At 48.5% G+C, this 71,750-nt stretch overlaps 1 protein-coding gene, 1 long non-coding RNA gene and 1 pseudogene across 3 annotated transcripts; all 3 read right to left on the bottom strand.

Annotated features, from left to right (window-relative positions):
- Positions 1-42,038: 42,038 nt before the first annotated feature.
- LOC132211788 (uncharacterized) lies at positions 42,039-45,079 on the bottom strand. The gene is made up of 2 exons (XR_009447561.1): positions 44,978-45,079; positions 42,039-44,883 (listed from the first exon to the last, which is right to left on the bottom strand). It is a non-coding gene; the product is annotated as an uncharacterized LOC132211788 (long non-coding RNA).
- A 9-nt stretch (positions 45,080-45,088) lies between these two features.
- Positions 45,089-68,929, bottom strand: DIRAS2 (DIRAS family GTPase 2). Of its 2 annotated transcripts, XM_059656307.1 has the most exons (3): positions 68,621-68,929; positions 53,034-53,226; positions 45,089-45,787 (listed from the first exon to the last, which is right to left on the bottom strand). In XM_059656307.1, the coding sequence occupies exon 3, from the start codon at positions 45,749-45,751 to the stop codon at positions 45,152-45,154; it is 600 nt and encodes a 199-aa protein (XP_059512290.1). In that variant the 5' UTR covers positions 45,752-45,787; positions 53,034-53,226; positions 68,621-68,929; the 3' UTR covers positions 45,089-45,151. The 2 variants fall into 2 exon arrangements, with proteins under 2 accessions (XP_059512290.1, XP_059512289.1); XM_059656306.1 differs by lacking the exon at positions 53,034-53,226 and having other exon boundaries at positions 68,621-68,928.
- LOC132212670 (nuclear pore complex protein Nup54-like) lies at positions 50,657-59,981 on the bottom strand (annotated as a pseudogene).
- Positions 68,930-71,750: the final 2,821 nt, after the last annotated feature.

The raw sequence follows: 71,750 nt of genomic DNA, 5'->3' as shown, positions 1-71,750 counted from the left end.
ATGGTGAAAGACTGAAAGCTTAGAGGAAAAGCTTTTCCCCTAAGATCGGGAACCAGACAAGGATGTCCACTCTCAGCACTCTTATTCCACACAGTGCTGGAAGTCCTAGCCAGGGCAGCAAGGCAAGAGAAAGAGATAAAAGGCATCCAAATAGGGAAGGAAGAAGTCAAACTGTCACTTTTTGCAGACGAAATGATTCTGTATATAGAAAACCCTAAAGACTCCACTAAAAAAATTATTAGAAACAATAAACAAATACAGTCAAGTTGCAGGATATAAAATAAATGTGCAAAAATCCATTTCCTTCCTTAGACTAACAACATAACTTTAGAAAAAGAAATGAAAAACAATTCCTTTTGCAATTGCAACCAAATTAATAAAATACTAGGAATAAACTTAACAAAAAACATGAAAGACCTATACTGAAAATTACAAAGCATTATTAAGAGAGATTGAAAAAGACACAACAAAATGGACAAATATCCCATGTTCATGGATTGGAATAATAAACATAGTTTAAATGACCATATTATCCAAAACAATATACAGATTTACTACAATCCCCATCAAAATCCTAATGTCATTTTTTTTAAAGAAGTAGAATGAAAAATCATCAGATTTATATGGAACAACAAAAGACCTTGAATAGCCAAAGCAATCCTGAAATAAAAGAACAAAACTGGAGGTATCACACTACCTGACTTCAAATTATACTACAGAGCTGATAATCAGAACAGCATGGTATTGGCAGAGAAACAGACACACAGATCAATGGAACAGAATAGAGAGCCCAGCTATAAAACCATATGCATATGGACTGATATTTTTTAAGAAAGTAGCCAGAAACACAAAATGGAATAAAGACAGTCTCTTTAATAAACATTGCTGGGAAAACTGGAAAGCCACAAGCAAACGAATGAAACTGGATCAGTTTGTCCCCATGTACAAAAATTAATTCAAATGGATCAAATACCTAAATATAAGACCCAAAACAGTAACACATAGAAGAAAATGTAGGTACCAAACTTATGGACCTTGGTCAGAGAGAACATTTTATGAACTTGACCCCAAAGGGAAGGGAAATAAAGGCAAAAATAAATGAATGGTACTATCCTATATAATAAAAGGCTAATACGCAAATTGTCCCCTCGACCGGGAGTTTGACCAGGAGTTGGACCAGGGGGCAGGTCCAGCTGGCCAACTGCCTGAGCCCCTCCCCCTGGCCGGCCCGGCCTTATCAGGGTGGGCTGGCTGGACCCTACCCATGCACAAATTCATGCACCAGGCCTCTAGTACAAAATAAAAAGCTTCTGCACAGGAAAAGAAACTGACAACAAAACAAAGAGGCAGCCAACCAGATAGGAGATAATATTTGTAAATAGTAGCTCCAACAAAGGTTTAATTTCCAAAGAACTCATAAAACTCAACAGCAAACAAACAACCCGCCCAATCAAAAAGTAGGTGGAGGACCTGGAAATACACCTCTCCCAAGAAAACATATGAACAGCCAATAGATGTATGAAAAGATGTTCACCCTCACTGGCTGTTAGGGAAATGCAAATCAAAACCACAGTGAGATACCCCCTCACACCTGTTGGGGTGCCCATTACCAACATGACAAGCAACAACAAGTGTTGGAGGTTGTGGGGAAAAGGGAAACCTCCCCCCGTTCACTGCTGGGGGGCCTGTGGACGGTACAACCACTATGGAAAGCAGTCTGGTGATTCCTCAAAAAATTAAGAATAGAGGACCACACGACTCAACTATCCCACTCCTGGGTATATATCAGAAAAATTCTAAGTCATGTATTCACAAGGATATAAGCACTTCTATGTTCACTGCAGCATTATTCACAGTGGTCAGGACATGGAAACAACCAAAGTGCCCTGCGATAGAGGGCTGGGTAAAGAAGATGTAGTACATATGCACCATGGAACACTACTCAGCCAGAAGAAAGGATGAAATACTGCCATTTGCAACAACACGGATGGATCTTGAGAACATTATGCTAAGTGACATAACTCAGTTAAAAAAAGGCTAAGATTATATGATTATATGATTTCACTCATATGTGAGATATAAAACTGAAACTCATGAACACAAACAGCAGTGTGGTGGTTGCTAGAAGGAAGGGGCTTAGGGGAGAAGGGAGTCCTAACATAAAGTGACGGGAGAAGATCTGACGCCAGGTGGTGGGCACACAGTGCACTACACAGATCTTTTAACATGAAACCCGCACCTGAAACCTATATGATCTGTTGACCAATGTCACCCCAATAAATTTAATTTATAAAAAGTAGTCCCTTAATAAGAAAAACAAAACAACCCTCATTCCTATGAGTAAACCAAACCACAGAGACATTAACTAACAGTCTGCAGGTCTCAGAGCTGTTTGGTGAAGGCCTTGGGCCCGGATCCTCACTTTACATTACTTGACATGTCTGAAGATATTCAACTCATAGCTAGGGCATGATAGTCTTGAAATTCACCAATAATGGATGTTTTCTCTCATCTTACAATTGCTGTAGTAGCTGGAACATGTCACAGAATGGGAACTGCGCATTTCTTTCAATGAATCACAGAGAACATGGCATTAATCATGCATCGGTAGCCATTTCACAATAAGCATGTTGTCTTGTTACAAATGGTGTTTTAGCAAAACAGATGACCCACCTTTCATGAGAGAACGGGTGTTAACAGGGGAGCTCCTCACTGTCCGAGCCCCTCCTAACCAGGGGCCCAGGAGCCCAGAGGAGCCCGGGAGCCGCCCGCGGCCAGAGGCACACTCTTCCCTTTGGAGGTGACTAAGCCCAGCAGAGAAAGCAGTGAGTCACAGCGCTTTGCCCACACGGTCATCACCATGGCAACCATGGTTGCCAGGTGGAGAACTCTCCCATACATCATAATAATTGCTATGTCCAGTTTCAGCAGATTAGGCAGAAAAATATGCACGAATTGGGCCTGAATTAAAATACTCTAAAGTAACTAACATAGTGTATTGACATCACAACCAATAACATACAATAATTATGTAATATTTATTGCTATAAAAACTCTGTATTTAGATATAAAAATATTGAATATTATAAATACTCACTGGATATATGAGTCTATCTAGTATCATCTCATTTAGTGATTGTGCTGCACACACTCAAAAATGATGCTTTTAAAATTTAAATATCCTTCAAATAAGAAGAGGAACCACAGCAATTTTCATCTTTTGGATGAGCAATGTACTTATATGCAGTTTCCCTGGAGGAATATTATGGGAAAGATGTCCCTGAGTCCACTGAGGAAGATATAGGATAGGATATGTCCACTTGTTAATATGGCCAAACTTTACTATGAATAACTAGTAAACTAACCAATAAATATCAAAGAAGTAAGCAGTCCTCTTGCCCTATCAATAACACAAAGGCCATAAGAATTCATGTTATCTCCCTATTGAAGGTCAGAGTTACTTTGAAAGACATTTTTTTCAAACTGTGTTGCCTCCTTCCATTTAGCTATGTAGCTGATTAGTTTGCAGAAGTGCATGAGGATGTACAGACTTTCATTTCAAAGGCTTTCGGTGCCAGGTAATCAGTAAAGTTGTTTAAAGAGGTCCACGCGGTGAGATGCACGTGCCCATCGCCCCCGGCGGAGGGCACCCAGAGCCAGGCTGGAGCGGCAGAGTGCCGATGGCCCAGCCGCCACCTGTCTCCCAGCAGCCCCCCTTTCTGTTTAATATTAATGGACCTCTAACCTTCTTTTATGGAAATAGGGTGCATATTAAATATCACCCTCTAGAAGTGGGCCGTGCTCAAGAGCAGAAGGACCAAACCGAGCAGCCCCGCTCCTGCGCATCGGAGGCTGAAAGCCGGGGCTGCAAGGAGCCAGGAGAGGTGCAGGCGCCCACCACGGAGACCGTTAGGCAGAAAGGAGAGATTTCGTGAGAGAGATTATCCAGTGGAAAAACTCGCAGAACACATGAGCAGGTGTTTCACCAGGGACGCAAGGAGTGGTGATGCCGGAAAGAAGGGAGAAGCCCTCGGTCTCTCCCGCTGTTTCCAGGGCTGAGTCCTGTGGGCGCCCGGAGCAGCCCTGTGACCTGGAACAGTCCTGTGGGCGCCCGGAGCAACCCTGTGACCTGGAACAGCCCTGTGACCCGGAACAGCCCTGTGACCTGGAACAGCCCTGTGACCGGAACAGCCCTGTGACCCGGAACAGCCCTGTGGCCCGGAACAGCCCTGTGACCCAGAACAGCCCTGTGGCCCGGAACAGCCCTGTGACCCGGAACAGCCCTGTGACCCGGAACAGCCCTGTGGCCCGGAACAGCCCTGTGACCCGGAACAGCCCTGTGACCCGGAACAGCCCTGTGACCCGGAACAGCCCTGTGACCCGGAACAGCCCTGTGGCCTGGAACAGCCCTGTGACCGGGAACAGCCCTGTGGCCTGGAACAGTTCTGTGACCAGGAACAGCCCTGTGACCCGGAACAGCCTTGTGGCCTGGAACAGCCCTGTGGCCTGGACAGTTCTGTGACCCATGACCCGGAACAGCCCTGTGACCCGGAACAGCCCTGTGACCTGGAACAGCCCTGTGACCCAGAACAGCCCTGTGGCTTGGAACAGCCCTGTGGCCTGGAACAGCCCTGTGACCTGGAACAGTGAACGGCTCAGGCGGGTGGGGGAAGGGCAGCGAGGCTGAAAACTCCAGGAGGCAGGAGGAGGGTTAGCATTTCCATCTCCTCCAGCATCACCTGGGACCCACCTGCGCTGTTGTGGACAGCGGTCCCAAGGGGAACCCCTCTCCAGTGCAGGAGGTGGAAAAGGGGGCTCTGAGGGCCCCGAGACTGGGACACCCCCTGGGTCCTCTGCTCTCCTTCACTCTAGCCATAGTCGCCCACAGTGGCTGCTGGCCCTGTCCCTAAAACTCAGAGAGGGGACATTATTCATGACAGAAAGAAGTGTGACTCCAGGAGTGCAGGGCAAATCCCAGGGGGTGGGGGGGGCGGTGTCTCCCCTGGTCTTCCCCTGTGGCCTGGGATGAGACAGTCACAGCCCCTGTAGGAAAGGGGGAACCTGAGCCCATTGCCCTGTGGCAGGGGACAGAAAGCCCCAGAACGGGACAGTGTGAGAGAGGACACCAGAGAGATGAGATCGAGAGTGTGAACTGCTTGTCTCACCAGATTTGGGAATGAGCTGCAGGATAGCACCAGCCACTCTCTCGGGGCCCAGGCCCCCCGGCCAGCGAGGCTGGGCCTGCCCCCAGAAGCGCTGCCTGAGCTTTGAAATGAAAGACCTAAAACCACAGCCGAGTCAGCAGCAAGCTGAAAGGCACACATTCTGAAATGAGTAGAAAGCTAGACAGTCGCAGGAAAGAAACGAGGAATAGAAAGCAAACAAGAAACTGATGGGAGATGTACAGTTGGAAAATGCAGTCCGAAATGAAATAAATCCATGGTCCCATCGAATGCGGCAGGAGGAGATGAGAGAGAGGCGGTAACGTGGAGACGCGAAGGGCCCAGCTGTGCAGAGGAGACCTGAGCGGCGCCTGCGCCCACGGAGCGTTCAGCACTCGTGCCCTCCGGCTCCAAAGTCGGGCACATGCAGCTCAGAAGAAAGCGCTTCACAAAACATGAACTGAATGGTCCCCAATTTGCCAGAAGTGTCCATAGAAACAAGCTGCACCTCCGTAAGGACAGGCGTCCATCAGGAAGGAAGACGATCGCACCAGGGAAAGGCTGTGGTCTCAGAGCCAGCGTCTCAGAGCCAAAGGGAAGAAACAGTAGCTATAGCGTGAGGGAGGCCGGCGGGCTGAGCTGAACCGGGGGGTGCTGCCCCGAGCGGGCGGCTGCTGGGGGAGCCTGGCGGGCCTGGGGGGCAGTCTCCTGTGAGAGCCTGGGCAGCAGAAGCCGACCGGGCACCCCCACACCTGTGTGTGCCCAGCGCCTGCAGGAGGCAAGGCAGCACCTGGAGCTTGCTCAGGACCAGGGAGCGGAGGGGACAGGCCACTGTGGGCACAGGACACACACAGAGAATTCCGTCAGCAAATGTGAAAAAGGATCCATCCCCTCAAAGCAATCCATCTCAGACCCAGGACGTTCAAAATGCTGGAACTAAAGACGAGCGTCTGACACAGCCAGAGGCGCGGGGCTGGCCCGCGCAGAGACCGCCCTGGACGGGCCCGGACGGTGGGGTCCCCGCCCCTGACCTGCAGCCTCCCCTCAGCACCGCGCCGTTTCTCCTGTTGTTGTGTTTTCTCTCGCAGAGGTAGTCACAGGACTGACAGTGTTCACACAGGGAGACGGTGCTGTGTTGCGTGTGCGTGTATGTGCATGCGTGTGTGTGTGTGTGTAAACACTAACTCCCCTGCCAACTTTCAGAAAGAAGGCTCAGTTAATAGTGAATTAAACTGCTTTAGGGTGTGAGAGAATTGAGAGTTTAAAAAGAAAGAACCTTCAACATAACTTGCGCCTTCTCGTTTGAAGTGCGCATCACAGTCCGTGTCGTCTGGACACAAAGGCTGTGCAGCTGGAAGAGGTGCCGACGCCTTCCTCCATGGAACCTTCACCACAGCCTATGTCCCAGGGCTGCCCATCACCTCCCAAGGTTTCCTCCTGGCCTCTTACTGACAGTTATTTTTTTCTGATAAGAATATAAAATAGGATCTACCCTCTGAGCAAATTTTAAGTGTGCAACACAGTATTGTTATCTGCCCCACGGCGCATCCCTGGGACTCACTCATCTGGCTCCACTGAAAAACTGTACTCTTTGTCAACACTGACCAGCCCCTCCATCCAGCCCTGGTGCCCACCATCCACTCTCTGTTTCTGTGAGTCTGACTATGTTGGATCCCACATCTAAGTGGACTTGCGTGGCATTTCTCTTGCTCCCACAGGCTCCCCTCACTTACATGATGTCGTTAGTCCAAGTTCATCTACGTGGCTGCCAGTGGCAGGGTCTCCTTCTTAAAGCTGAATGACATTCCACTTGAGTACATGCAGCCGTGGTCACAGAGCAACAGGAGGGCGTGAGCTGGGCAGGTCCCTGGGAGACATATCATCTGGTCCCAGTCCTTGAGGGGCACTGGCCATTCTGAAGGACAAATGGAGGACCTGGTGCCTGAACCCTCACAACACACAGAAGCTCAAAGTGGCTAACAACCTTTCTTATCTGAGCATTTTCCAACCACTTTTCCTCCATCCTTCATAGTACAGTGTATGTTTGAACATTATTAAGTCAATGTAGAATTGTCTCAGCTACAGGAGATAAGGAATTGTGGCTAGCCTCTGAACTCTCCCTCAATGTGTATGAGATAATATGTATATCACCCATATCGCTATCTATTCCATAGGTCTATATCTATCTATCATTATTTATCTATCATCTACCTATATATATATCCAGTTATCTATCCATCTACCTGCTATCAAGAGATGATCTCTCCTATATGTATCTACCTATCTATCTATTATCTGGAAGCTATCTATTATTTATCTAATATCCTCTCCATTTTTTACATTGTGAAATTATACGCTATAAAGAATATTTTGGTAAATTATTATAGAGTGAAATTTTGTAACTACTACTTAGGCTGAAAATTAAACCATCGCGAGAACACTGGAAGCCCTACGTCCGTAATCACAGCCCTTCCTCTTAAGAGGATCATGATCTTCCCTTTACCCCAATCACTTGCTTGGCTTTGTTTCTAGCTTTTCCCTTCAGGCAAGCATCGATACACTCTAGAGATTAGTTTTACCTGTTTTGGACTCCAAATAAATGGAGTCAAACTATGTATACACTTTGGGGGTGGCTTATTTCACTCCAGTGAATTGTGCGAGGGCATCTGTTTTCATTGCTGCATTGCACTCCACCGTGCTCACACAGCAATCCGCTCATTCTCATGTGGGGGCGCCTGTGTGTGGTGTCCATTTGGGAAGCATTGGCACGATTTAGACAGACGTGTTCTTCAACATGCCCTGGAGTCTGTGTGCACCATGTCTGTTGGGTAGAACTTTTGGGGCCTCTCCTCTAACTACCCTGACATCTGCAACTAGGACTTCAACATATGGATTTGGTAGGACACAAGCTTTCGATCCACACCAATCATCTTTTCTCATTTTCCCTGAACACGACCAGGTGCGCGAGGGCCTGCAGTTTCATCTCTGCTGGCTGGATCTGTCTCTTCTGGTGCTGATCCAGGCTGTTCCTGAACCGGAAGCAAGTAGGACTGCAGCTGCACAAAAGAGATTTTGCCAATACCGGAAGGTGAGAGGCAAGAAGAGTGGATTGTCCCTGGCAGTGATGGAGTGGAGACGCTGGGCACCAGCTGCATGTTGTGATGTTGAATTCTGCCCTGTGGGGGCAGGCCTGGCCCCAAGGATACCCTAGTCCTTACAGCCCATGAATGTGCCACTTTACAAGGTGGCAGATGCGACTGGGATGCCTGGGATGAGGACCTTGAGGTGGGAGATTATTCAGGGCTGTTAGGCATCCAAGGTCCTCAGAGAGGCCCCTCTGAGAAAGAGGCAGGGGTGTCAGGTTGCTGAAGGAGGGGAGTCAGTAGACGTGCAGGACAGTGATGTGGGGTCTCGGGCAGGGAATGTGGTGGCACCTCTGGAGTTGGGAAAGGCCAGGAGGTAGGTTCTGCCGGCCTCCTGAGGGAGCAGTGCTGCGTGCGGGTGGATTTTAACCCCGGGAACCCCGCGGCTTCCCTTCCCTAGATCTGTAGGAGAGTAAAAGTGTGTGGTTGAAGGCACACAATGCGTGGTCATTTGTTCCCGCAGCCACAGGAGACGCACGCACCTGTGTCCTTCCTGGAACCCTACGTGCTGACTGTCTCTGGTCAAAGCTGGCCGCGAAGCCCAGGCCCACAGCGCAGGCGGCCATGCCCCCTTAGGGTGACCTCAGGAACCACAGGTTACACACCTGAAACTCAGGTCCCTGAGCCCTCCATCACCCCTCCGAGGCCTGCTGAGTCTCCAATGATCCCAATCTCATGAGGGCTGCATGTTCACCTCGCCAGGTTGCCATGTTCACCTCGCCAGGTCGCCGTGCTCACCTGGACTCCTCGCACTACCCCTGTAGGAATACATGCTCTACTTCTTTAGAAATACTGTCCCTCGATTATTATTCCCACTTCCTAACTTCAGGGCATCACAATGTCCCCATTCATCAGCCTGCTCTTCAAAACGCTCATGGTCAAAACAAGGCAAGTCTGAAAAACTGTCACAGCCAAGAAGAGCCTGTGTAGTTAACAATATTGTATCAACTCTGGTCCATTAGTCATAACAAATGCACCGCACCAATGTAAGTGTAAGACGTTAGCACAGGGGAGGGAGGGGTGCGCTGCATAAGAGCTCTCTGCACTATCTTGGTAATTTTTCTCTAAATCTAAAAGATGTTCTAAAATTTACAAATTATAAAAATACTTATTTAAAAATTAAATTACCTGTACAGTATATGTGTACATATTATACTAGAGGCCCGGTGCACAGTGTACCCTCTTGCAATCCAGGACCCCTCGGGGGATGTCAGAGAGCCGGTTTTGGCCCAATCCCCACAGGCCAGGCCAAGGGACCCCATTTGTGCACAAATTCTTGCATAGGGCCTCTAGTATGCATATAAAATCTTTGGTTAATCTCTTCCTGCCCTCCCTCCTCCCCCCTTCCCTCTGAGATTCATCAGTCTGTTCCATGTTTCCATGCCTGTGCATTGAGGTCTTCCCCCTTGTGGTCATTGCACGTCATAGCTACCAGCTGGTTGGCCAGTCGGCCAGTCAATTAGGCTTTTATATAGATAGATATCAGCATATTTATGATTGATTACCTTTTTAATGCATTTAAATAATTTCCTTTGAGCTTATAATTTTTTCTTTCTTCTCTCTCTCCCACCCTAATTTTTACTGGTTTTATTTTTTTACTATGTTTTAAGGATTATAACATATATGTTCTATTTCTAAACTATACTAATTTTTTAAAGATTTACATATAAATTGATTATATGAATGAAAAGCTAATAGATGGTAATCACAGTGTTTTTGCTAGAAAACCTGTATGTAAACCACATACGTGTTCAGAGGCATCTGGAAGCAACATGCTCGTTTGTCCCTTTTTTATTTATTTATTTATATATATTTTAAAAATATTTTTTATTGATTATTTTACAGAGAAGAAGGGAGAGGGAAGGGAGAGGGATAGAGAGTTAGAAACATTGATGAGAGAGAAACATCGATCAGCTGCCTCCTGCACACTCCCCACTGAAGATGTGCCTGCAACCAAGGTACATGCCCTTGACCGGAATTGAACCTGGGACCCTTCAGTCCGCAGGCCGACGCTCTATCCACTGAGCCAAACCGGTTAGGGCCCCTTTTTTAATTAAACCAATCTTTTCAAACATTTCCTTCTAGGTCTTTTACTTCTTCCTCTACTGAATCTTATATCTTATACTGTCATGTTGTTCAAATTCTCTTATCTTTTCCCTTTAATACCCTCTCAACAATGTTTTATTCATACAGGGTTCACAGATGGAGTAGTCATTTTTATAGGTCAGACATTTCTTAGCTTTGATGTTGGCTTTGTGACTTGTTTGGCAGAGATCTCTCAAGTGAGATCTCTCATTATGTTATTTATAAAATGTACTGTGCTGATGAGAAGTCTGTAATCCAAGCGGCTTGCCAGCGTTTCCCGGCCTGGGGCAGCCCCTCAGATTAGCTCTGTGCACTGGACTGTAAAACTCCACTACAAATGTCCAGGTGAGTGTCTTTTCAATTTTTATTAATTTATCTCTTTCAACACACAGTGGGGTCATTTCAGTGTACATGTGGGAGTATTGTACTTTCTTCCTTAACATTGTTATTATCCATCCTTACTATTCTTTTTTGATGTTTTTCTAAACTTGTTCTTTCCTTCTAGAACGACTACTGGAGGAACACTGGGATTCCTGCGTGAGGGTATCCACGTTGCTAGGTTTTCTCTCTTATTTGCTCATTCTTCCTTTTTCCTTCGATGCCTTTGGAGAGTGTCCCATCATCTTTCAGGTCATTGATTCCACCTCTGGCTATTTTCTGTTCATCATTCAGCCATCTTACATTTTCAATCTGGCAATATTTCAATTTCCAAAAAGCTATTACCCTAGTGTTCCCTTTTCGACAGAACCTTTTCTTATTTTACTAGCAATACTAAACATATCAAATCTCTCTGAAATGTTCAAATTAGTTAAATGTTCTTTCCAATTTTCTTGAATTATTTATTTCCTCAAGCAAATAAATTTTGTTTGTCCCTCTTTTTCCACTGAGCCAAACCGGCTAGGGCTGTTTCTCTTTTTAATTCATCATAGTCCTGTTTCCTTAAATGTCTGGTGACTCTTGGTTCATGGTTATGAGCATGAAGCTTCTTTGAGTATTAGAGAATTATTTTTTATTTTGAACCTTTTTTTTCTAATAGCTTTCTCTAATGTGAACATTTTTCAGTATTTCCTATTTTAAACCTAAAAATGACACAGTCTCTATCGAGTTTCACTCTGCTCACCATGGTATTTACAGGACAGCCGCCGCCGGGTTCCTCCGTCCGCATGATCATCTCCGACCAGCAGCGCATCAGCAGCAGGTCAGCCGTGACAGTGAAGGGAACTGTGGGGTTCAGGTTCATCTTATACTCATTGTCCTCCTCCCCTCCTTCTGTCTGCTCCGTCCCAAGTTTTTGGTACAGAACTTTATAGACTAAAAGCCTCCTGTCCCTTGCACTTTCTCCTGTTTCTTTGCCAATTTCAAGTCTGTGTGTGTGTGGTTCCTGGAAGAATGTTTACAACTATTCATCAATGAGTTTGCTGGGTTTGGTCTCAGTGGCCTCAGTTTTGTCTGGAGTGTTCAGCTGCACAGGTTGCTACTTTCCATTAAGCAATGGCGCTTAGCCACACGGGCCCTTCTGCCCTGTAGGTAGAGGCTGTCTGGTCCACCAGCAAGAGGTCACTGCAGAGGAGAAGGTGCCCCAAGCCCAGCAGCCTGGAGCCCCTCCAGCACTTCCTTTGCTCTGACAGAAGCAGGTGGTGAGGAGGGGGAGCAGTTGAGGCCCCAACACAGCCACTTGACCCCCCTCCTAGTCCTCACTGGGAGGCAGGTGGGGCTGCCTTCTCTGCTGCCTTCGTGTCTTCATCTCTCCCAGGGGGTGGGTGGCACCCTTGTGGCCCAGGACCAAGGTCATCTTGCCCTTGCTTTATTCCATTGGCTCTTCTCCTGGTGACAGGGCAGCTGGCTGTGGAGAGACCGACACGACCTGACTTGGTGGCATGTTCTTTCTTTCGTTGTCATTAAAATTGTGTGCGTGTTCTCCTTTCTGGGAAATGTCCTTGCTTCTGCTGTGTGCTGGCCTCTGCTGCCTGGCCCCAAGGAGGGCTGAGCAGGGAGGGAGGAGGGACTCACTGCAGCCTTGACTGCTCTCCTTGGGATCCGCCCTTCGCTTCCTGGTTAAACATTGTTCATGTTTTCACTAGAGTCAAGCAACCATACACTAGTTGAGTCTGTGTCTCACTAACATTTTTTTAAATATATTTTATTGATTTTTTACAGAGAGGAAGGGAGAGGGATAGAGAGTTAGAACCATCGATGAGAGAGAAACATCGATCAGCTGCTCCTGCACACTCCCCACTGGGGATGTGCCCACAACCAAGGCACATGCCCTTGACCGGAATCGAACCTGAGACCCTTGAGTCCGCAGGCTGACGCTCTATCCACTAAGCCAAACAGGTTAGGCCTCACTGACATTTTTAAAAATATGCAAACCTACTTTTCTCCTGAATCCCACCCCTGGAGGACACCCCAGGAAGCTGCTCTTCTTGTTGGAACTCCAGGAGTGAAAGGATTTGGGCCTGCTGCCTGGCGCTGTCCATGGTGCTGGGGTGTAATGGAACAGCGAGGTGGCTGAACCAGTCAGTGGGAGTAGGTTTGCTTCCCATCACTGGGCACTGACAGGCCACAGGGTCTTCGGGGTCTTCATGCTTCCCCTGGTGGACCCAGGTCCTGTGAGAACCGTCTGTCCATAAGCACGTAATTTCCTCCTGCTTTTTGACACTTTACTATCTATGCACTTGGTAGTCATTGTCGCCTCATTTACAACAAAATAATTGTAAGAGCAGATCCAACACCAGATCTAAGCAATGAAAACGTACCTGCACATGGACCCGCTGCTGCTGGGGTGGTGGCTGTAGTGACTCCAAACTTTCTCTGTGTGCGGATCTCAATGCTCAGTCACCAAGTGCCAACTGCAGACCTGGAGCCAAAAATGGGGTGAACCACAGAGGCACCACTCCACAAGATAAAGATAAAAACATCTCACCCTAACCGGTTTGGCTCAGTGGATAGAGCGTCGGCCTGTGGACTCAAAGGTCCTAGGTTCGATTCCAGTCAAGGGCATGTACCTTGGTTGTGGGCACATACCCAATAGGGAGTGTGCAGGAGGCAGCCGATCAATGTTTCTCTCTCATCGATGTTTCTAACTCTCTATTAGAAACTCTCTTCCTTCCTCTCTGTAAAAAAATCAATAAAATATATTTTTTTTAAAAAGAAATAAAAAAAAAGATAAAAACATCTCCACGACTATGAGGCTGTTTAGGGAAGGAGAGAACGAGAAGGCACTAGAACGAAAGAGCTCTGAGAGATGCTCAGAGAAGCGAAAGGTAGTCTAGAGACATGAGGACAAGCCTGTGTGTTTAGCATTGAACTCTGGGTGTTAATGACTGGGTTACACTGACCACGTGGGATTGTTCCTAACTGCGAAACAAAGTTGTTAGCCTGAGAAGTATGTGTTCTGATAAAAAATGTAAATGTTTTGAAGTCAAAATAAACTTTACCCTGTTTCATCTTTTGAGATTTTATTTTCTTTAGCTTGAAGCATTTGGTAAAAGTTTATCATTTAATAGAGCAGCACAGGTGCTGAGAGCCACACTGGCAGGCAGCAGGGGGAGCGCCTCTCTGTCCACCGGGGGTGTAGGGGCCAGGAGACAGGCCTGCCCTCCTGTCATTGATGGATAAGGATACGTCCTTAGAACATCACCTTGTGTATTCCCTGAAGGAACATTAACTCTGTAGGAACCAAGTTGAATGGTAAGTAATAAAGTTGTAATTAAATGGCTAGTTGGTGGTTTCCCACTGAGCGCATTGGACTCAATGCTTAGTTTTCTACAATACTTGCCCCAGAGCCCTCATGGGTCCAGAGGATATCGTATGGTATGCAAGGCAGTCATTATCCTGAAGAGCAACTCACTTAAGCTCTTTAGAACATTCTCAAATTATGAAGCCTTTTGTTTGTAATTGGATTTTTGCTGTAGGTAGCAATTGGATGTTTCCCAGAGAAAGGCTCCTCTCTCTGCTAACCTAATTTAAAAAATCAGTCACGGACTCCTGGGTTCAAAATGAAAAGCCACCCATTTCTAAAGCGAGTGGGGAGAGGGCCTTCCAGCCGCCCTTCTAAGAATACTGTGCAGAATCTGACCACGTCAGCCTAAACTGAGGCAACCAGGGCGAACACTTCCCCAAATACAGGAATAAATCCCAGGCCTGTGTTTTCACAGTTAAGAATTATACACTCCACAACTATGGCAGCGAAGCACAAGGAGATATTTTGGACTTATACTATTTTTCACATATTAAAAATATTGTCATACCTAATAACATTTTTCTTTTTAGATTTAAAAAAGAACACCTCTATTGTTTGGAAAACATGCACATGAAATGAAGTTATGTCTACACATTGTCATCAATTAACAACTAGCTGGTATTAGTTATCTGTGGTTTCATAACAAGTTACTCCAAGATGAAGTAGACTGAGACAGCACCATTTATCATCTCCAGCTTCCATGGGTCAGGACCCGACGAGGCCCAGCTCACTCAGGGCTTCTCATAAAGGGCAGTCAAGTCATCTCAAGGCCCAATGGGCAGAGGGTCTGTCCTAACCCCGCTGCTTGGCCGTGGGCAGGATGCAGCCCTTCCTGGCTAGAAGCCTCTCTCAGCCCCTTGCCATGTGGGTCTCTCCTTAGGACGGCGGGTGTGGGTTCATCGCTGTGAGCAAGCGAAGGAGCTCGGAGAGAGTGCGAGCCGCACGTGAGTCTCTCCTCCGCTCTCAGCAGCTACATCCGGGCCCCTTTGCCATGTCCTGTTGGTCAGAAGCTGGTTCCGGGGTCCCACCCACTCAGGGAGGGATTACCCAGGGTGTGAACACCAGGAGGCCGGGCGTGGGCCATTCCAGAAGCTATATTTATTGTACAGGAAAACAGGCACATGATGAATAAAGAGAATTCCAAGATTGAGTAAACCCTTCTTTGAGGTCCCTTGCATCAATGTCCTTCCCACAGACCATCATTATCCTCAGATTCAATCAAGCACATCAAAATTAACTTCATTTTCTTTTTCTTTCTAATAGTGATAACATTAAAGTGGTAGCACCCGAGTCTCTCAATGACAAGAGCAGTCACAAAGACACAAATCATCTTAATATCATGACACAAAATAATAAAATACAATTGATTAAAATATTTCACTTTTCAGAAATACAACTATATCAATAAATGAAATATACCAGATGATCAAATTAACATTAATGAACTACTATTTCCCCCTGTCATATTGAGAAAAAATAAATTTAAGAATATGCATGCATACTTTTTAGGTTTAAAAGAGCATATGCCAAACTGTAGAGGATTGAAAAGTGGGGTTAAATGAAATTGGAGGTGACATCACCAGTACTGTTATACTTTGTAATTTGAGCATCATTATTTTTATACACTTAACACATTTTTAATACAAATGCAACCAATAAGAGGAGATTATACAAATGTAACCCATATCTTCTTTATCCATGTACAGTTGTTTAACGAGCCCTGTTGAGCACCCGTTCGGTGCCATGGCACTGAGTTCATTGTCACTTTGCACACTAATAAAGGCTCGTCTCCACCTCCAGGTCACCCATTCAGATTATTCTAGTCTCAGGGAATTGGCTTTGGGTTGGAATAGATTGTATTTCCAAGCATTGTAACCCATAGACACCAGTAAAGTGAGTGACTTTGGGTACTGGAAACTTGACTCTATAATATCAAAATAATTAACAAGTCCTCATTTGTCATCATAAAGATCTTTTCTCAGAATCATACCCAGCCCTTTCACTTCACTGTCTTTCTGGTTGACAAATATAGTTTTGTATACTTTCTATAATCAGTATGGTCCACCACTTAACTAAAATGGGTTTCTACAGGATGATAGTAGCTGTTAAATGTAAAAAGTATTTGTTGTTTTGATTATCAATGCTTTTTAGTATAGTTAATCAAGACAGCATGATATTGGTAGAAAAACAGACATACAAACCAATGGAAAGAATTGAGAGAGTCCAGAAATAAACCCACGTGTATATGGGCAAATAATTTTTGACAAAGGAGCAAAAAACATACAATGGAGAAAAGAAAACCTCTTCAATAAATGGTGCTGGAAAAATTGGAAAGCCACATGCAAAATAATGAAACTACAGTTTGTCCCATGTACAAAATTCATTCAAAATAGATAAATATCTAAATATAAGCCCTGAAATATTAAAATACATAGAAGAAAATGTAAATACTCAACTTATGGACCTTGGTCTTAGAGAGCATTTTATGAAGTTGACCCCAAAGGCAAGGGAAGTAAAGACAAAAATAAATGAATGGGGCTACTGAGTTGACCTATATGTTTATCAAACTAAAAAACTTCTGCACAGCAAAAGAAACTCACAACAAACAAACAGGCAACTAACCGAATTGGAGAAGATATTTGCAAACAACAGTTCCAACAAGGGGTTAATATCCAAAATATGTAAGTAACACCAAACGAACAACCCAATTAAAAAATAGGCAGAGGACCTGAGCAGACACTTCTCCCAAGAAGACATGCAAATGGCCAACAGATGTATGGAAGGATTCTTGACTTCACTAGTTATTAGGGAAATGCAGATCAAAACTACAATGAGATACCACTTCACACCTGTCAGAATGGCTACTATCAACAAGACAAGTAATAGCAAGTGCTGGAGAGGTTGTGGAGAAAAAGGAACCCTCGTTCACTGCTGTGGGATGGAAACCGGTGCAGCCACTATGGAAACAGTATGGAGGTTCCTCAAAAAGTTAATAATAGGGTTACTTTATGACCCAACAACCCTCTTCTGGGTATACACCTGAAAAATCTGAAAACATTTATTCCCAAATATATATATGCACCCCTATGTTCATTGCAGCATTATTCATGGTGGCACAGACATGGAAACAAAAATTGGCTAAAGAATTCTAACCATCTGGAAGCAGAGACCAAAAACTGCCATTTGGGATAACAGGGGTGGAGCTTGAGAATGTCATGCTAAGCGAAATAAGTCAGACAGAAAAAGTTAAGAACCATGTGATTTCACTATGTGTCGGATATAAAACCGAAAGCCACAATGAATAAACAAGAATAACAAACAACAAACAAACTCACAGGCACAGACAACAGCATGGTGGTTCCCAGAGGAAAGGGCGCTGGGAGTAATGAAGGGTATAGGGGGTCATATATGTGGTGACAGAAGATGATTTCACTTTGGGTGAGAGGCACACAGTGCAATATACACATGATGAGTCATAGAAGTGTGCATTTGAAACCTATATGATTTATTAACCAATGTCACCCCAATAAATTTAATTAAGAAAAAGTATTTCCAGGGGTGGGCAAACTTTTTGACTCGAGGGCCACAATGGGTTCTTAAACTGGACTCAGAAGAAGGAGCTGAGGCCGTGTTTCCCGACGTTGGCATGTTCACACTGCTGCTGGTGAAGAAGCGGAGGGGAGAGCAAGAGAGTTTCAGCTCCACGGGCCGGATAGAACAGCCAAACGGGCCAGATCCAGCCCGCGGGCCGTAGTTTGCCCATGGCTGTGTTAGTCAAATGCATTTGAGTAGCAATGACTTAAGTGAAATTCACCAGTGGCTCTACAAGAGAAGCTCTGAGAACCATGTCTCCAGACATCTGGTCTACAGAGAATCGATTCTCTTAGAGAATTGATCTAGTGCTCTATGAAACTAAAAGCGGACGTGCAACATCTGCTAATACCCCTAGTGATTTAGGCGAAAGATCATCTCAATTTATATTTTTCAGTCTTGGAGTATTTTTTCTTTTCCTAGTCTAAGCAACAAATCCCCACTGTGCTGTGCTACTTCAGGTTTTTGCAAAGGCATGGGAACAGCCCACAGTGCAGCAAAGCAAAAGCACGGGTGGGAAGGGAGAGGAGAAGCCGTCGAGACTGACTCCCCTGCTGGCCCAGTGCCCACTCACTCCTGGCAGATGCCCATGTGCGCAGACCAGCAGGATGCGGAACACCAGTAGTCCTGTCGCTCTCTGAGCTCAGATGCCTGCGGAGGTCCCGGACACCCCACACGGTCCATGGCCCAAGGAGTCGGTTGCTAGTATTCAAACCAACAACTTTCTTGTCTTGTGCTAACATTTTGAGGACAAACTTTCCCATTTCTGTGCAGATTAATATTGGGATCAGGGAAAAAATAAATTAGCTATTTGCTCCAGGAAATAATTCCTTGAAAGATAAGTCTGTAAACCAACTATTAAAATAGCTAATTATCCGCACTGACATCTTATGTCCTCAATGCTTTATTCTCCACCTTCCCTCTCTGTGTACACCAAACCAAGTCATAAACCGTGCCCAACCGCAACCAGTTCTCCCCCTGAAAGACTGCCTCAGAATCACCCATCCACATCCCTGAAACCTGTCACCTCTCCCTCAGACTTGCCCCGGGACAGCCTGAGTCTTAGGGTGGTGATCTCCCTTCCTGCGATAAATCCAATAAAAGCAGCTTTGCCTGATCAGCAGGATTTGGGAAGTGATTGTTTTGAGGAATTGGCAGCTGGAATTGGAGATTGTGAACCTATAAAGAGCTCTTTGTTTAATATAATATTACACAAATACATGCATACTCCTTTGATTTAATGATTTATACATTAAAATGGCCTTAAATTGATTGTAAATATCACATTAGAGCAGTGGTTTTCAATCTTTTTCACTGCATGGCATACATAAACTAATCCTTGGTAGAAAGGCTCAACCAGGAAAATAGCTTTTTAATTACTAACATTCTGTGGCACACCAAAAATGTCATTTTTGCTGATCTGACAAAAAATTTTGACTGATTTACAAATAATAATAACAGTACTTACCTACCCTTTTTGTTCCAAAGTGACTTTTTAAAAAATCATATACCTATACTTGTATATAAGGATTTCTTATACCAAGAATTAACCAATCAGATGCAACCTTATTATGTGACGGGACCAATAAGATGAAACTCTATTATATGACCTATATGTTTATGGTTCAAGACAGGATATTCACACTGACCTGCTATTGTGCCAACCGTTGTCATTTTAATTTGACAGTCTAAGGGCAAAGAGGCCTGTGCCCCTGACTGGAGAGCCAGGTGCTGCGTGTTTTATGCATTCTTGCAGCTCACCAGGTGAAATCAGTGCATGTCCCATATCCCCTTGGTTTTTCAAGGCCCTCCAAAGACATGGAGGTCTACAGCTCTAATTGACAAAGATTCAGAAAAGGTTGAGTCTTCCAAGTATACTGGGCTCTAGATATGTATTCACGGACCAGCGGCTGAACCATGGTCAGCCCAGGCGTTTACCCTCGGCAGGCCATTCGGCACTGTCTTCCTTGGATCAGCTACCTGATGAGTGGTGATAGGCGGGACACCCAGAAAACTGCACACAGCCTCCCTTGTTGTAGCAGAATGAAATCCTTGGTAGAAGGCTCAACCAGGAAAATAGCTTTTATAGCAGCATCTTCAATAAAGAAAAACAAAGCTATTCCTAGTCATCTCAGGTAAGGTGTGAGTATTGGCATGCATGTATGAGGGTTTGCGTATCCATGTGCATGAACATATGCACATGGGACACGTGTCAATAAACAATTTGTGAAAGTGTCCTGAAGTCATCAAAGTGGAGAGGCGACATTTTGATGACCACTCACGTGATTATAGTATGATGATTACAGCAAGATGATGTCTTTCTTTGACCAGTGTGTATGTTCCTTTATTAAATTTATAAATTGGTTGATCTTTCTCACATAATGAAACAAATGTTTGCACTTGGAAAACCTTCGAATAATGAAAGAGATTTAATATAGCTATGATTTATTGATGGTCTGATCTGTGTCCAAAAATTTGCTAATATTATTTTAAGTTTCCTAAGCTGGTGCTTCTCAAAGTGAATGTCCCCAAGGCTTTTGTTAAAATGCAGATTCTGACTTAGGGCCACGGATGGGGTCCTGGAGCTTTTCTGAGGATGAGATTATTCTGAATCTTGATGGTCATGGGAGTTGCCTGAATCAATACATGTCTTCAAATTCATAGAACTGGCTACCAGCTGGCCAGGATTTGCAAGATTATCAATATCATAGCAGGGAGGGGACAAAAATGAGGAAAACTGTTCAGATTTAAGAGACTAAATAAGGAGACATGACAATTAAATGCCACGTGGGAGACTTGGTTGGGCTTACAGTTGGAGAAAAAAGCACAGGAATGAGTGACACTGATAGAGAAATGGAGAAATTTGAGAATGAACTCTATATTAGATCAAAGCATTGTATCAATGGTGAAGTACCTGAGTGTGATGGTTCTATTGTTTATAGAGGGGTATGTCATCCTTTTTCAATTAATGTGGAAATATTTAAGGACGACGTCTACAACTCACAATCTAATGGTTCAGCAAAACACATGCATGTATAGAAGGAAATCCTGGTGAAGGGCACATGAGTGTGCCCCATATTATTATAACAACGAAGCAGAAGTTTTGCAATTTTTCAAAAATAAAAAGTTGGTGTGTTAATTTCCTGTGATTGTTCTGTGATAAACTACCACAAGCTTATTGTCTTAAGAGAATACACATTTATTATCTTACTAGAGGCCCAGTGCACAGATTTGTGCACCGGCGAGGTTCCCTCAGGCCTGGCCTGCAGGGATCGGGCTGAAACTAGCTCTCTGACATCCCCCAAGGGGTCCTGGATTGCAAGAGGGCAGTTCTCAGGTGACGTACCCCGGAATCAGGCTCCCTCCTCTCTGGTTCTGGGTGCGTCACCCGTAAACAGCCACTGCCAAGTGACCGCAGCTCGGCAGCTCCTGCGTTGAGCGTCTTCCCCCTGTTGGTCAGTGCGCATCATAGCTACTGGCCGGTTGGCCCGGTTGGCTAGTCGCTTAGGTTTTTATATATATAGATAGTTCTGGAGACCAGTTCAAACTGGGTCTTAAGGGCTAAAATCAAGGTGTCTGCAGGGCTGGTTCATTCTGGAGACTCTAGGAGAAACTGCCCTTCTCAGCATTCCTCTCTTCATTCTTTCCTCCACCTTCAGCATGCATGACTCCAGCCTCTGCTATTACTGTCACCTCTCCTTTCTGCTCGGGGCTCCCTTGATTCCCTTTTAAAGGGCCTTGTGATTGCACTGGGTCCACTGGGAAAATGCAGGCTCACCTCCCATCTCAAGATCCTCAACTTAACCACACCTGAAGCCCCCTTTACCATTTAAGGGTAACGTATTCACAGGCACCGGGGATTCGGTTGTGGATCCTGAGGTGTGGGGGCAGTTTTCAGCCTACCACAGTTGGCAAATTAGCTTTCAAATCCTTAAGAAATATTCTTAAAGAATAAATAAAAATATGTGTTGAATGGAATGAAGATCACCATACAACAGGTAAAAATTTATGGCATGCAGCAAAAGCAGTTCTTAGAGGGAAATTTACAGCATTAAATGCTTATGTTAGTAAAGAAATGAGTCTATTACACATCACATCCTAAACTACTTCCACTTGTTTGAATTGAATCATATTTGTTCTTATTTTACTGTACGCTTGGTACTTGTAGGAGCTATTTTTAATCCATTTTGAACCTGAGTTTATTGGAGAAGAGTGGATCCCCAATAGTTTTGCTAATAGTGACAGGTTGACATTATATACCTGTTACATTTTCTATCATAATTGTTTTTTAAACATGTTTCCATTGATTTTAGAGAGAGAGGAAGGGAGAGGGATAGAGAGATACAAGCATCAATGAGAGAGAAACATCCATTGATTGGCTGCCTCCTGCACACCCCACACTGGGGATTGAGCCCGCAACCCAGGCATGTGCCCTGACTGGGAGTTGAACCAGGGACCTCCTGGTTCATGGTCAATGTTCAACCACTGAGCCACACCAGCTGGGCTATCATAATTGTTGTTTAATGTTATATACAGATGATATATGCATCCAATAAGTGCATGCTAAGATATTATTTCTTCTATAGTTAAAAAGGACAGTTTGAGGCTTCTAGGACATCATAATGGACAAGTACTGAAATATAACAACAGAGAAGAGGCCAAAATGTGATCACTTAGCTACATATTGATTTTGCTGTAACTTTTAATTTTTTAAATAATTTCAGATTCACAGGAAGTTCAAAGACATGCTCAGGATGTTCCACACACGTTTCAGCCAGGCTTCCATCTTTCACAGCCATAGAGCAATATCCACACAGGGTCCCGCCACTGGTACCTCCCACATAACTCACTCAGAGCTCATGCGTGATATGTGTCCTCAGGGTGCGTGTACATGGCTCTATGCAATAGGGAGAGTCACGTGGCCATCACCACCAAGATGCTCAACTGAACCATGAGCACAGGACTCCTTCAGACCACCCTTTATATAACTCTTCCCCTACCCTACACCTTGCAGCTACCAAGCTGTTCTTCATCTCTATAATTATGTTATGTTATGTTATGAATGTTATACAAAAGGAATCGGCCAGTATATATCTTTTGAGATTGGCTTTTTTCACTCTGTAAAATTTTCAAGGTCCATCCAAACCATTATGTCTATTAATAGGTTATTTATATTCATAGCTGAGTAGGGCTCCCTGGCACAGATGTACCACAGTTTGGTCAACCACTCACCCATTGATGGACATTAGATAATTTCCTGTTTTGAAGCTATTACAAATGAAGCTGCTATGAACATTCACGGACATATTTCTCCATAAAAATAAATGTTCATTTCTCTGGAAGAAATGCCCAAGAGAACAATTGCTGGTTCTTTGGGTAAGTGGGTAAGTCATATCATGTCCTTTTTTTTAGAGAGAGAGTGGAAGGGTGGAGGTGCGCTCACACACACACACACACACACACACACACACTGATTGGTTGCCTCCTGACAGGGACCTGAACTGGAACCTGCAACCCACATACGTGCCCTTGACCGGGAATCAAGTCCTTGACCCTTCGATGATCAGGTGGACACTCTCACCACTGAACCACCGGCCAGGGCAGTCATTTGATCTTCTTTGTATGCTAAAGGAAATGCTCCTTGTAAATGCTCACCAACTCTTCACAAAGTTCCTCCTGTGTAACCGCGTAAACCCAAAGAGATGTCTCGGTTTCACATGCACGCTGGCCCCTTGTATGAATCTTAGGGGTTTGCATCCGTCCAGTCTCTCCTGAGACATTCCTACTCCCTCCACCAGCCTAGAATCACAAGGGGAATAAGAAAGACCGCAAGGGAGAAAACACTCCCCCTTCTGGTACGAGGGCCAGAGCGCCCTTTCAGAAATGACATGAGAGGTGCCTCTGCCCTGGGCTGCTCAGCAGGAATGAAACCTCACGGCCTCCCTGCAGGCGGCCCATCTGTGGAGGGCCCGCGGCCACTGGGCCCTGGCTCCAAGAACCGGACCAACCTGGAGGAGGTTTGCTCTTGGAACATGAAAGAGAAGCAGCTTTTGCTTCTATTAAAAAAGAAAAAAAAAAGAAAAAGAAGAAAGCTCAGGTGAGATGGTTTCCCCGGACCGGAAGCAGGACGCTCATATGAAAGGCAAGAAGCAATTGCCTGCGGCCACATCTTGCGAGGGAAGCACAGAAGACAGGCTGAGCGGCAGAGGCCACGGTCACAGCTGCGGCTCTGCTGCCTCGGGAGCAGCTCCTGCAAAACAGACGCTGACACCATCCTCGCTTTTCCTCCTCTTTCATAAAAGTGAGAATCCTCTTAAGATTTCCCTTGATTAGCGAAAGCAGGTACTGAGGTTGGTATCTAGGAACAGCAAAGTGGCTTAACGTGAATTTTCAAACAGCAGGAGACAGCTGTTCCCGTCCTGTGAGCCCGGCCCCCTCGGGTTCTGTGTGGGCAGGCCTGGTGTCCAGAACCCACAGGGACTCCCAGTCTTCAGCCCCAGCCGTGCCCTCCACCCCTCCTCTTCCTCACTGCAGGGCACCTGGTCTTCTCCAACCCTCGCGGCCTTGCCTCACCTGCCCAAGAATAGATCCACAGAACCTGCGAGGGTGCAGGGCTCACGCTGCCCCTCCGCTTGCTTGAGCTCCCTTTCCCCTCCTATTCCCCTGCTCCTTTGATGCTGTTTTCACTCCCCACTCACATTTTAGAAGTAGCGAGCATAGGCGTTCCTGTGGGTGACGGAGAACAGCGCATTTCCTACAGAGCTGATGGGTTTTCACCGCCAATGCGCACCACTAACTACTGCAGCGAAGCATGCTTCTTGCCTTTGCAGCCATGCGCTATGGATTATAATATGAATTATGACTAACCAGCTTTATTGCATAGAGCATATTTCTCAATGAAATAATTAATTCCTATCACATAAAATGTCAAGTGTATTCCAGAGGAATGAGAATGAATATGGAATTTTTAGTCAGAAGTCCGTGGTGACTCCGGCTCATCCTGCCCCCTCCCCACGGGCAGATGGTTTTGATGCATCAACTTATCAGTCCCTTCACGCAGGAGACACGCGCAGGAAGACCAAGGGCACCGTTTCCGTGGCTCCTTGTGCTTTGGGGGCACATAGAGAAAAATGATGTACAAACACAATGTAACACCAATATAATTATTTTTTTAATCAAAATTCCCGTATCTCCGTAGTTCCTATCTGACCGGTTGCCAGTTCCCTTTCCCCTGGTGTTGTTGTAGAGGGAGGAAGAGAAAGAAACGCAGTCACTGTCCGATGCTGCTGGGGTTGCCATGGCTGCCAATGGCATTTCGTGCTTTTCTCTGGATAGGGCATAATAAAGCCGATACTGCGTAAACAATTTCAAATGCAAGCTAAAATTACGTGTCAGTGCAGAGTGAGACAACTGGGAGGCTAAGTGTGTCTCTTCTCCTTCAGATAATCTAGAATTCTTCTTAAAAATGATCCCACCTACTTCCAACCCATTGCCATGGCAACCATTTCCAATGCCTACAATTCATTATCAAGTAGTAGTAAGAGTCCCAGGTGCTGCGCCAGCGCTGGCCGCTCCCGTTGGCCCCATCAGAACCACGGGCTTCACCTTCCCCACCTTCCCCACCCTCCCCACCTCCGCGGTGCTTTTGGGAGCAGGGGATTGAAGGGCCTTTCCTGTTACCCTCAGGGTCTTCCTGTCCCCAGAACCTTGCTCAACAGGACCGCCTCCAGCAGGCTTCTCTGAGGAGACTGTCAGCCCAGCCTTCGTCTCAGTCCGTGGCCAGGTGGATAATGCCCCCAAACTGGAAATAACTGCAGCACGATCAGTGACCCATGCACATCAAAAGGGTAGGCAAGATTGGCCAGGCAGACACCCGCTTCCCCATGCGCATGGCCTCATCCCCCCTCCGCCCCACTCCCTGTCAGCAGGGAGGTTCCTGCACCGTCTTTTGTAAATGTGTATTCTCAGAAAAGACTGTGGGCCCCCCAGCAGCAGCAGGTCCGGCCCCGGTGTCGGTGTGGGCACACTGCTTTTGGGTGGGGGCCTCAACACAGCGAGAGTGCGGGCCCAGCCGCGCCACAGTGCCGCCGCCGCCGTTTCCCCTCCGTGGCTTCTCCTCCGCAGGAGCAGGGGCGATCTGTATTTCTTGGCTCCCTTAAGTTTGAGTGGGGACCTATGACTAATTCTGGCCAACGGGGTATGGCAGAAGTAATGTGTGTCACATTTGTTCCTGAGCACCCAATTGTTTCAAACCTCCGGAGCGCTCTCCGTGGTGGCGGAATTCAAGCATGTCAGTGTGGCTGCATCCATCCCCGGACGCTAGCAGAAGCACAAGCATGTCAGTGTGGCTGCATCCATCCCCAGACGCTCTCAGAAGCACAGGCATGTCAGTGTGGCTGCATTCATCCCCGGACGCTAGCAGAAGCACAGGCATGTCCGTGTGGCTGCATCCATCCCCGGACGCTCTCAGAAGCACAAGCATGTCAGTGTGGCTGCATCCATCCCCGGACGCCATCAGAAGCACAGGCATGTCCGTGTGGCTGCATCCATCCCCGGACGCTCTCAGAAGCACAAGCATGTCAGTGTGGCTGCATTCATCCCCGGACGCTAGCAGAAGCACAGGCATGTCAGTGTGGCTGCATCCATCCCCGGACGCTCTCAGAAGCACAGGCATGTCAGTGTGGCTGCATCCATCCCCGGACGCTCTCAGAAGCACAGGCATGTCCGTGTGGCTGCATCCATCCCCGGACGCTCTCAGAAGCACAGGCATGTCCGTGTGGCTGCATCCATCCCCGGACGCTAGCAGAAGCACAGGCATGTCCGTGTGGCTGCATCCATCCCCGGACGCTCTCAGAAGCACAGGCATGTCCGTGTGGCTGCATCCATCCCCGGACGCCATCAGAAGCACAGGCATTTCCGTGTGGCTGCATCCATCCCGGACGCTAGCAGAAGCACAAGCATGTCCGTGTGGCTGCATCCATCCCCGGACGCTAGCAGAAGCACAAGCATGTCAGTGTGGCTGCATCCATCCCCGGACGCTAGCAGAAGCACAGGCATGTCAGTGTGGCTGCATCCATCCCCGGACGCCATCAGAAGCACAGGCATGTCCGTGTGGCTGCATCTATCCCCGGACGCCATCAGAAGCACAGGCATGTCCGTGTGGCTGCATCCATCCCGGACGCTAGCAGAAGCACGCCCAGCTCAGGCACAGACGACAGACGGCACGCAGCAGGTGAGAAGCAGGTCTTGCTGTTTAAAGCACCGGACTTCTGGGGCTGTTTGTCATCACCATGTAACATGGCCTATCCTGGCTGTGTAGTTAGGAAGTGGAGCTCTTCAGAACTAAGGCGCTTACTTCCCTAACTGTTTGCTGACACTAGGCAAAGAGTTGATTTCGTTCAATGGGCAGAAGAGGAGCCAGAAGAGGAAAGTTACTCAAGTCACGGTCAACGTTGAGAGCAACTGTAAATCACAGGTACATGAGAGGGGCTGTCAGCACCTTGAGCAGCAAAGCCTGTGGCCTAAGGCACCCCTGGACCCAGTGGCCTTAGCTAGGGGCCATTTCTTCTGGGGCAGGAGGGGGAATGGAAGGGCTTGTCCTATCAGTGTGGAAATGATGCAATTCAACAAAAACAAACAAAAAACACAATGGCGGTGAGGGTCCGGGGCGGAGGCGGCAGGGGAGGGGTGAGCTAGAAGAAGTCAATGGGAGGGGAGAGGAGTCATATGTAATACAACATACATATTTTTTAAAAAACACAAGTGATTCTGAAATGCCGCCTACATTTCCCCCACTGCTTTTTTTGAGGAGACCCTCAACTCATATAGAAGAAGAAATGGTGTGTGGTCATTGGTGTCTCAAGGAATTGAGTCAAGAAATTCTGATGTGAAATTCTGATGCTCCTGAGAGAGCCTGCTGTCACCCCCCCCCCCCCCACACACACACACACACACCCTCCCTGGTCGGGGACAGAACTTGCCTGAGTTGTAATCAAACTCTGACAAGCAACCATTTTACTTTTCTGAGTTCTCGTGCTCTTAGGAAGTTTCTTATTCAGGGCCGTGCCCCGGAGGCGCACTACGATGGGAAGGTAGAGGGAGAAATAGTTGATTGTTGCCATAGCTGCAACCTTTGGAGGATCACCTGATATGACATCTGCCTTGAAACCTCACTCACGTCTTTGATACCCTCGGTACCGAGGAAATTAACTTTATTGATCCTTAGCAGGGAAGGAATGGAGGCCAGATGGCGCCTGGTGCGCTATGAAATCATGGTTTTTGCAGCGACGGGAGAGGAAGGTGACGGGAGACCTGGGCCAGCACAGCGCGCAATCTGCTGTGGGCCAGCCGGCCGCGCAGGGCTGAGAGCAGACACGGGAGAAAAGCTCCTTCCCGTTGCGTCAGTCATGCTCATTTCATTTTGATGATTGCATAGTTTTGCTTGAAATTGCTATAAAAGTTTGGTTTTTGTTTAAAAGATGCCTAAGAAACCATAAGCTTAAGAAGTTTCACCAAGTTCTTTATTTTTCCACAGCCAGCAGCAGCAAAATGCAAATAGTGCAGGTCAGCACCCAGGGGCTCCCGACCTTTTCCTCTCAGTCACCCCCTCATCACTCAAGCAGAGAAGTGCTGGGAAGTCGGGAGGAACAATGAGACCCAAGGTCTCCGCTGAGGGTCAGAGCATAAGCAGAGGCTAGCGCCTGCGGGGCAGGGAGGGCCTGCACTGGCGGGGACCTTCTCACAACCAGGAGGCAGAGCTGGGCTAGGACGGAGGATCTTCTGTGTGATGCGCCCCTGGGGTTAGCAGGCTCTGCAGGGTGGCTGGCAGACAAGGCAGCTGTGCAGGCTGGCCCCGGAGAGCAGAAAGGACAGAGACAAGCGTGCCTCGTTCCTCCGGGACACAGTGCCGGTGGGTGGCACGTGCCCAGGCCTACCAAAGCCCTCTCACTTCCCTGGTGGGGGGCCAACCAGGCCAGACCGTGCTGGCAACAAAGTGTAAGGGCAGGCTATGAGGTGCGCCTTCCAGAAAGCTCCTTCCAAGGGGCTGGCTCAGCCAGCTGCTCTCCCTGCCTCTCCGACCCCCCTGAACCCTGAGGTGGAGCCACGGATGTCACCAGGACGGAGACCCCAGGAGCCATCCCAGGGCCCCGGATGCAGCCGTTCGGGGTTCCTGGTTGCGAAGAGGAAGACCCCAAGAAGCCATTGCTCTTGGGGGCTTGTCACTCGGCTGAGCACAGGCCTGGCCCCGCAGCCATGCTGATGCGGGCGGGCAGGGACCGGCAGCAGGCCCGACCTCAGCGAGGGCACTGGCGCCCCGCCTGGCAGCTGGAGGAGGCGGCTGGGGTGGACAGGCCAAGAAAAGGGAGCCCCTCCGACCCCAGCACCCGCTCCTCTCCCAGAATTCAGGGATCTCTGATGGAAGGGGGCATGGCTCTCGGGTCACCAGCTCTAGCACTTTCTGAGAGCAGCTGTTTTGAGGGGCGTGTGATGGCAGCGACCGCGGATCTGAGGCAGGAGGGAGTAGGATGGAAGCCGTGAAACCTAACCCAGAAGGACAGGGTGGGAGCAAAGCAATGAAAGCTCCGCAGCTTCTGGTTCAGTTCCAGCTGCTTGGTAGGGAGCATCGCCTTGCGATTGGGAAAGAGAAAGACATGGAGGATGGAGCACCATCTCCTCTCTCCCCGCCCGGCGTGCTCGCTGCCGGACGCGCCTCGCGGTGACATTGGAGTGACAGCTCTGTGCCGGGTCTTTCCCTCTGTGGTCTTGTTTAATTCTAAAAGACCCCCCAAGCTCCAAGGTGTCATTCCCAGGCTCAGGTGAGGACAGGGGCCTCCGTCCGCGCGGCCACGCTCAGGCGGGAGCGCCCCAAGACAGCCCGCCTCTACTGGCGCCGCGGAGCTCCTCCTTATAACGCGACCATAAGCCTCAGGTGAGAGAGCCGTCAGTTACCACCGATCCAGGTAATTTAATTTCCTGGCTTAACTGAGCACTAGCCAAAAAGCCTTTCCTTTACAGCATGTTTCCCCAAAGTGTGTAAGACACGCTCTCTTGACTCAGTGAACCCAATTTAATTGTCTTTGATAATTTACTTGAATTGACACGCCTCGGCCGACTGTTCTGAAAATCGCTTCTCAGCATTTAATGGCACACACACCACAGATTTTTAGTTTGTGTCCGATCTTCCACTAATTAAGACTGAAAAGAACATCTCTAGGCATAAGCTTTTTTCCTTTTATATTTCAGATTAGCTTCAGATATGCCTAATGTGAAATGTTAGCTCAACTGGGTTACAACATATTTCATAGCTCTTTGAATGCTTCCCAGAGTGTTTACAAAACGTCACACCAGTGTTGACCACGCCACTGACAGCTCTCGGCATTATCGCTTTCTGAAACCATGGTAGAGTGCAGCTGCTCAGGATGCATTTCGCAGTAAGCTGGTAACTGATGGGCGGGAGGGCGGTGGGGACGGGCCTCAGGGAAGATGGATAACACTGAGCCCAGCGAGCAGGAAGCACTCAGAGAAGGTCTCAGAGGGGGCAGAAGTCGCCGCCTCCACGGGAAGGCCTGGTGTCCTGGCACAGGCTCAGCGGCCAGCTCTCCACCCAGGAAAAGAGAAACATCCTGGTTTGCGGTGTTTGTCAAGGTGTCAACTCCAACTCCCTTAGCCCAGGGTCGGGAAAATGGGCCAACTGGGTTCGTGTGATGCGGTGGGAACTGGCCCAACACATCACTGACAAGGGGCCAAGGAGACCCTTGGGAGGGATAAGAAGGGTAAGGGCTTGGGCATGGGTGTGCCACCCCCCCACACACACACTGCTGTGTAAGACTTGCCACCCAACAGTCCTGGACACTTACAGGGACCCCAACAGCATGGCGTACTTGAGTGCCCTGAGTGGTCGGGATACACATGCCCCTTGACCGTGGCACTGGTGCACAGGCCCTGGGAGATGCTCTGTGCCTTGCGGAAGCAGTGCCCCCCATGGACCACCTCCCCTAATGTCTTCACAAGATCTTGTTCAATCTGAACAGACAACAAAAGGCCTTGAACTGTGCATTGTGTTTCATGCATAGCCATATCTCTATTGGTCATCTATTTCTACGAAATAGGAAAATCCTAACTCAACATAATGACAACTCATTATGAGTGACAGAAAATAGTGGATCACTCTGGCAGACAGTTCTGAGTACTAAGGCTGAAAATGGAACCAGAAACGAGAAGGTAGTTCTCAATGGACACTGTTTTCAGTGCTTCATCTGGTTTTGGCTGAGGAGCAGATAACACTCAAAAGCCATAGGTTAAAAGCGTCAATGGAGAGATCACAGCAAATGGGATCTTAATTTAATTGCTTATTTCACTTGGCTTTAGAAAGTGTTTCTTCATGTGCTTTTTCAGCATTTGGATATAGTTTTAAATTATTTAGACCATGACATTGCTTTATTTTTCTAAACAAATTTAGAAACAGGAAATATTGGGAAGCTGCTGATAGCTGAGCCATTCCATGACAGGGGCCAGTGTGCTGACCATGTCTTCATTTTCTATGTTTCTGATTATTTGACATCTGGGAACTTGCTGATACTCGGTAGGAAAATTGTCTGGCCCTGGAATTACGTGGACTTAGACAAAGGCTGGGCTTACATATCTTCTCTGGATAGTGCATCATAAAGCAGATACTGCATAAACGATTTCAAATGCAAGCTAAAATTACGTGTCAGTGCAGAGTTAGACAACGGGAGCCTAAGTGTGTCTCTTCTCCTTCAGATGATCTAGAATTCTTCTTCTTAAAAATGATCCCACCTACTTCCAACCCATTGCCATAGCAACCATTTCCAATGCCTACAATTCATTATCAAGTAGTAGTAAGAGTCGCCTATAAGCATGCTGTCAGTTGAAACCAGTGCACAGCCCATTCCCAATGCCCTCCTCTCTGGGGCTCTCTCACTCGGGCTCACTATCCCCCTGCCCTCCTTACCCAAGGCCAGGTCCCAGATGACCAAGGCTGGCCCCTGTGCCCAGAGCCTCTGAAATTACTCATTCTGGACAATCCGGAGTCTACCCACCCTGCCTCATGCTCATTCCTTCCCACAAAAATCACACTAGAGGTGCTAGCCCACAGAACCCATCTCCCTCTGCCCCTGGTGCTTCCTCATGTGCCCCCCATGGCGTGGCCTGGCATGAGCCTCCTCTTAAAATCTACGAGTCTAACAAATCACCTTTTCCATGGTGTCATCTCCTGACCTGTGGGTCTCACCACATCTGAATAATAATAAAACCTACATTTTAAAAGTCAGATGCCTCTCAAGACCTATTTCCCCTTCTTAATAACAGCCCCAACTTCTAGATAAGCACATTGTGTCACAGGTGAAAAGAGAGTCTTGTCTGAGTCTCCCTGGCCACTAGCAGCAGTAACGTAAATAAGCTCTGCTTGAGGGCTCCACAGACATGCTTTGGAGTATCCATTCCCATCCTCTTACTACACCATGCAGAGGATCTGATGGCTGGAGCTCCAGCAGCCATTGTGGGCCATGAGGATGCATCCCATGTCCTAGGGAAGTAGAGCAAAATTATCTAATGAATGTGGATCTCTCATGATTTCATGACGCCAATGAACCCTTTTCACGTGACAGAGAATAAAAGTCTATGTTGTCTAAGTAACTATTATTTGAGATTTTGCAGTTATATTCAATAAAATAAGCTCACGCAATACACTACCGTTAATGTAAAAAAATAATTATACTATCTTGGCCTGAAGTCATGGGTTCAGGCCTGTTGGGGTACTCAGTGTGTCCCCAAAATATGTCACTTGATCGCTGCTACTGACATCATTTTCGAAAAGAAAATAGTCAGTACTTGAGCATCGACCTATGAACCAGGAGGTAACTGTTTGATTCCTGGTCAGGGCACCTGCCCAGGTTGTGGGCTCGATCCCCAGTAGGGGGCGTGCAGGAGGCAGCTGATCTGTGATTCCTTCTCATTGATGTTTCTAACTCTCCCTTTCCCTTCCTCTCTGAAATCAATGAAAACTTTAAAAAAAATAGTTTAACTTATCTTTAATGTCAAAAACTTGGTAAGAGCATTTCCTGTCAATGGTCAACATACTCAGTGCTGAAAACCAGCATGTTCAATATCCTGCCCCTCCACTTTTTCTAAGCACAGAGACAAAATACTGCTGGTCTTGATGTGATTATATTTACTGTTTTCTTGAACCACAGATCAAGATCAACAAGCAGGCCCAGCCAGTGTGGCTCAGTGGCTTAGAGTCGACTTATGAATCAAGGGGTCAGGTTTTCCTATCAGGCCACATGCTCGGGTTGCAGGCCTGATCCCTAGTAGGGGGTGTGCAGGACGTAGCCAACCGACACTGTTTTTCTCTCATTGATGTTTCTATCTATCCTTCTCCCTTCCTCTCACTCTAAAAATCAATACGAGTATATTTTGTAAAAACATAGATCAAGAGGCATATTGTTAACCAACTGCTGCTCTGGAGATTGGGCTGTACATGATTTTACATTCATAAAACCTCCCCCTTTCCATTCCAGTCATCACCAGTCCCCATTAGTACTCCAGGGCAGCCCAGTGTTCCCTCTGCTGAGCATATCACCTCTTACAAAATCGTCACATGTTAAACGAAGGACAAGGTTCAGGCATCTCCTCTAGCGTGGATTCTCTGCTGACCCTCACACGTGCCACCGGTATGTATTGAGCTGATTCAGGTGTGACACAGAATCAGAAAACACTAACGCACTGGCCACTGCTCTTCCCCATGGGAGGCCATCGATAGTGTGTGATATCCAACAACAAATAACGGAATTTTAACCAAAAGCCCATTGTGCTTCCTCGCTGAGGACATCTGTAATAAGCTTTGAATTTGGTCTTATTGGCTTCTGTGTAATGGTGACTTGTGTCTCTTTCTGCGACAAAAAATAGAATTTGTCGTGTATTTTTCTCTTTAACAGCATTTCATTAATTTCACATTTAAAACCATTATATTGCATTTGATCTGTTATACAAGGAGACCTGGTTGGCTTACTGGTGATGGTGAGAGGTGGGTGAATTGAGAAGCTTTCTCAAAGAGCCATTCGCTGGCACGAGGAATCCAGACTCAGACCACATCATGAGACATTTTCATCTTATTCCCCAAACATCTGTTTTCCTGGTTGGGAAAGAGATTCCTGTCTTCAAAAATGATCATGCTCACAGATCCACAGATTCACCGTTCGCAGAGATTCCAAGTGCTTAGGACATTATAAGTTTAGTATTTTGCTACTATTTTGTCTCTGCTTGTAGACTTCATTGAGTCATGAGTTAGACATACAAAGGAAAAAAATATACACTTTAACAAACACTAGAACGCATGTACCAAAGCAGGAGCATGTGCTAGCCCAGAGGACAGGTATGGGTGGACAGAATACCGCCTGGAGGACAGGCACAGGCCCAGGGGCTCTGGAACGGCTGTTGCGAAGTTGGACTCAACTGTGAGGTTTCCAGTGGGACTTCTGTGAGAGCCAGTTACTTTTAAGAATTTATTCTAAACCTAATTTGCAAATTCTGACACTAATTATCTTTGTCTTGTGTGGACGAAAAAGGGCTACATGCTATCCTGACTAACTCAGGGAAGGCTTGCGTGGCAGTCTTGCAAACTCAGGAGACCTAAAGTGACCACGAAGGATGGTCTGAAATTAAAACCTTTCATTAAAAATCAGTTTATAGCCGGTAGATATGTCTTAGGCCAGTATCTTCCCTGGCAAAGGTCAACTTCCATCTTTACTGAGCATATTGTCTTTTCGCATCTAAGATAACATACTTGTGGAATGTCAGGGCAACGTGTAACTTCCCTTTTTCTGGCCCCTTTAGGGCACAACCAAATGTCCTGGGCTCCAGGACAGAGACACAAATTCCTTCATTGTTACTGTTATTATGTTAATTGTTGTCTGTTAACTATCCTGCACCCACCTAAGGAAAAGAAGCATGTGTCTTATCATTTTACGTTTTATCCAATCCCAGAGTTTTCCCCAATTTGCTTTCTCCCACCTCCCTAATCTATCACCAGTGGACTTCATGTAACCCACCTCCATCTCCTCCTTTGATTGTAATGTATAAAAAATGATTGTAATGAAAAGCCGCCATTCTCCGGAGCACTATCTCCATATGTTGAGATTCTGCTTCCTCACAATTGTCGATGGTTTGGCTCAAATGAACTCACAAAAATTCTTTACAGGTTTGAAATTTTTTATGTTAACCCTTGAATACAGAAACTGTTTACACAACTCACGCAACTACATCTTGAACGGTGCTGACTTTTTGGGCAAAGGCAAGATGCTGGAAGAATTGTCAGCCAATTAAGCCAAATTGATAGCATATTTTCTGTAATCTAATTCATTTTTAATTGACACTACTCAGCCTAAATTTGAAAATGCTTAAAAAAATAATGAGTTGTCAAAGAGGATAACAAACTAATTTACAAGTCTGACTCTGGCATGTTCTCAAGAACTTATCCTTTATAGTAGCACTGTATTTATTTGTACTGTATATATTTTGTTATTTGTTACTTAAGAGGAAAACAGTGACAGAAAGGAAATGCTACAGTTTGAGATTACAAACCAGAGAGAGTCTGTTGGTTAAGATAAAGTGGGTTACATTACCATACCAACCAGACCCAGCAACACAGGTATTTCTCCTCTGGCTATGTATCCACTGCCAGCCCCAGGGAGCTCTGCCCCCTCCCACCCTCCTCCATGCTCTGAGACACGTGTTGATGGAGCCACCACTGTCCGGAGCGTTGCTGCTCCTGTGAAGGAGAGGAGAACCTTGGCGGCCTGTTGGCAATGAAATGTTGTCTTCACTCACACTCCTCAGCCAGAGAGGCCAGATCCGACTCCACAATGAGGGTGCCAGGAAGTGCCATGGGGGCAGGATGGGCATGTTTGGAGAGCTGCTCTGAATCCCACCATGAGTGTTTAGATGGGGTTCGCTGCTCATTCTAACAAGTGTTTACAGGGTACTTACTGGTCCACAGCGCCAAGAGGGCTCAGCCATGATTTCCAGTTAAATAGTATGAAACAAATCGGCATATAAGCAAGAAACATGTTAGCAAAACGAAACACGTTGGAAGAGCCATAAAGGGTAGGAAAACAAGAATCAAGAGGAATCCTGAAGATTGTGAGAATCCTTTTGATTCAAATGACTGGGAAGGCTTTATAGAGGAGTTCATTGGATGGTGGCCCTAATATAGGAAAATGTTTTAATAAGCAGGGATGCGATAGGGACACAGAAAGAAGGGATTTCTGAGCAGAGGAAATAGCAGGGCCAAAGTCGGGGCTTTCAACATACCAGCTTTATAGCTGCACTAGAGGCCTGGTGCACAAAAATTTGTGCACTCAGCAGGGTCCCTCAGCCCGGCCTGTGCCCCCTCACAGTCTGGGACCCCTCAGGGGATGTCCACCTGCTGGCTTTGGCCTGCTCCCCGAGGGATGGGGCCTAAGCTGGCAATCAGACATCCCTCTGGCAGCCCGGGATCCCTCGGGAGACGTCCACTTGCCAGAGGGTGCAGGCCTATGCTGCAGTCAGACATCCTTAGTGCTGCTGAGGAGGAAGGAGAGGCTCCTGCCACCACCGCTGTGCTGGCAGCCATCGGCCTGGCTTGTGGCTGAGCAGAGCTCCCCCTGTAGGAGTGCACTGACCACCAGGGGGCAGCTCCTACATTGGGCGTCTGCCCCCTCGTGGTCAGTGTGTGTCATAGTGATCAGTAATTCCCAGTTGTTCTGCTGTTAGGGTCAATTTGCATATTACCCTTTTATTATATAGGATAGGGGCCTGGTGCACAGGTGGGGGCCGGCTGGTTTGCCCTGGCGGGTGTCCTGCTGGGGTGCCTGGCTGGGGGTCCTTCTGGGGTGCCTGGCCAGTGTGGGTGTCCTGCTGGGGTGCCTGGCCAGTGTGGGTGAGGGGCTGAGAGCTGTTTTCAGGCTGGCCACACCCCCTTCATGGTAGGGGTCCCCACCCCTCCCTTCAGGGTGGAGATCCCCGCTGGGGTGCCTGGCCAGCCTTGATGAGGGGCTGAGGGCTGTTTTCAGGCTGGCCACACCCCCTGGTGACCCAAGCTCCCAGCCTCTCCTTTTTTTGGTGGGATTTATTTATCATTTATAATTGAAACTTTGTAGCCTTGAGAGTAGCCCAGGGCTGGCCAGGGCAGGCTGGAAGCTTGGCTTCCTCCATCGCCGGGGGCAACCCAAGCCTCCTGCTTGCTCCAGCTCCGTTGCTGCTGCCATCTTAGTTGGGTAAATTTGCATACTCGCTCCTGATTGGCTGGTGGGAGTGGCTGATGGGCATGGCTTGAGCATAGCAGAGGGATGGTTAATTTGCATGTTTCTCTTTTATTATATAGGATAGTGCCAGTTTATTATTATTATTATTACTTATTTTTTATTTTCTGTACACCCCAGTGGCCAGACATTACGTAACTTAATACGTGATTATCCCAATAAATCTCACACCCATCCAGCACCACACATAGTTATTAAGATACTATTGACTGTATTCCCCATGCTGTACTTTACCTCCCCATGACTGTTCTGTAACAACTAGTTTGTGATTCTTAATCCCTTCACCTTTTTTGTCAACCCCCAATCCCCCGCCCACCTGGTAACCAACAAAAAGTTCTCTGTATCTATGAGTCTGTTTCTGTTCTGCTTGTTCATTTTGTTTGTTGATTCAATTATTGATAAATATGTATTTATTGCCATTTTATTGTTCATAATCTATATCTCCTTTTCTTCTTAAAGAAGACCCTTTAATATTTCATATAATACTGGTTTGGTGGTGATGAACTCCTTTAGCTTTTCCTTGTCTGGGAAGCTCTTTATCTGACCTTCAACTCTAAATGATAGTTTTGCTGGGTAGAGTAATCTTGGTTGTAGGTTCTTGCTTTTCATCACTTTAAATATTTCTTGCCACTCCCTTCTGGCCTGCAAAGTTTCTGCTGAGAAATCAGTTGACAGTCATAGGGGAGCTCCCTTGTAGGTTACTAGCTACTTTTCCCTTGCTGCTTTTAAGATACTCTATTTGTCTTTAATCATTTGCATTTTAATTATAATGTGTCTTAGTGTGTGTCTCTGTGGGTTCTTCTTGTTGGGGCTCTCTATACTTCCTGGACTTACATGTCAATGTCCTTCACCAGGCTAAGTAAGTTTTTTCTGTCATTTTTTCAAATTGGTTTTCAATTTCTTGCTCTCTCTTCTCCTTCTCGTGCCCCCATGATGCAAATGCTGGTACACTTGAAGTTGTCCCAGAGGCTCCTTACACTATCTTTTTTTTTAAAATTCATTTTTCTTTTTGGTATTCTGATTGGCTGGCTTTTTGTTGTTGTTGTTTTGTTTTGTTTCCTCATATTCCAAATCACTAATTTGATTTTCAGCTTCATCTACTCTACCGTTGATCCCCTGTAAATTATTCTTTATTTCCATTAGCGTAGCCTTCATTTCTAACTGGTTATTTTTATGCTGTTGAGGTCCTCACTAGGTTCCTTGATCATCCTTATAAGCAGTGTTTTGAATACTGCATCTAGTAGATTGCTTAGTTCCATTTTGCTGAGTTCTTTTTCTGGAGTTTTGTTGTATTGTTTCATTGGGGCCTTGTTTCTTTGTCTCCTCATTTTGGCCACCTCCCTGTGCTTGTTTCTGTGTGTTATGTAGAGCTGTTATGTCTCCCAGGCTTGGTACCATGGCCTAATGTAATAGGTGTCCTTGTAGGGCACAGTGGCACAGTCTCCCTGATCACTTCTGCTGGGCACTTGAGGTGTGCACCCCCCCCCACCCCGTGTGGGTTGCATAACCTCCTATTGTAGTTGTGTCTTGATTGCTATTAGCACATCAATGGGAGGGATTTACCCAGGCCAATCAGCTATAAGGATGGCTGTGGCCACTGACCACCTATCTCCAATCATCTTGGAGGATTAGATGTGTGGGGACCCACAGCACAGAGCAGGACTTACTTCAGCAGGGCTCTGGTGCTCACTGAGCCCACCCCTTGAGTGTGTCGCTTAGATGTGGTCTGGTTCTGGGACCTCCTGGGAGGTGCAGGTCAATATCAGCTACCACTTTTGTTCTACTGGGGACAACCTGGAATAAGCTACAAAGCAATCTGCAGATAGCTGCTTCTTGTGCCGGGCTTGGAGGTGCCCAGGTAAGGCCAAGCTGTGAACCAAGGTAAGATGCTGCTAATGCTGGGCCTAAAGCCACTTAGTGAGAGGTACAGGGCTCACTGAGGCCATATGCTCCTTGATTGAGAGCTTTTAGGAAAATCTGAAGCATGAGCCAAAAGGGCTATTCCCATGGTAAAGCCACTGGAAGCAGCTTGATAGGCCCAAAAGTTGGAGGGGTGGGGTCTCAGGGAATCACCAAGGTGGGGCAAACAGTGTGAATCAAGTTGATGAAATCTCAAATCTCAAGTATGGCTCCTGTCTGCTGGCTGTGTGGGGGGAAGCACTCATCAAAGGGACAGTGGCCTCTGCCAGCACTTATGTCTGGGAGAAAGCTGCCTCTCCAGCTTTTTCCCTGATGCCAAACAATTCCGTTTCTCCCCATATGTCTCCCCTACCCTTCAAGCTGCTGTCCCAACGCTGGCGCTCAGAGGGAGTGACTCTGAGTAAGTCCATGTGCGGACCCTGTAAGAGGAACTGCCTGGGACTCAGCCACAATTCCCACTGGTTTTTACAGCCCAAAGTTACAGGGACTTCTCTTCCTGGCACTGGAACCCTGGGCTAAGGTGCCTGGTGTGGGTCTGGGACCCCTTCACTCCTCAGAAGGGACTTCCGCAGCTGAGGTATCCCTCTTGATTTCTATCTGCCACATGTGGGTGAGGGACCAGCCCATTCCACCCCTCCATCCCTCCTACTAGTCTCGATGTGCTTCTTCTTTAATTTTTTAGTTGTAGGACTTCCATTCAGCCAGATTTTAGGTGGTCCTTAATGATAGTTGTTCTGTAGTTAAGTTGTGATTTTGATGTGGTTGTGGGAGGAGGCAAGCACCATGTTGACCTATGCCACCATCTTGGCCAGAAGTCCTGTATGATGCCAGTGTTACAGTGACAATGACAACTTAAACCAAGCCCATGTCCTTGTCCTCCTGAGTTCCTGATACTAACCGGTGGCTGTCACATGGGCTGTCACAGGTCCTGTGTGGTGTCCGATGGGTACTTCATGCGTGCGCACACATGTGTGCTTAGTGCTGACGAGCACTTGGTCCTTGGTACTTTCAAGAGGGACTCCTTGAAAGTCAATGTGCCCTTGTTATGGGGTAGATAACAAAGAACATAAACCTGACTTTGACCCAAGGGCAATAACCTTTCCTACCTGCTGTACATCCTTTTGTTGTCCCTAATAAAAAGCCTGCAGAAGGCTGACCCCACATTCATCATGACTGGCCCTAGCTCTGCAGATGTTCAGGACCCCCAGATCTCCCACCTGATAGAAGTTCAGTGAAAACTGGTGGTTTCCTTGTGTTCCTGCCCTCAGGCTAAACCCCTCCATTTGCTTGAGGCAAAGGGAGTGTGAGGAATTATAAGAGCAAATCAATAAAACAGCAATATTGATAACTATTGTCCTTATCACTGTAGAAGTTATATTAAAATACCTGAGGCAGATGTCTGCCTCTCTGGGTCACCAATAACTTGTGAAAGACTGGGGAGGGCAGGGGCCTCTTTTAGCTAAAAAACGGTGATGGAACGGGAAAGTGACAGAGCAATTCCATGCTGTGAAAATAGGAAGGCAGGTGTGGTCCTGCCCTGTCTGAAGCAGGATGGTGGCAGGACAGAGCAGCTGCCCAGGTCACAGCTGACCCTCATTCACGGAACCCAGAGCAACAGCAAGTCTGCAGAGCCCAGGATGGTGCATGGGCCATGCTGGAATTGGGCCACATAAGGATGGAACATTCCAGACAGTTTGGGGCTTAGGCCTAAGACCAGTGAAGTTACCCCACACTTGGAGTGGTGTGGTGACAGCAGCTCTGCCATACTTTTTTCTGCACACCGATATTGGAAGATGCTATACATAGAGGGGCCTGGGACCCCTCACACCAATTCCACCAATTTGCTGCCTGGGAAACATTTATTAAAGGGGAACCCCATTTAATAAGCAACCTCCCAGGAGCTGGCTGGCATCCCATATTAAACTTGGCTAACAGCATCTGTACTCAAAGTTTATTCCACATTTCATCACCAGGAACTAGGAAATACCCCGAAGCCAAAGCCACATTCCAGGCCTGCTGAGTCATGATTTCTGGGTGGAGTCTGGATAGCAATAGGTTTGGAGGCTCCCCCAGGCGTTTCCACGGCCTGCAGTTGGTGTGCTAGACTGCAGCCTGGCTACCCAAGGGGCGGTCCGCGGACCATAGGATCAGCACCGCCTGGGAGCCACTAGGAATGCAGGCTTCCAGGCCGCCAGGCCTCTGACTGGGCTCTGCTGAAGCACAAGGTCCTCAAGTGCTTTGTTTGCACATTAAAGCTTGATGAGCACGGCAGGATGTCCTCTAACGGGACCTAATGGGCTGGCGATTGAAATGACCTGCTAAATGGAGAAGCAGTCCTGGCCAGTAATGGCCTGGGGCGGGGAGCTGCTGGGAGCAAGGCTGGGAGCTGTTCAAGAAGCTCGCAGAGCGCAGAGCGCAGAGCGCAGAGCGGAGGGGAGGAGTGCGTCTGGCTGGCGCTGCAGCTGCACCGGTTAACTCCGCACTGCCCGCTCCACAGGACAGCTCCGAGTGCTCTGCGCTCATCACCAGGTAACTGCCACTCGTCCAAAACGGAAGCCACCCCCACAAGCGTCTATAGATGCTTATGGCGTACAATGAGTTAATGTACTGCCCAGGGCTGACCACCAGCAGAGGTGAACAATCCTCATTTGCAGTACAGTGAGGTTCGGATCCTGCCACGGTCACCTCGCTCCTCAATGGCCCGGGAATGATTTTGCTTTGCTTATAATTGTTGACTTGCTTTGCTGTGTTAGCCTTGAGAAAAGGGGGCAAGGACCAAGGGCGTCCAGCAGACCAGAGCCCAGGAGCAGTGCTGGGTCCGCCCCCCTGGAGAGTCTGGCCCTGGCGGGGAGGCGGGCCCTCCTGCTATGAGCCTGGCTGGAGCATCCTGTCAGCCGTGGCAGGGGCGACGGGACGCCCGGGAACAGTGCAGGGCCACTGCGGTGGCCACCCAAGGCTCACACAGAGCCAGGCGGTCTTTTCCGTGGTCCAGTCACAGAGGAGCAGCTGTGGGAACGAGGTCATGGCCACCAAAGACAGGCCGCACCCTGAAGAATAAGAAACCACTGTCTCCCAGCAGGGTGTCAGAACGAAAGCTTTATTTTAATGTTTCATTATTTTCAGAACATCACTGGCAGCTGGAAATCTGAATGCAAGGGTGATTTTTATAATTGAAGAGTAATTAAAATATGACGGATAATGGAACTGGAACAATAAATACACCTTAAATATAAATAAACACATAGACATCCCCCAGGTATAAAAGTCATGCTCTACCAGTGCTCTGCCCACAGTGCTCTGTGGGCACTGCGTTCCCGGGTGGAGCTTCGAGAGCCTACGTGTCCCGTGAGTTGTGGGTATTTCCAGATAGCTTATGTAATAGCCACACATTACAAATTTTGAAAAAAATTATCACAAAGCAACTTTTAAAATATTTAATATATTGTTTGTTCTACAAAGAATGAGCAATTCTGAAACATTACAAACCGTGAAACAAATATACTAGCTTATGGATATGTACAATGCACTACTTTATATTTCAAAAATGCAGGAAGATAAAGTATATGTGTTTATATATATATATATAATTTTGATCTGATGAACAATTCAATATTGCTCTGGTTGGTCTTGCTGTATTGCATGCATGCCCAGGGCACGCCCATGGCTTGTCACTGGATGGAGGGAGGGCCGGCGGGATGGAGGGAAAGCATGGAGCCCATGCTTCTTTCCAGAGCGCAGCCGAGCGCCATCCGGAGCTGTTGGCTCACTGTCTGGCCTACACTCCTGCCTGTGTGCAATGGAGGCCGCACCCTCCGGAACCCACCGCCCGCCGTTGCTGACACCGCCTGGCCTCACGGAGGTGACTCCTCAGCCTGAGTCACGGGGCCCTGAGAGGCCGGTGGCCGCAGCAGCGCTCCTGTCAGTTCCCTGCGCCCGCAGGGACCTCGGAGCACAGACCACGGCTGAGGCCCCGCGGGCTTCCTGGGAACAAGACCAGGTTTCCAACCAGCGTGTGTCCCCCACAGAGATGAAGCCTGAACACCTAAACCCACGGCCCGGCCTGGGAGGCAACAGCAAGCCCACGGTCAGCAGGAGAGGACGCTGACAGGGGCGCTCGCCGGGAAGCTGGGGCAGGCCCGCGTGGCGACACCGGCTCGTGCCAGCACAGAGCCCGCCCAGGCCTCGAGGCCCCTTCTGGCCAGGAAGTGCTGCTTCTTTGGCCACCTGACCCAGAGCCACATTAAAAATGGATAGCATTTCTCTGAGAATAGAAACAGAAAACAGGTAGACACAGGTTGAAAGACAACTGTCCTAAAAACCCACCAAGTAGCTCTCCCTGTGACGGCGGTGGGACAGCCCCAGAGCCGGACAGCCCGCAGGAGGGCATCCCTGATGACACGAAGAGGCCTGGCCAGCTCTGGGCCCTGCTGCCGCCCAGGCCCTCCCACACCCTCCCTGCTCAGGTGGGAGGTCAGCGCCATGGGTTCTCAGAGCACCTCACACTCACTGACCCGTCCCCGGGGCGGGTAGGGGGGGTGGGGAGTCATTAGAACAGGGGGTGAGACCACGGGAGGAAATCCCCCAGGAAGGCTGACTTAGGGTCTGGTGAGAGCAGGAGGGGGGGCGCCAGTGCTGCAGGTAGGCCTGCTCCGGGGGCAGGTGCAGGGAGAGGAGCCAGAGGGTGCAGTCGCCCCACACGGGACACCTCTGCCCGCTGCTGCCCACAGCAGGCTGCGGGGGCCACGTCTGCTGCCAGGCGGGCGGCGGGAGGACTGCTGAGAGGAGACTGAGTCAGGGGCTGGGCTATGCTGATGGGAGCCAACGGGAGCACTGGGCTCCATCAGTGGGGCTTTTCAGGAAGCAGAGCCAAACCAGACTCCGACGGCAGAGAGCTAGACCGGCAGCCTCGGCCCCACCGCCCGCCCCGTGCACCCGCCGGGCAGGGGCCAGCACGGCCACGATCGGGCTGAAGGACTAGGGCGCACGCAGATCATGAGGAGAGAGAGGGGGCCCTGCCTGCACTGCTCCTCGGAGGCGTTTCTGATGGGACCGGGAGACGTGTGCTCCTCGGAGGCGTTTCCCAGGAACGCAGTGTACTGAGGGGCATCTCCGTCCCAAGTACATCCGTGAGGGGCGAGGTGTGCACTCCCGATGGGCCACCTAGAAGGCCATGTGCGCTGGCCTCCCCGGCCGTCACCTACAGAGACAGCCACGGGCGGACAGGACGCCTACCACAGCGAAGTGAGTCGCTTGTGTTTAAACTCTGAGGCTGGCAGGGGTGCCCCCCTCCTGGGTTAAAGGAAGGAAACTTCGCATGTGAAACCCTCCGAGGGTAGCAGTGCCGTGGGGTTCGTACGTCGCGGTGTCCACGCTCAAACCCCACAGCGCTCTCCCGGGCAGGCATCCTGGGCCCGCACTGCACGTGAACAGAAATCCTCTGGAAGGCTGAACCGGAGCCTCCCCCTGCGGCCCAGGGAGGTGGGGGCACCCCTCGGGGCTCACAGGTCAGCGGGCGTGAGCATCTGGGGGAGGCATGAGGTTTCAGTCCAGTTAAAGAACCATGAAGAAAGCAACTTTGGCCTGGCTTCTCCCCTCCTCTCCCGCCCCCTCCCCCAGGACGGCACCGGCTGCTGAGCAGAGGAAAGGCTGGTCTGTGGTGGACCCGCAGCCCCAGGTGAACATGCTTGGACACACATGCAGGGGCAGTCCCTCCCTCCCTCGCTCCACTCCTGGCGGCACACACACGAGGCCACAGAGGCTGCGGGCGCTCTCAGCCCCCTGCCACGCCGGGCACGCGGGTTTTCGTTGAACCGTCTGGCGGATTCCCTGGTTCCGGAGGGGGGCTTATTGTCGGTGTGCGGAATGCCCTCTGAAGGACAATAGGGCACGTCTCGGTCAAAATGCGATAGTTAACATGTGGGCTTCTTACATGCTGCCCTGACGGAGGCGGGTTTCACGGGGAAGAGGGAGGTGAGGCGGCAGGGGGCACGGGAGGGCATTCACATGACCACGCACTTGCCCTTGAGCTGCCCTGACGGCGGCGGGTTTCACGGGGAAGAGGGGAGGTGAGGTGGCAGGGGACACGGGAGGGCATTCACATGACCACGCACTTGCCCTTGAGCTGCCCTGACGGCGGCGGGTTTCACGGGGAAGAGGGGAGGTGAGGTGGCAGGGGGCATGGGAGGGCATTCACATGACCACGCACTTGCCCTTGAGCTTCTCTTTCCTCTTCTGCTGCTTGCTCTTCTTCCCGTCGATCTGGAGGCTCACGGTCCTGCGCTTCTCCAGGTTGAGCAGCTCCTGGAAGAGCTCCTTCACGTTGTGGTTGAGCTTGGCCGAGGTCTCCATGAAGGCGCACTTCCACCGGCGGGCCAGCGCCTCCGCCTCGCTGCTCTCCACCTCGCGGCTCGGGCTCTCGTCACACTTGTTCCCCACCAGCATGATGGGGATGCTCTCCACGTCCCCTTTGATCTCGCAGATTTGTTCGTAGATGGGCTTGAGCTCCTCCAGGGACTGCCGGCTGGTGATGGAGTACACCAGGATGAAGGCGTGTCCCTTGGAGATGGACAGCCGCTGCATGGCAGGGAACTGGTGGCTGCCGGTGGTGTCCGTGATCTGCAGCGTGCAGATGCTCTTGTCGCAGCTGATGACCTGCCGGTAGGTGTCCTCCACGGTGGGGATGTAGCTCTCCCGGAACGTGCCCTTCACAAACCTCAGGACCAGGGAGCTCTTGCCGACGCCACCTGCTCCGAACACGGCCACCCGGTAGTCGTTGCTCTGTTCTGGCATGTTGCTGGCGGGCTCCAACTCTCAACCAGAAAGCACCTACGGGGACCAGAGGTGGAGAGAATTAGTGAGAAAGGACCTTGCGAGGGATCGCTTGGATTGCCATACCCTCCTTTGATATCTGATGGCTTAAAAGAAACTGAAGTGCGGTAGTTCGCCTTCGCTCTCCCAACATTCAAATTTCATTTCAAAAATTCTTCAGTTCTAAACCCAATATGTATAGTCCATCCTCAACTTCTAAAGAGGCAGACAATCTACTCGGTGGCCAGCTGGGCAGCCTGTCTCCTCTGACTGGACCGTGACGCGAGCAGCTCTGCTCACATGGGCACCATCTACCAGGGAAAGGTGCCGAGTCTGCCCGGGAGGCGGCCCGAGGAAAGCTCACGGAGAGATGGCATTTCACACCCAACACGCACGTGCACAGTCACAGCACGCGCTTTACCTGAAGTTCTGTAAACACCCAATACTCTGCTCGTAACATGTGACTTTTTCTGAGCAGGGGAGGGGGACAATGAGGAGGAAGGGCTATTCATATTTAGTCACTGTCCGAATTAACGCATGAGATCCTCACCGCCTTTCAGAACTGGTGTCGCAATGACGAAACCGGGAACACAGGAGGAGTCTGGGAATGCCATGCCCCGGCCTGGCAGAGCCAGTGAGAGGTGAGGCCGAAATGCAAGGCAAAGCGTGCCGGCACCCGGCCTCCTGCAGACGGCCAGCGGCAGCGCGGGCGCAGACGGAGGGCGCGGGCGCAGTGCCGGGGGCACCACTCCGCTGGCAAACCATCCGCCGGCAGCAAGGTGGACGGTTAACAGAAAAGCTTGGAGCGCCCTTTCACTCATCAAAATTCAAACGGGTGCGGGTGCTTTATGTCTACGCATCAGAGGAGGTGAGCATTACCAAGAGAGAAGTATAAACTGCCATTAACAGCCATTACAATGGACTAGAACGGGGTTGTCTTCATCACAAGCTCCATACTGATTATCTAATATCTCATCCTGCCCCTTCTTTGATAAGAAAGGCCATAACACACACACACAAAAGTGGAAAATGAAGCAACACCTATGTTTTGTTGTAGCTGAAGTCCACAAATTATAGACTAACAGGAATCATGACAGCCATTTCTTCCAGACACCACTGTGCTTTCCCTTTCCAGATCTGAGAGTAACTGAGGACCAGTGATGACAAAGTCGTTTTCAGAGGCCAGAACAGAATAGTCAGCACGATTCCCATGGCGGGAGCGGCTGTGGCCTCCAAACCGCTCAAACCGGGGCCGTTCTCCGCGCACTTTGGAATCCCAAACCTCCCAAGAAGCTGAAGAAGCATCAGTGCCGAAGGGGACGCAGAAAGATGCCAGAAGTTCATGAACAGAGACAGCCTGTGAGGGAGCCTGCTTAGGAGCTCGATGATCCTATGAAGTGTGCATAAGGTCCCTGCCAGCACGCCAAGAGCACAGCGCTGCGGGCAGCCGCCCTGCGGGTAACAACGCGGTGGCCTGCGGGCTCTGGCGTGAAACCTCTCTGCACCCCCCCACGGGCTCTGTGCGCGGGCAGCCGTGTCCACGCGGCCCTACTCTGCACCAGAGGGAGGGGCCGCATGCAGCGGGAAGGGCTCGTGGCTTCGCGAGCTCTGTGTCCCAAAACCTCTTGGTCTGCAACTCACAGCCATTCTGTGTTTGATGACTATTTCTCAGGCAACCTAAAATGTCTCCATTATTAAACTGGCAACCAAGACACAGAACACAAAGATGAAGCACAAAGAAGAAGAATTTGTAGCTACTGTAATTCATGAATCCAAGAAATATCTATTGGACTTCCTCTAAAGGCCGGGCTCTGGGCCAGCAAACTGCTGTCAGGGGGCAGACCTCAGCCAGGGCTCTGATCCTGGAGAACCGGGGATCCCGTGGAGCAGACAGACACCGGAAATTCCATGTCACAAAGGTTTAATAAATTACATCGCAGCAGCGCTGCAAAGGAGAGGTCTAAAGGGGCCTACCCAGCCCGGGGCAGCAGGACCAACTCCCCCAAGCAGTTGGCATGGGAGCAGGAAGCTGGATGGTGCACAGGAGACAGGCAGGTGAAAGGTGAAAGTTCACTGAATTTAGGAGAGAGGTCTGCGGCAATTACTCCATGATCATCTTCAACTCTCTAACAGTTTTCCCCCAAACTATATTCTTCCACCGCAGACTCACTCATTCCACAAGCATCTATTAAAGATGAAAAAGCCCTCCACACAATATGCAAGCCTGGTGCTTAGCCAACAGAAGCTCACAGCCTTAGAAGACAAGCACAGGAAGGGGCAGGACACCCCACTGGGCAGGTGCTGTGGTAAAGCCACAAAGGCAGGGGAAGGCCTGGGTGGGGCGCCTGTCCTGTCCGCGCCCTCAGGAAAGGCTTCGCAGAGCGCTGGGGCGGAGAGTGAGGCGATGAGAGGCCTGTGTGCCGACCGAGGAAAGAGACCGAGGAAAGAACCTCGTGGAGTGGAGTGGGAGCGGGAGCAGGGTTAGAGCCAGCGTTCAGGAGAACCGTGCACATGGACACGGCACTGCAATCAATGGAAACCAGGGCGAAGGCATGCAGCATGACGGGGGAGGATCACTGCCAAATCCGCCCCAGACCCATAAGAGAACTTGGCATGTCATTTACTTGAACTTTCTGCACTTGAGTTGCCTGACCTGTAAGATGATGAGAGTAACATCTCATCTTTTTTAAAATATATATTTTTTATTTCAGAGAAGGGAGAGTCACCCCAATTTAAAATATAAAAAATTAATTAATCTTTTAAAAAATATATCCATGATGAGAGAGAATCATGGATTGACTGCCTCTTGCACACCCCCCACTCCCTGCCCCACCGGGGATCGAGCCCACAACCATGGCATGTGCCCTGACCAGAAATCGAAATACAACCTCCTTGTTCATAGGTCGATGCTCAACCACTGAGCCACACAGCCAGGCGGTAACACCTCACCTTCACAGAGCTTCCGTGGGATTTAGTGAGACAACACAAGGTCAAACCCCTAGCATCGCTGACAGGGCAAAGGGCTCCGGCTGTTTTCAGGAAGGACCAGCCAGTAAAGGGCGTCACAAAGGAGCAGTAACTGGAGAGAAGATGACAGAATGTCAAGGGGCAGATCATGTTAAGAAGACGTGGCGGTGTGCAGCTAAAGCAATGCGCAACGGGAACTTCATAGCGACAATCACTTCATTAAATGAAAACAAAGATCTCACATCAGTAATGTAATCTTCCACATTATTAGAGAAAAGCAGCAAACTAAACCCAAAGAAAGAAAAAATTAGATTATAGTGAAAATTAATAAAGCAATAAATATAAACACACTATGGATAAACACAGTAAGTAAAGAACCACAGAGTGGGTCTTTAAAAATATCAACAAAATTAACAAACATTTTGTTAAACTGACCAAGAAAAAGAAAGTGAAAGACTCAAATTACTAAAATCAGGAATGAAAGAGGAGACATTACTACTGACTTTACAGAAATAAAAAAGATTATAAGAGACTCCTACGATTAACAAGTAATATAACGTAGATGAAACAGACAAACTACCAAAGCTGACTCAAGAAGAAATAAAAATATAAACAGACATATAACAGGTAAAAATCATAAATTATTAATAAAAAAATTACCCACAAAGAAAAGCCAAGGTCTACATGGCTTCCCAGGGCATACATTTAAAGAAGAATTGATAGCAGGTCCTCACAAGTGCTTCCAAAAAAATGAATAGGAGAAAATGCTTCTCACTATTTCTGAATCCAGTATTACCTTGATACCAACACCAGACAAAGCTATAATAAGAAAATTACAGACCAGTATGTCTTATATAGATACAAAAATTCTCAGCAAAATACCAGCAAATTAAATTCATCAATGTATAAAAGAATTATACAGCATAAGCCAGTAGGATATATACTAGGTATACAAAGTTGGTTTAGCATCCAAAAATTAATACAGCACACCCTATCAATAAACTAAAAGACAAAAACTATGATAGTTTTAGTAGATACAAAAAATGACAAAATTCTGCAACCAATCATGAAAAAAAAAAAAATAAACCTTAAACCATTTTGAACAAACCAATATAAAAACACAACCGCAGCAACTTGTTGTGATTAAATAAGGGAATAAAAGGTAACTTCCTTAATCAAATAAAGGGCTTATAATTTAAAACCCAGAGCGCAAATAATATGTAATGGTAAAAGACAATAGTCTCTCCCAATGATTAGAAAAAGATAAGAGGGTTCACTCTCAGTTTCCTTTTTTTTTTTTTTTAAATTGTGATTACAATTTAATACTTATGTAGACATGAATGGTCATTCTCCCAGAATCAACTAAACCACCAATCAGAATTATATAAAAGTAATTCAATCAAGAATTTGTTTTCATCTTTTTTAGAGATGAAAAGTTTTAAGAAACAAAATGTTGTAAAAGTAATAAAGTTTAATTTTGTTGTATCCTAATTGCTTAGGTATGTTCTATTAATTCCAAATAAGTAAAATAATATAAAAACATATTTTCAATCTTTATAGAATGAAGAGAAGACCACATTGATCATTAAGTAGTCTTGGATTTTCTTTACTTCTCCCGCAGATGAATTCACAAATAGAAAAGTCAATGTACATTTATATTATGAAGTACAAATATCCAACAGCACATAGCCATACGTTCATGTGCGAAGTTGATGCTGCATATGTCTTTGCTATGGGAAGAAGAGCACAGACTCACTGGACAAAGCTGTCTTTGAAGAGCCGTGAAGTGACCTATTTCAAATCTGAAGAATATTTTGTCAGCAACCTTCTCAAAAACCCAGCCAGGAGAGATTTCCTCTCTTTTGTTCTCTGTGTGCTCAGCGTCATGCTTAGGAGCCTGAGGTGGCAAGAAGATGCATCTCACAAAACAACACAAGTCTGCCCTCTGTCAACTGAAGACCCCCCCTCTGATGGGGTGGCTTCCTTCCATCCATGTTCTACCAACTTCATATCTTCTCAATCATCTTTATGACGCTAACCAATTGGCTTACGCTTTCCTGTTGTTCCAGATGCTGCTTGATGTCTTGTAACAGTTCTGCATCTATGTAATATCTTTCTTCAGATTTGATGCTCAGAATGATTCCGCATCCTGATTCGGAACATGGCTTCCCTTAGTCGATCCTTAGCCTGAGTGGGTGCATCCAGCTCACACTGAACTGTATCCAGTTGAACACGCAACAGCTCTTCATCAGCATGGACGGCACGCCCACTCCTGCTCTGAGCCTCCTGTGTGACTAGGGCCTGTGAGGTTTGGTGGGAAAGGCCCATGAGTTTCCTCTTGTGTTGTGCAACATTGGCCACAGCTGTAGTTTGATTCTTCTGTAATTCACCAGTATCTTCAGCTCTAATATCTAATCTGGGCTGATGCTGTTTAGTCATCTGATCTTGACCCTTCAGTCTTCGACGCAGATCTTTGAAACTCACCACTGGTTCAGGAACGAACTTTCCAGAGTCAGGGTTATCCACCTTGGCCTGTTCCCAGAGAACAGGGTCATGGCAACAGGAGGATTCTGTAAAAGCTGTTGGATCTGTTGCAGGATTCCAGGGCAGGGGGAATAGGGAAACTGAGACAGGAAAGTTAAAACAAGGCCAAGCAGGGCGGGCACTGTGCAGCCAGCTTGTAACTCACAGCCATTTCCTTCCCCAGCCAAGGACCCAGCAAATGGTTAAAAAAATGAGAGAATGCGGGAAAGGAGGGGGAGGGGGAGGGAAAAGGGGCAGTTTTACTCCCTAAACAGAGAAGCCCGCAGTCTCGGGCTTAGGGAGATAAAGTTGCCAGGTGCTTCTCATGATTTCTGGGAAGGTCTCAACAAAGTGAAAAAGAAAAGGACCTTGACAATGAATCTGTGCCAAAACAGTCAGCAGAGGGGTTCCGAAGCCTACAGACAGGAGGGTAGACAATGCCTCAGGCCCCACCCGACCTGCTCTTCAGATGAGCTGAGAGTCCGTCCATAAGCCAGAGGCATAGGTTCGCTTGCTTTGCTTTTGCTTCTTTCAATAAAGATGCGTGCTTTAATTGTTTTAATAAAGTGGCTTTTCACAACGCAGTCAAGGTCTCTGGTTTAAATTCATTCATATGAGAAGACAAGGACCGAGGCTGGGGCAGGCTCCGGGGGCTGCCCTGCCCGGAGCACCTCTCTGGTGTCAGTGAGAGGTGGCTGTCACAGATCCGTGCGGACGCGGTGCAACCGCGGGACCTGTGCGGGAGGAAGGTCTGTTCCAGCCACAGAGAGCATCACACAAAGTCGCTGCTGTAGTGCTTGTATGTTGGGTGGTTCAAAATGGGCATCTAGCCTTGCAGCTGGAGCTCTTCTTGAAGAGCCATTAGGAGAACGCTCAATAACACAGATGTCAACGTCTGTCTGATCGGCTGGCAATGCCTCAATACCCTCTGCCTTTACTGTAAGGGCCTGAACTGTATACTTTAATCGGGTGACATATATTTCAAAAAAGTTGTTATTTTTAAAAAAACAGAAGACATTGGGAGGGGCAGGAATCCGCTGCCATTATCTGCTTCTTCTGAAATTGAGTCACCGCTAGCGAGGAATAGGTCCACGGACCCCAGTGCAGCATGTGTTACAGGTGACAGCCGCCGGCACTGCTCCTAACAGCCAGATACTGAGGACAGCCCACATGTCACAACAGAAATGATAAGCAAACAACAGGGTACTCATACCATCGACTCCACATACTGAATGAAAACACATTCCTGCAGGGAGAGAATACAGCACAGAGGACAGGCCGACAAACACCTGCTGGAGCTGGCAGGGGAGACACCTGAGGCACTAGAAACGCTGCCTCTCTCCATGTGGGTGGTGGCTACAGAGCTGTTCCTGCGGTTGTCCAGATTGTTCTGAATAATTTTATTCTTTTTAAATGATGGAAATGAAATACCAAGTTTTAAAGAAGTCATCAAAAACTGGGTACTCCACTAGGAATCGTTCTCAGATCCCAGTTAAAAACCCTAGTGTTAGCTCTCGGGTGCCACAGGAATGGAAAGGAAGGCTTTGCCTGTGGAGACCGGGAGGTCGGTAAGGCTGGCCACGCTGCAGGTAAGGGGTGTGTGGGGCTGTGATGAGAGCTGACGTCATTTCGCACCGGGCCAGAGAGTGACGGGAATTGACGGAATGACTAGAAAGACGAGAGTGTAGATTTCTCTGTAGAGATACGTGGGGGTGAAGGGAAGGGGAAAGGACAGCCGGCGGAGGGCGACTTGGGTCAAAGGAGTGGGGGTTACCTGCAGAGGCTGGCGGTGGGTGTGCAAATGGAGCAAATGGGGGAGAAAGCAGGAGCCGCTGGGAGCCAGGCTGCGCGCCGCAGGTTGGTCTTCAAGGAGAGAAGGAAGGAGCGGAGAAAGGCAGGTGGCGCCCGGGACGCCCGGTGGAACTTGCACAAACAACCCAAACCACGCCTGCTGCGCAGCCTACACACTGTGACAAACAAGTGAGAATGGTGTAACGCATGTCTCTGCTTAAGAAAAAAGATGATAAAATCCCCTTCCATTCACACACACAGTCCCCATCTCGCTTTCCAGAAATCACCACCCTGGGAACAACGGAGGCTCAGCTGTCATCTCCTGGTGTTCACCATTGTAATTTTAAAGAATGCAGTCATTGCTCTCATGACGGGTCTTCCTGTCTTCCACAGTCGCATGCAGTGCTATTAGTTTTCGGTGCACATGTGGCGATCAGACATGCAGAGCCTATGAACGGTCGCCCCGGCGCTCGGTGCCTGGACGAATGGCTCTGGGCCACATCTCCCCACAAAACCCGCAGTCACCTTCCTCCATGGCCTCCGTCCTGTCACGGACGCTGCACTTTTAGTCATACACCGGCATTTACGTTTTCCACATGTAATATTTACAATTTGTTCTACACTTTAAATCATCTTCTATGCTTTTTCTGTGGGCTGTGTCTAAGCACTGTCAATCCACCGCATTAGGGGGACCTTGTAAAGGCTTGCGCTGTAGAAGGAGACAGTGGGACCCACTGTGAGGGGAGGTCGAACCAGCAGACTTCGCTCATTAAAGCGGGATTTCTGCGTCCGCAGCATTTAGCTCTTACTATTTTTTTTAGCTTTGCTTGTTTTTTGCCTACATAACTCTCAGTTGCCAATTTTTGTGCTTTATCACCTGCCTTTCATCCATTTTACATTTTTACTGGTAAAATATAACCATTACTGGTAAATGCTTCTAGATGGCATTAAAATTTCTGAGTTCATGCTCTCACTTGGTTCCTTCAGCGTTTAAGGGTTATGTAATTTTAACTTTTCCATCCAGAGCTGTTGATGGGAAATCTGAAGTCAGGGTGCCTCTCTGGCCTCTGCAGGAAGCTGGGTTTCCCCTTCTATTTGGCAGAGTTGGGGTGTTGTCTCGTTCTGGGAGTGATGACATTTCGTTAGGATAGATCTAGAGCTGCTTTTCAAGTGCGGGGTTTCTGGAGGGGGAGAAAGTGTTAAAGCCTTACCCTTTCTGCGGCTTAGAGACATTTTCTTCTATTTCTAAAGATACATCATCCCAACCCCTATTTTTTCCTGGAAGTTGTGTTGTATGATGGACCCTGTGTCTGGCTTTAACTTGTGTGGGATCCTCTCCCCTATATTTTCAATAGTCTTCCTTGTAGTCTGACTTTTCCGTTTTCATAGAAGTACTTTGTTGTTTTAGGAAAGGCGATACAACACTGGCTTTCAACAAGGTTGCGACCTGAGATTTGTTGCTGCTGTTCTTATGTTCTTATTTATCTGAAAATCTCCGGTTCTGTTTGTTTATTGTTCTTCTCTTCCACGCTGTTGGTCTCGCCGAACGTCTGCTGGTCTCGGGTGGCCCACTGGTTTATGAAGGAGTCACCCCTCATGTGGGGAGGCGGCTGGCCTGGCTTCTCCAGATAATGCACAGGCCTGCTCCCTCACCAGCACACCGCCGGGAGCGACTGTCCCTCTACCTCTGCTTTCCTTTTCTTGAACTTGTTTGGACTAAACTGTCTCTACAGTCGCTTGTACTTTAAGCATCAGATACACAGACAGATGCACGAGGGAGGGATCAAGGCAAAGGTGTGGACCGCTCATCCCAAAGAGTCACACAATATAAACATGAACGTCTTGGAATAAAGAATTCAAAATGAGATTTTTTAAATGCTGAAAATCAGCCTCAAGGCTATCCTCGCCTATAAGACCTGAATTCTGGGGAAAAGGAATTTTGACTTCCTGAATCACTGAAGTCGCCATCTGGGAGAAATTAGATTCTGGTGAGTGACATGAAAGAAGAATCTTAGTTAAACCAAGCTTTCAATGTATTATAGCTGAACTGAGCCCGCTTCCAAAAACAAATACTTAAAACAGAGAACAATGATAGACTGAAAAAGTTCAACTCATTCAAAGTAAAGCGCTGGAAGTCTGACAGGGGGGATCCGAGGCAAAGGCAGCCGCCTGAAGGCCACACGCTCGCCCCCCTTGGCGCTCGTCCCCCTTGGCGCTCGTCCCCCTTTCGCTCATCCCCCTTGGCGCTTGCTTGCTTCTCTGCAAGGCCTTCTTCTGAAATGCGTGTGTCTTTACTATAACATTTAAACTTTATTAGCTTTAAACAAACCCCATACTGGAGGCTGCTACTTGAGAGCCTGCATGTAAAACTACGACTAATAAAAGTGGGTCATTTAAGTAAGTGAGGGCTATGACCGATAGCACAACATCAATAAGGGTATCCTAAAAGAAATCAAGAAACCGTTTTCAGCAGAGCATACTTTTCTAGGCAAGAAAGCCTACTTTTATATAATTTTAGAATCTCACTTTAATTAAAAATTCATTTCAGGTGCCTTCATTGCTGAACCTAAAAAAATGCGATGTGTTCCTCAGAGGGAAACGTGTGCCTGACGGTAAGGAAGAGTTAGACCTTCAAGCTCGTCTTTCTCCAAGAAGCAGAATCTCCCGGCGGGCGTGGCCCAGCAGTTTAGTGTCAACCGTGAACCAGGAATCCTGGTCCCCCGTCAGGGCACATGCCCGGGCTGTGGGCCTGATCCCCAGAGGGGGGCCTGCAAGAGGCAGCCGATCCGTGATTCCCTCTCATCATTGATGTTTCTCTCTCTCCCTCTCCTTTCCTCTCTCTGAAATTAATAAAAACATTTTTTAAATTTAAAAATGAAAGCAGCAGCCTCTTTTCAGGAACCTGGTCTCGCAGCGCTGTGGAGAAGCCACCGAGGCCCTGTGAGTGCAGGTGCTGACGCGGGTGCCACACCCCAGGCGGGGCAGGAGAGGGTCCGGAACTCAGTGCAAGACTCTTAATATCTGCACGAATGCAATACATGGAGAGAAATCGGGCATTTCTTGGGATGCAAGGGGCAGAATAAATGATTCTTTCAGAGTTTCATTACCAAGAGGCAAAAAAGCCACAGCTTAAGCACAGAAATAAGATTCGTTGATGTTTGTCTGAAACTACTGCAGCTGGAGAAAGCATGATGGACAGGAATCCCAAAGAGCCCAATAAAATGCACTTGGAAACGCTTTTCAGACTCCCCGGAGCCTGGCTGCACTGGGCGTCTCTGCTCGGGCCTGTTGCTTGCACGTGGGTCAGGGGAATCAAAGGGAAATCATGGCAGGATAAGCAATGCCACCGTCCAGGTCACAGGACAGGGCGCCCAGTGTGACCCGCATGCCCCGTGCCGCATGGAGCCTGCAGGGAGGAGGAGGGCGGCTGTCACGCAGAGGCCGTGCCCAGAAGAAGGTGCGCGGGGCCAGGCACGACGGCTTCGGCTTCGCGTGCTGCCGTGGTCCGCACCTCAGAGCACGCACTGTGCACGCGCCTGCCGAGCAGACGGGTTTCTGGTTTTAGCCAAATGGAAGGCGGCTCACTGGCTGAGGAGTGCAGGAGTGGCAAGCGGCTGCGAAAGATTCCTTCAAACAATCACGAACTATGTTGTTCCTCAGCTTTTGGAACCCCAGAATCCATTGCCAAATCCAAGGTCATGAAGAGCTATCCCTCTGTTTTCTTCTGAGAGTTAGAAGGAAACTATTCCAAGAGTGGCTTTAGTTCTTACATTCAGATCCTGATCTGTTTCCATGTTTGTATATGGAGTAAGGAAGGGCCCAGCTTTATCCCCGACGTGGAAATCCAGTTTCCCGCTTGTTGAAGAGACCATTCTTTTTCATTGACTAGTCCTGACTCTGGTCAAAATCAGTTCAATATGAATGGGAACGTTTATTCCTGAGCTCGCAGGTCCATCCCATTGGCCGGCGCGCCTGCGCTGTGCCAGTGCCACGCGGTGCTGTCTGCTGCAGCTGCGTCGTCATCGTGGAATCAGCGAGTGAGAAGCCGCAATGTTGTCCTTCTTCTTCAAGAGCTTTGGCTGCTGGAGGCCCCGTGCGATTTTGTGCAAATAACTAACCTAGACTTGATCAAGACTAAATACTTTATGCAACAAAGGACATTATCAAGAAAGCTAACTGAGAGCCTACACGATGGGAGAAAATAGATATACATGATAAGGATCTAGTATCTAAAATATATAGAAAACTCTCACAACTGAATAACAAAAAGAAAAAAACAACAACTAAAAAATGGGCAAAGAGCTTGAATAGACATTTCTTCAGAGAAGATACACACATGACCGACAGCCCATTATGAGTCATCAGGAAACACTGGTCTAAGCCACAGCTCTGCCACCTCACACCCACTAAGATGGCTACCACTTAAAAACATAAAGACAAAAGCGAATGGTAAAAACAGTGTCATGAAGATGTGGAGAAATTAGAACTCTTGCGCACTCCTGGGAGAAATCTGAAACGGTACAGCCTCTCTGAAAACAGTGAAACATAGAATCACCACGTGACCCAGCAATCCACTTCTAGGTATACATCCAAAATGATTTAAACAGTGTATAAGTGACATATCCTATATAATAAAAGGCTAATATGCAAATTGGCTCCTCGACCAGGAGTTCAACCAAGGGCCAGCCCGCCAACCGCCCGCAACCCCTCTCCCCTGCCAGCCCAGCCTGCATGAGTTCGTGCACCGGGCCTCTAATGGGTATATAACTGAAGAGATATTTGCACATCCGTGTTCATAACAGCACTGCTCACAATAATTAAGAGGTGGGAGCAAGCCAAGTACCCACCAATATGTATACACGAAATGTGGTCTATGCGCAATGGAACACTGTTCAGCCTTGGATGGGCAGACAGTTCTGGCAAATGCTACAATGCGGGTGAACCCTGCCGACGTTACACTGAATGAAGTAAACCAGTCACAAAAGGACAAATAAGGTCTGAGCCCACTGCTATGAGGTCCTTAGATTAGTTAAAGAATAGAGACCGAGAGCAGAATGCTGGGTGAAGGGCTGGGGAGGGGTGCTATTGCTTCATGGGGACAGCGTTTCAGTTTTGCATGATGAGGGTTCTGGGGATGGAGGGCGGTGAAGGCTGTACAATGTGCTTAAAACCCTGCACCTGCACACTTCGAAATGAATAAGATGGTAAATGTTAAGTTCTGTATATTTTGCCACAGTAAAAATATATGATTGTAAGTAACAATAAATGTGAGCACAGTTAGCATCACATTATATGGTATAAGCCATGAGGGTGTAATCTGATCTGACAAAACCAAAACTATCTAATTTCCTGAAAAGACTAATTGAAATTTGCACCTACATTCACGGTAATGTGAAGCTTAATGATTAGCCAGAGCATTTAAATCCACCGCAGACCACACTGCCCAACCTGGAGCCGCCGCCACCTGAATGCAGCAGAACGGAGATGCCCTGCTCTGAGCTCACAGCACTGAGTGTGAGAGTGAATGCTTTCCAATGTGTCCACCAGCAGGTGAGCGGGTAAAAGCTGTGGTGCATTCCTCAGCTCTCAAAGGAAGAAAATTTTACCCTTTGCAACAGCATGGATGGACCGGGAGAACATTATGCTAAGTGAAATAAGCAGTCAGAGAAAGATAAATATCGCATGATCTCACTTATATGTGGAATCTAATGAACTGAACTACCAAGCAAAACAGAGGCAGACTCATAGAGACCATGCAGACAGCTCTGGTGGGTTAGGGAGTGTTGGGAGGTGGGGGTGGAAGGATTGAGCAAAAAAGAAAAAGAGAGAGAGAACTCATGAACATGGACAACAGTGTGGTGACTGTGGGGGAGGGGGTGGAGGAGGGCACAGAGGGGTAAATGGTGATGCAAAAATAAAAAATAAAAAGAATGTTAAATATCTCTCTCACAATCTTGATATTGATTACAAGGTGAAATGATAATATGCTTATACATTGGGTAAAGTCAAATATTTAAATTAACTTCACCGGTGTCTTCTCACCTTTTAATGTGCTATCACTAGAAAATGAAAATTACACATGTGACTAACATTGTGTATTTATTGGTCTGCACTGCTCTACAACATAAAAACAAACCTCCAGGCTTTTTTAGCAAAATTTAACAATACATCATATTTAATCTAATATATTACAAAATTTAATTAAACTTGATTTTTTTTAATGCTTAAATCCTCTTCTTATTGATAGTGCAAGGCAAGAAGCCACAAACCACTGGAAAAGACTTATTCTCCTGCTGTGGTGAAATACAGAAAAAAATACACTGAATGGTATAGTGACAATGGAAATGCATACCTTCCTCTGAATCCTATACGGAAATGAATAGGAAATAATGCTGAAGGTTTCAACAAAGCAACATTACAAGTCTCACGGGGCAGAGATTGGCCAACAGTTGAGCGAAAGTACGAATGAGTCGAACCCACTGCCGTGCCTCTGCTGTCATGTGCTGGCGTGGCTCTCAGTAATCACAGGCTCCGGCACGTGGGCTGCGGGCACTGAGCATTGGCACTTCCTCCCTCCGCCTCCGGAAGGCCATGCCCGGAGGGAAGGCCTCACCCACCTGCCCATCGGGGCACTGAACCCACCCAGACCCGTCAGACACAGCGAGCACACGGACCAATTCCCTCTGCTGCCCGAACGCATTACTGTGAGGCAACCAAGGGACAGCGCAGCAGGGAAGGTAGCTGCGCTCCATAAAGAGCCAGAACACGTTTCTGCAAAGTCTACATGTGAAAACCACTCACAGGATGGCAGGCTCAACGGAAGTAAAAAATCACATTCCAGGCCAGAGGCGGAGGGGCTGAGCGCATCGCTCACCAGCCCCTTGTTACAGCCAAGGCGGTGCAGCCCGAAGCACACAGAGCTACTGGGCATCGCGCATTTGGATATTCCGTTTATTTTTAATACATAGGAAAGCCTTTAGGACAGATAGATTCTTTACAGCATTTTTATGAAGAGAAGGAGCAACACAAAAATAATTTCCACCACATGTTGGTTCACTAGTTATCTTGTGACAAAGAAAATGTGTGTTGCAGAACTAAAGGGCATGAGTTGTGTGTGTTGCTGTTTTTTATAAAAAAGCAACTGTTCTAAACTCATTTCCGGTGTCTGTGTGGCAGGTGGCTTTAGCAGTGTGCCATATAACAGGTATTTTTCAAAAATAAGCTCCCAACCTCAGGCCCTGCCATAAAAGGCGGCATTTAACTACAAGCAGGAGGCACAGGGCCTGCTCTGGAAAGACAGTTGTCTTTGGAGAAAGCATTTTTTTAAAAAATATATTTCATTGATTTTTTACAGAGAGGAAGGGAGAGAGATAGAGAGTCAGAAACATCGATGGGAGAGAAACATCCATCAGCCGCCTCCTGCACATCTCCCACTGGGGATGTGCCCGCAACCAAGGTACATGCCCCTGACCGGAATCGAACCTGGGACCCCTCAGTCTGCAGGCCGACGCTCTATCCACTGAGCCAAACCGGTTTCGGCGAGAAAGCATTTTGAAAAAAGATGTATAAAAATTCTTCCACCATGACTTCTCCAGAAGCAATGCAAAGGCGTCCCTAAAAAGCGTTCCTATCTGCACAATTAAACTTGAAAATCAATTCTTTTTTCATTTTAAAGGTCTCCCAAATAAAGGGTTTCATGGTATGGGCACATTTGGTAAAACACATCAGTGCAATATCCTGCAGTCCCATTCCCTGAGGGAGACCTCAGAGGTGGCAAGAGGCCAGCAGGACTCCCTGGAGAGCGGCCATTCGCACAAAGATTTGAGCGCGTTTGTTGAAGGTGTGAAACGTGGTCCTGGGGGAAGAAGCCCCAGGGGGCAGGCACTAGCATGGCGTGTTCTAGGAACATGGAAGGAACATGAGTGCAGGAGGAAGAAAGATGAGGCCAGAGATGCAATGGGCAGGGGACAGGAGGGGCCCTGTCGAGACAGCTTCCACTCTGAGGAGGAGCAGAGGCCAGGAAGGGTTCTGAGTGGAGAAGAGGCAGGGCTGAGTCCTGCTGCCCTGGGCCTCCCGAGGACTCCCATGGACAAGAGTGGAGGCAGCAGACCCCTCTGGCTGCGTGGTACCGTTTTGAAAGTTTAAAGGTTTCTTTTTAATTAATGTTAACATACAGAGACATGAACAGGTATAGTGTTCATGGGAAGATAACTGGGCACAGCACGATACAGTGTAAGTGCTGGGGGAGGTGCCGCGCCCAGGCGCTGTGGGACGGGGTGTCCTGGGTCCCCGGGGAGGGGAGTTTCCAGAGCTGCAAGGGTCCCCTGGACTGTGGGTGTGGACGGTGGAGCGGAGGAGAAATTCAAACACATGACATCTGAGAACGGGGGAGGGAAGAAGACTGCACCGGGGACCAATGCCCCTGATGAGCCAAAAAGGACATTCAGGCCAGGGGCCGCCGGAGTGAGACAGGCAGCCAGGGACCACTGGCCGTTTCCTGTGCCTGCTCCACAGCCACCAGCAGGCCAGCAGGCCACCTCCGTGCTGAGCTGCTACGAGCCCAGGACCAGGCGGCTACCAGCAGGCACCCGCACCCTGTCCCCGGAGGCTGCCAGCCCTGGCCAGGCCCCAGCGCCACTGCATTCTGGCTCAAGGCTGGAATGACAGCAGTACCCGCAGGGGCTGTTCTCACCCCGCACAGGGGGCACTCAGTTGGAGTCAGAACTGCCTGTGAGGAGGTGAGTCAGTCCAGGCACAGAGGCAAGTGCTGAGGGAGGAGGGCACCGGAGTTCACCAGACACAAGACGGGGTCCCGGGAGGCTGGCCCAGAGGACGCTGTGAGGGGGAATCACTGTTTCGAGGTGACTTAGGGGCTGGGTACCAGGTGAACTAGAAAAGGCTGATGCTGGTGGCCAGCATCCCACCCAGAAGCAACGTGCAACTATGAGGTAGCGGCCCCGAGCCAGGCTGCGAAGGGGGAGGAGAAACCCAGACAGTGAGCGAGAGGAACCGCCGGTTCTGGTCAGACAGCGCGGCGGGCGCCCAGGAGCCCGGGCCACCACGCAAGTGACCAGAGGCCCTGGACAAGCCTGACCTCAAGCCCCTTTGCTTTAGGGGTCAGGAGCCCCAATTTACAGAAAAGGGAACTGTGACTCTAACTCAGGGCTGGGGAATGTCTGGCCCGCAGGCCACATACGGCCTGGGAACCATTTGGTCTGGTCCTGCATCAGGGAGCGCTGATTGAATGCTTGGCCACACACAGCAGGCTAAGTTTCAAGCTGATACTTTTGTATGGCCCGAGAATGATGTTATAAATACCCAAACGGCCCCGGGCAGAAAAGGGTCCCCACCCCCGTATAGATGGTTAAAGCAGCAGCACATTGCTCAGCTCTCCAGGGGCCGCCCCTGAACTTCTATCCGGCTTGGCAGGCCCAGAGAGGACCCCCAGCCCATGCAAATTAGTATCAACTGGACCAGGAGCTCTGGACTCCAAAATGCTGAGGAATTTTTTTTACACCAACATGTACTATCACCAAGCGACTCTCAGGGGTCAGGTTAATTTTTAAAATGTCATAGTGATATCAGGCAGCTAATAATGGGTGCCTGTGCATGTTTTCTGACTCATCGAAAAGCCACAGGTGCCTTTAAAAAGCTGAACTCTGAGCCATCGTAACACTCACCTGGAAGCAGGGGTGACACTTACGCGCTGGGATACTTAGCCAGTGTCCCGTCAGGCTGAGCCGCCAGGGCCCGGGCTGAGGGCCGGGGCGACTCTGCGATCTTCGTGTGTCAGAAGGCAGAGGACCTGAAAGTGGCTGCTAGGGTTCACATACCTGCCACTGCTCAGTGAAAATAAAGACCGAGAACAAATGTCTCCCCCGCACAGTTCCGAACGAGCACAGGTCCTACAATTCAGGTGTGAGGGGCAGTGGCTGCCTCAGGGCTGTAGGGCAAGACTCCGGGCCCCAAACAGGGCCCGTGTTTCTGTAACGGAAGTGGAAACACTGCGTGGAATTTGGAATTGACCTAAAGGATACCGACGGATAATCTTGGAGAGAAAAGTCTCAGCATGTCCCTGTAAGAATGAGAACAGTACAAAACAATTACCGATGCGAAAATCACCATTTCCTCTACGTCTCCAATGCATTGACTCGATTGAGCTCACTTTTCACATAACGCACAGCAGCGAGTAACGTGATTGCCGTTTCAATTGCCAGGGATAGCCAAGAGCACAAGTCAGATGGAGGAGGAAGGTGGGTAAGCAGACACTGAGCATGTAAGTCACAGGCGAGTGGAAGCAGGCGCTAACAAAAGCGGAGCCTAGTCAACGAGGGGCAGCTCTCAACAGGTAGTGGGAGAGAGAGAGAGAGAGAGAGAGAGAGAGAGAGAGAGAGAGAGAGAGAGATGGGGGGGGCATTGCCTCTCAGTGTTCCCTGCAGATCTGTCCACTTCGCTACCTGAAGAGCCACGCTGTGCTCTGTAACACTGCATAGGACTCCATCACTTACCCACCAGTTTTTCACTGCTTTTTTTTTGCTCAATGAACAGCCTCAAACATAAATATCTCATCCTGACTTTTCAGACTCTGTGTAGAATACGCTCTTCTACGTGGAGCTGCTGGATCAAAGGGTATGTGCATTTTAACGATGGGGAACATTGCAACTGTCCCCGAAAATTAGCACCAATGTGCCCCCCATGTGTACAAGAGTGCTAGCTCCTCAGGCCTTTCGTATCCAGTGGATTAGCAAACTCTTTCATCTTCTCCGATGGAAGAAGAAATCTGTTTCTCATTATTGATCTAATCGCAGTTGTTTAATTTGTATGACACTGGGCATCTTTTCATGATAAAGTGGTTTTGTTTGTAGGCTTGAGACCTGCGTGTTCTTGCTATCTGCTCTGTTTCCTATCAGCTGGCACAGACGGCACTTGTCCCGTGTGAAGGCGGTCGGTGTGCTGACTCCCTCTCTGTGGCTGGAGCCAGCGTCTCAGGTTTAACACGCCCATCAGGTGACTCAGACACTCCCTGAGACCCACTGTGTTCAGGAAAGTAGACTTCATCTGAAATATGTTGCTAATATTCCCTCCCAGCTGTCATTTGTCTTGTGATGTTGTTGTTTATTTTTTCTGGACAGAAATTTAAAATTTCTATGCAGTCAAATTTAACAAACTTCTCCTGTTTAGTATCCCAGTTTGGGATCAGCCTTAGAAAATTCTTTCCTCCTCTGAGATTATTAAAAATTCTCCTGTATTTCCATTTTCATTCTTTATGTTTAAATATGTGCTACACTAATCTGATTTACTTCTGCATCTTGAAATTGTTGGTATATTTAGACAAATTTAAACATGAAAAGATGGAAGAACAAAACAAGAGATGCAGTGTCATCTGTAAACCCACCTGAGAGAAGAAAAAATATACAGACACTTGGTTGTCGTGATTCCTGGGAAATTTAGGTTCTTTTCAAAATCTAGGTCACAGTCACTTCTAGCCTTCAGCCTTCCCACCCTCCTTTGCTTGCAGACCGCACTAAGACAGCGATGCCAGTTTTACATTCTGTGGCCCCTCATTCATTCTGTGGTCAGGAACCCAATGAAGACCAAAGGGGCCCAACAGAGGAGCACCATCTTCTGTCAGTGCCGGGGCCTCCCACAGGCAAGGAGGAAGGGGCTGCCCCCGGGTCTCCGGTGCGTGCGCAGTGGCCAGAGGGGGTGGCTGGGGGGTGGAGTTGAGAAGATGAGGCACAGTTTATACAAAAGGAAAATGCCGCAGAGCTGGCTGCTGGGTCCGATGGAGAACTAAGAGCGCCTGGCTCTGGTCCGGTCCAGAGACCGCCGCACGCTCCGTTTCCCCTCTGCTCATATCGTCTGAGGGTAAACTCCAAAATCAAAAGTCACAGGTAAATACATTAAACCCTCAAAAATAAATCCACAGATGATCTCACATTGCTCTGTGTGATCTTGAACCTTTTATTTCCTTCTTTATCAGTAAACGGAACTGAAAGATGGCCTCTGAAGGAGAGCTTCCCTCCAAGGGCCCCTCAGTCCGAGTTGCGGGGTGCGGGGTGCGGGGACCCCCTCTTCAGAAGTGAAGGGAGGAGAGAGAACTCGTGTGCGTGTGCATGTGCGTGTGCGTGTGAACACGTAGGCCTGCTAGAAAGTTGTGTTCTCTTTCTCAGAAAAATAATCACTTTCCAAACATGAATTAGCTTTAGAATATTGCACAAGCGCCTTCCATACTAAGCACTCATCTCGTTCACCCCCTCACGGTTTCCGGGACAGAGCCCTCAGCAGGCACAGCAGGAGCCACCCGGGCTGAACCGCATCTCCACAAGGGGCGGGGTCCCTCCGTGTGTCAGGGGGAGTATTCCCGGCCAGTCACACAGCATTCACCTGTCACCGGCTTTACCTAATGGTGTGACATGCACAGATACAAACATCAAAAACGTGAAAAACATGCCAAGCAGCGAAGGATACGGCCCGCAGCTCTGCCTCGCCTGTCCAGGCCCACCGCACCCCATCGCAGGCTGTGCGCCCAGTGCCCAGGAGAGGGAGGTAGACAGCAACACTGGCTGGTCCCCTATGGGACAGGGGTCTCGCTGCTGACACTATGATCAGAGAGTGGCCTGAAGCAAACTAGTCCCACAGCGCGAGGGCATGCCCACCGAGGCCTGCCCGGCTTCCGCCACAGCAGACACAGCTGCCCGGATCGTCCCGTCCACGAGTCTGTCCACTGGTGACAGTCTGTACAATCAGGGGCTATAGCTGACCAGCCCTCTTGTTTACTGATAAAGAAGTAAATAAGTAAAGGAGGTTCAAGACCATACAACTAGAGCAATTTGAGATCGTATGTAAGTTTATTTTTGATGGTTTTTAATTGGTTTAATGCAATGGCCCTTAATATCTCAGCTTTTAAACTGCTTTGTCAAAAGGTTAAAAATCTATAGCTGTACTGGCCACTAGCCACGTGGGTTACTGAACTCCTGAAATGTGGCTAGTCAAAATTGAGATATTCTGTAAGACTTAGCATGAAAAAACGTATATGTCTTATTAGTACTTGCTTTGATATATCTTTACACAGTCACTTTTTATATATTGGGTTAAAGGAAACATATTAAAATTAAGTTTACTTGTTAATTTTTCTCTTCTAATGTGACTATGAAGACATTTAAATTATGTGTGTTGGTCACACATTTTGCTTCTCTTGGAGGCACTGACTTGGGGGAAAACGCTTAGCTGCACTGAGCAGAGAGCAGCAAACAATCTTTCTGTCATGAACTGGCCAGTGGCAGGAGCAGAGGAGGAGGGAACCAGAGGGCATTTGTCCTGAGTCTTTACCTCGTCAATAAAGGAGCCACTTGCAAACCACATAAAATAAAAACTAAAACATTGTTTGAAATCAATTTAAAAAAAAACAGTTAATACTTACACGTGTGCATGCGTACATTTACCTTGTTAAAGAACATTAGGAGCTCTGACAACATGACAACTATCACCTTCCCTTTTGATGAAAAGCAGCTATTTTCCAAGAAAAACCATAACCAAAGGTAACTAACGTCCTAGAAATCAGTTCAGCTTTTAAAGAGACATCTGCCCGTTGTAAATACACACACCAGACAGACAGGTGGATGGGTAGGTCAGTAGGTGGAGGCTAGATGCACAGACGGACGGACGGAAGATGCAGCCCACCTTATACATGAGCGCGGGGCGCAGTGTGTGTCGGAATTGGAAGTTACAGATTGGCACCAAATGCTTTTTTAACTTAAAACAGCTGGCAAGCCACCATCTCACCGCAGACAACCAAATGTTCCCCTTTGTAACAAAGAAATTCTTATAGTGCAAAAATTTACTGTATTTATTTTGCGGGAAAATGATTATTTTTATCTAAATCAAGAGGTTAATTTCCAATATACCAACTATGGCCACAACAGCAGAAGAATGTACAATGTTTTTATTTTCACAGATTCACTCTCTTTTTAATAAAAGACCCTCCATTATTTTGCAATTTAATTTTTCAGTAAGATGTGCCAGCATCGGAGCAGGGGCGGCGCCCACCCTGAAGCGCTGGGCATCAAGGAGGAGGCGCCACTCTTCTCACGGGAAGGGCAGCACGGCCCACTGCCGAGAGCGCTGGCCTGCTGGCCACAGCTGCAAAGGGGCGCCACAGCGGGGCATTTAATTTAGGTGGCTTCTCTGTCTTTTCTTAGGAACAACTCTGTCAAGGCTCTACCAAGAAAAGATTCTGGAGGCTTCTACAGAACCATGCACATAGAATGGCCATCTGCAGATATGGCTGAGGCGTGCACAGCAAGGCTGAGCCCTGTCCTCCCTCCTCTCTTCCACCCTGGACCACAAATTAAGGGCGGGTCGGATGGGATGAAAAGCTTCCTGGCCTGCTAGCTTCTGTTCCTGTCAGACGGGCTGTGGTGTTCCCCTGCCCCAGCCCACGGGGCCCCCTGCATGTCCAGAGAGAATTGTTGGCAATGTGCAATCTCAGACAACACCAGCAGAACTGTCCCCCACAAATGTGTTCCATTCTTTCTAGTTTTATTCTCCCCCTCCCCCTCCCCCTCCCCCCTCGGAAGCCAAATGCAGTGGAGCGAAGTGCATTTGATTGATCTGGAATGTGCATGCTCCCTCCTTTATTGTTATCTAGAGCATCTTCCTGAAAATTTTAAAAGTTTTTAGCTCAAAGCAGAAAGGACTTCCTGTGCGAACTCCACCTGCTCCCAGGGAACACAGCTGTTCACAAGATGACAGCGACAGACACAAAGAGCGATTCCTAAGGAAGGGAGCAGAGTGGCTGCGTCCCAGAGGATCCCACCAGGAGGTCCTTTTGCACCGTCAATGGATGGAACCGATGGTCCACGGAGCTTCCCGTTCAAGTCTCCCAAGCCCCAGAGAACTTGAACTGGAGTTTAAAGGGGAAAGCCAGCATTTCTCCCCGGGGTCTCAGGCCTGCTGCACGCGGGGGAAGCCAGCACCGACCGCTCTGCAAGCCCGCTGGGAGCTGGGAGCTGGGAGCAGCCGCTGTCATCTTGGGGAACCACAGCCCCCCAGCTAGAGGCGGGAGGCAGCGCCCTGCGCGAATGCTGCTCTTGGGACAAGGCTGCAAGGAGCACACGCAGCTGGGACCCGCGATCTTTAGGAGAGAAGCGAGACATCAGCCAAGCCCCCGCCGAGCCCAGGGCTGCGGCCAGGAGAGCGGCTCCCGCAGCCTCCACCACGCCTTGCTTTCCTCTCACTTTGGACCACATCTTCTCAGGACTTCGATAAACCCATTAAATCATCACGTTCATAGAAAGCCCTGAGCCACAGACTTTCCTAAAACACTAACTTCAGTTCTGGAAGAAATCCCAAATAATGTCAGTGGGGTGGTTTTTTTTTTAAAGAACTTGTTTTAAACCGGGTATCACAATGCTCGCCTCGCTGAGGGTGCTCTCGCCACCGCCATCCGTGTTTTCTGCTGACTCGCCCTCCCGGAGGCGGCGGTCCCTGCCCGGGCTCACCCACCCTGGCCAGCGCGCAGGGCCAGCGCGGGCGCCGCGACCCCCGTCCCGCCGGGGAGCCGGTTACCTGCGGAAGTGCGGCTGCTCCGGGCTTCTCCCCGCTCGCCTGGCCCTGGACGGGCAGCACCGGCCGTGCGATCGGCTCCTCCCGAGGCAGGCGGGGCGCGCACTCCCCCGCAGCCGTGACGACGCCGTCAGCTGCTCGCCCGCCGGTGCCCGCCACGCGCCCCCCTCGCTCCTGCGCCCCGCGGTCCCGGCCCCGCGCACCTGCCCCCGGCGCTCTGCGCTCCGGCGCCGCCCCACCAGCGGGGCGGACGGTCCCAGCCCCCGCAGCCCGGCCTTCCACCTCCCGCTCGGGTCTCCGACTTCTGCGCCGCCGAGCGCCTGCTGCCGCCGAGGCTGGTGGCTGGTCCTGCGTAAATGGCGCCGGCTCCCCGCAAAGAGCTGCCAGGCGCCGCCTACTGCCTGCCTCTGGAGTCGGCGGCAGGGCTGCAATTCTGAGATTTCAATGAATTAAAATGCTTTCATTGAAAGTGCGCCAGATTATTTCGTTTTAGGTCGTTCACGTTACCAACTATAATCATCACTAACCACATAAGCCTTTCTCTCCGCGTCCAGATACTAGATTAAAACCCTACGCACTTGGCAGGCAGCCGGAATGGGGCCATGCGCTATTGCCAGCTGCACGGTGCAGGTGAGCACATTCTAATTGGAGGGCCTCTGTGACAGAGCCACCGCTGGCCATCGAGGCCAGATTGCCTTCGCACTGACCAGTGTCACATGATTGTCTCCAGGAATAACCAGGCTTATTTTCTGACATTGATGAACAATTTGGTCCAAGAAGTATTGGTCAAAAACAGGTGAATCAGCAAGAAATAAGATTTATGATAACAACCCTGTGCCGACATTTTAAAGATGCTTGCCTGTAACACTGATCCATAAATTTAAACTACGGGTTTGAGGAATTATAACTTATTCTTTTTAATACTACCAAATTTGCTAAGGGTTGAACAATATTTAATATTTTCTTGATTTTAAATTTGATTTAGCTCATCAAAGCCCATTCACCTGTTCTAAAACTGTTTTTGAATTTCTGTGTCATCACAAATAGCATTGTCCTTTGTTGTTCATTTCCAAAGTACATTTCTACTCTGTTATTCAGAGGAAATACTTGCCTTTAAAATCTAACTCAAGAATGACCACAATAACAGGTAGATTTATTTTGCTCACTGATTCACCCTAATGCTGACCTTGAAGCTATGGCCATTGGGATAGGAAAAGAATACACCATTTTTGTCTGTTGTTTAAGACCACCAGCAGCAAATCTAATGAATGATCCTGAAAGCAGGTGGCCTCTCCATGCCCACCTCCTCTCCCTTTTGAGTGAAGGGATGGCCATTGGGAAAGCATCCCAGAGCAGCGTCCAGACACACGGGGGAAGGCTCTGGGCTCCCTGCCGCCGTTTCTGGGTCTGAAATGACCATCCAGACTAAAATCAGGATGTTGTTTTCCATGACAACCCAAAATATAGGTTATCCAGTGAGATGACAAAGTGGAGGTTGAGGACTAACCAGAGAAGGGTGAAAACTTTAAAGAGCTAAAAATATTGAGCTGTGGGGGTGGGGGGGGGGGAGAATGGCAGATATCTACTGTATAATACTATCAACAATAAAATTGTATTAAAGACAGAAATTAAATGGTCAACAACATAAAAATATAATGAAAATATTGAAGGCTGAAAGCCAGTTCTAGCCCAGATCTGGTAGGGAGCAAGAAGCTGGAGCGGGTGGAGGGCGCCAGTTCCATTCTGCAATGATACATTGCGGGAGAGCCTGTGTTTTGCCACATACGATTAGTGTCTGTTCTAGAAAGAGAAGCAGGGCCCAGGGCCCCGTTTACACCCGAGCAATGGACTGAAATGGTCTGTCTGTCACTCCCCCGAAGCCCTGATTTGCATCGGTCAGAGGAGCAGATTGCTCCCGGGACCTCATCCTCAGATCAGATTGAGTGAGATCCCCAGGACATGCCGAGGCCTGCTGGGGGTGGGAAGCTCCAGGCCAGTGTCTCTCACACTCTACCCTGATTCAGAATCACGGGGCGGGCTTGTTAAGCCCAGCAGCTGGGCCATGACCCAGGCTTTCTGATTCAGCAGGCTGGGGCTGGGCCGGATGCCTGACCCTCCCAGGCCCGCCGCCCTGCTGAGACTGCTGGCAGCAGCCAGCGAGGCCCCCTGGGTGCAGAGACTGGCATCTGAGTTATGTGCGCTGGGAAGGGGACACAGCATTCCTCGATATCCCAAAGCAGATTGCAGCGGACTCAGCCGGTCCAGCGTCCTTCACTCCGAGGAAGTTGTGTCCTCGGAGACTCACACATGTGCCCCGAGGTCTTTGGGGGAGACCATAAAGGACCCTCTCCGCTGCATCTCCACTTTGCTCTCCTGACCTAGGGTTCTGCAAGCGGACACGGGGTCTCTATGCAAATTAGAAAAAGGACCTCTCTTGGGTGGATCCCATCACCCCCTCTCTCCCCCTCAGGACAGAGTGCGGTCTGAGGGTCAGAGAACCCTTTGTGCAAAGAACTTTCTTGGTCCAGTGCTGCCCTCTCCAGGTTCCTAGCTGGGTGAGAGGGCACCTGCTGAGCCCCAGCCCCACTCTCGTGCTCTGCTGGTCACCCTTGTACATTACAGAGCTGCATCACCGAACACATCAGCCCTGCCCCCCCCCCCCTCCCGCCCAGGTCCGCATGGGCCATGTGAGAGTCGGGACCTGGGCCCACAGGCCCAGGAGCGGCAAGTGCCATCAGGGAGAGGCAGCGCCCACTGCCCATCCCCAGGGCAGGAGCAGAGAGAGCGGGAGAGGCCCTGCTCGGCTGCTGAGCAGGCAGACACGCAGGGACAGACACACCGTGGGCCCGGTTCCTTCCGCCTCACGTGGGCCCGGTTCCTTCCGCCTCACGGTCTCCCTCTCACCCTGTTTCCTCTCAGACAGGACTGTGGGCACCAGCAGGTTCGGCACCACCTGGACAGTTGTTAGAAATGCAAACTTCAGTCTCACTCGGGATTTATTTAATCAGAACTCAAGGAGGGACCAGCAATCTGTGTTTTAGCGAACAATCTAGGTGATGCTAAGGAACTTAAGACCCACTGCACTGAAGTTCGTTTTTTTAAATACATTTTTAACAAATGCCATGTCAACATT

This window comes from Myotis daubentonii, chromosome 11, assembly GCF_963259705.1.
Source record: "Myotis daubentonii chromosome 11, mMyoDau2.1, whole genome shotgun sequence".
NCBI classification, from domain to species: domain Eukaryota; kingdom Metazoa; phylum Chordata; class Mammalia; order Chiroptera; family Vespertilionidae; genus Myotis; species Myotis daubentonii.
Note: the sequence above shows the minus strand (reverse complement) of the source record. Positions and strands in the feature narration are given on the sequence as shown.

What these genes read in the sequence shown, in the direction of transcription:
- DIRAS2 (XM_059656307.1), bottom strand. Translation starts at nt 45,751, where the DNA reads ATGCCAGAACAGAGCAACGACTACCGGGTGGCCGTGTTCGGAGCAGGT.